The 72,089-nt window shown below is 39.2% G+C and overlaps 2 protein-coding genes and 1 pseudogene across 6 annotated transcripts; 2 read left to right on the top strand and 1 right to left on the bottom strand.

Annotated features, from left to right (window-relative positions):
- The first annotated feature begins 23,514 nt into the window (after positions 1 to 23,514).
- On the top strand, positions 23,515 to 24,059 carry LOC311614590 (peptidyl-prolyl cis-trans isomerase A-like; annotated as a pseudogene). The gene has a single exon. The product of its transcript is annotated as a peptidyl-prolyl cis-trans isomerase A-like (transcript).
- A 1,991-nt stretch (positions 24,060 to 26,050) lies between these two features.
- RCHY1 (ring finger and CHY zinc finger domain containing 1) lies at positions 26,051 to 46,116 on the bottom strand. 2 transcript variants are annotated; one of them, XM_084871847.1, is made up of 9 exons: positions 45,618 to 46,116; positions 40,226 to 40,345; positions 39,875 to 39,990; positions 31,332 to 31,410; positions 30,288 to 30,332; positions 30,121 to 30,179; positions 30,007 to 30,033; positions 28,983 to 29,103; positions 26,051 to 26,726 (listed from the first exon to the last, which is right to left on the bottom strand). In XM_084871847.1, the coding sequence occupies exons 1-9, from the start codon at positions 45,705 to 45,707 to the stop codon at positions 26,598 to 26,600; spliced, it is 786 nt and encodes a 261-aa protein (XP_084727973.1). In that variant the 5' UTR covers positions 45,708 to 46,116; the 3' UTR covers positions 26,051 to 26,597. The 2 variants fall into 2 exon arrangements, with proteins under 2 accessions (XP_084727973.1, XP_084727974.1); XM_084871848.1 differs by lacking the exons at positions 39,875 to 39,990; positions 40,226 to 40,345 and having other exon boundaries at positions 45,618 to 45,825.
- Positions 45,807 to 60,421, top strand: THAP6 (THAP domain containing 6). Of its 3 annotated transcripts, none has more exons than XM_084871813.1 (5): positions 45,807 to 45,928; positions 46,860 to 46,962; positions 47,614 to 47,821; positions 54,100 to 54,225; positions 57,447 to 60,421. In XM_084871813.1, exons 1-5 carry the CDS (start codon positions 45,817 to 45,819, stop codon positions 57,684 to 57,686), a joined length of 789 nt encoding a protein of 262 aa, XP_084727939.1. In that variant the 5' UTR covers positions 45,807 to 45,816; the 3' UTR covers positions 57,687 to 60,421. The 3 variants fall into 3 exon arrangements, with proteins under 3 accessions (XP_084727939.1, XP_084727940.1, XP_084727941.1); XM_084871815.1 differs by lacking the exon at positions 45,807 to 45,928 and adding an exon at positions 46,561 to 46,763 and having other exon boundaries at positions 57,447 to 60,414; XM_084871814.1 differs by lacking the exon at positions 54,100 to 54,225 and having other exon boundaries at positions 57,447 to 60,414.
- Positions 60,422 to 72,089: the final 11,668 nt, after the last annotated feature.

The following is a 72,089-nucleotide window of genomic DNA, read 5'->3' as shown; positions in this document are numbered from 1 at the left end:
TTAGAAGGTTAGAAAGAACAAAGACTTGCCCTAGCTGGTTTGGCTCCATGGATGGAGCATCAGCCTGTGGACTGAAGAGTCCCAGGTTCAATTCCAGTCAGGGGCACATGCCTGCATTGCCAGCTCTATCCCCAGTATGGGATGTGCAGGAGGCAGCAGATCAGATCAATGATTCTCTCTTATCACTAGTGCTTCTTTCTCTCTCTCTCTTTCTCTCTTTCTCTCTCTCTCTCTCTCTCTCTCTCTCTCTCTCTCTCTCTCTCCCCCCCCTTTCCTCTCTGAAGTCAATAAAAACATTTTTTTTAAATAAAAAGCAAAGGTTTTAAAACCACCCAGATGAGAGTTCAAATAGCAGCACTGCTACTTACTGTTAGCCTTAAGCATATCAGTGTCCCCACCTGTAAAGTGGAGGTGATCTAGTTGTGATGTTGAACAGCATCCAGTATGTAAAGCGCCTGGCTCATAGGCAGCATTCAGTACTTGTCATCTATATTGTTTCACTGTGTAAACAGCTGAGCCATGTCTTTCCATATAGAGTAAGCACCAGCAATTATCAGTTTTGGACGTTTGGTATAAACCAGGAAAATGATTCCATTTGCTGGTCTAGATGGATATTTCCTTATTTTGAGGATAAAATAAGCCAAGTTTTCATCTTAATAATATGGCAATTCCAACCTGGTTCATTTACATATATTAATATGTGAGTCCGTTAAACTCATCTTTAATAACAAAGCTAGCACAGAGAAATTATATTAGAAACCCTTGATTGAAGGTTTGGCTCCATTTTTATGGCATCAGCTGCTGGAATATTTGGACTGTTAACAGTTTTTAATGATTACTGTCACGGCTGCAAAGCTCCCGCGTTGGCAGGAGCGTTAGTTCCCTCTTGAGTTTCAGTTCCATGGCATAATGTGGAGCGGAGCTCTGGCTACCGCCCAGGGACTCCGATCTTATAGACAGTGCCACGGGCCAAACACTTCCACTTCTGTAGCTAAACCTATGGCCACAGCCTTTGAATGGACCATTTCATCCTGAATTTCTCTGGGCAACATTCATGCCCAGGAACATGGCTGAGAAGAAGGCTTTGAGGAATCAGATCAGACAGTGAGAGATGGCCACATAATTCAGTTCAGAACCCTCTCACAAAACAGATCTGTAGGGGACTGATCAGTGTTCTCTATCAAGGCTCCCTTCAGAGAAAACATTTGTAGAGCATTTCTCCACAGGGGTGATCCCTACTGAGAAAGTCCTTCCAACTCCACTGCCAAATCTCATCACTTACATGAGTGAGTCTGAGTATTAAAAAATCATCTTAAGTGAATATTTTTTTTTTCCATCTAAGAGAGTCCAAAGAACAAGTTATTTAAAAAGCAATCCTGGTAGGTTAGAAAAGAATCACAGATCAGGTGATAAAAAGAGAATTCTAAAAATACAAAACCTGTCTCTTTTTTGGTATGGAAAATGCAGTGCCAGCCCTAGCCAATTTGCTCAGTGGTTAGAGCATCGGCCTGTGAACAGAAGAGTCACTGGTTCGATTCTAGTCTAGGGCAGGTACCTCGATTGCAGGCTTAGTCCCCGGCCCTGGTTAAGGACCATTTGGGAGGCAATGAAGCAATGTGTCTCTCTCACATCGATGTTTATCGCTCTCTCTCTATTCTCCTCCCTTCTACTCTCTCTAAAAATCAATGGGAAAAAATAACCTCAGGTGAGAATTAACAAAAGAAAAAAGAAAGAAAATTCAGTGCCATTCATTCTTTCTTTCATTCAACATTTGGTTACAGAAAGTGCATCTTGTACCAGCATTAGAAAAATAAAGACAACACAAAACCGGTTTGGCTCAGTGGATAGAGTGTCCTCCTTTGGACTCAAGGGTCCCAGGTTTGATTCCGGTCAAGGGCATGTACCTTGGTTGTGGCACATCCCCAGTAGGAGGTGTGCAGGAAGCAGCTGATCAATGTTTCTCTCTCATCAATGTTTCTAACTCTCTATCCCTCTCTCTTTCTCTCTGTGAAAAATCAATAAAATATTAAAAAAGAAAAGAAAAGTAAACGTAGTATTTGCCTTCCAGATCTTCATAGTTACTCTATCTAAAGACAGTCTGATAAAATACTATAAAATAACATTACTTAAATATGTGAATAGAATGTAATAGTATTAAAGGAGGGGAACGAAGCTATCGAGTTTAATTGAGTATTATATATAAAAGATGGGAACAGTAAAAGGTATATACATTGGCCAAACACAAAAAGACATCTCAAAACACCTGAATTGGGAACTGCCTTAAATAAAATTGCGAACTATATTGCTTTACTAGTTTAAAAGCTGTGGCATGATTATGGAGTTGTGAAAGTACATTAAAAATTCTTTTGAGAAGAAAAAGAGTTGACAAACTTTCCCGTGCATGATAGAAGTGCAGGTGAAAAAAATAGAGAGGCAGTTATTTCTGAAGCATATTGTTAATTTGCACATTTTGACTGACTAAAAGAGAATCTTTGACCAAAGCCCAGTCAATCATGTTCCCCTCAGAGAATTTTGAACAGGGACCCAGCAATCCCAGTCAATCAAGTGTTTTTTGTTTTGTTTTTTCCACCCTGTGCTCAAAGAGTCAGAATAAGCCAGCCAACGTAGAGAGAGAACAACAAAGCAGAGAGAGGAACTGAGTTGCTAGACTCGGCAACTCCAAGGCTGAGTGATTTATAATAAGTAATCTCAGAAGACAGCACACCCTTCCAGCATAACTCATCTGCTCACTAAGCTCAAAATGCCATTGGCATTTGTAAGAAATGCAAATGTACGCTTTCCTTTCAGAGCCCCACCACCAGTTCAAGTCCCTGGCTCTCAGTAAAGTCTACTCCAATCACTGTAGCCAACATGCCTCAATAATTTTCAGACAAACTCCTAAGAAGAGATTGAGGCTGGAAATGAGGTGCTTCGGTTTTATTTCACCCTACAACATCTCCCAGATGTGCCGCACTGTGAAAAGCCTCTGAAATACAGTATGCATTTTATACTCACCATACATCATAATTTGGACTAGCCACATTGAAAGCGCCCAGCCGTGACATTTGGCTAGTAGCTAACCGTCTTGGCCAGTGCAGCGCTAGCGTTTCATTCCAGGCTCTGCCACTTACTTATTGCGTGACATGAATAGGCTACCTAACCTCTCCAGGCCTCGTTAAGTGGTCTTGTGCATTAAAGGGTATATTACCTGCAAATCCTTTAGCATAGTGTCTGACACATAGAACACTGTCAATGAATTTTACCCACTAATTTTATCACAAAATACAAAGGTAAACAGAAGGGAAAGCCAAAGAAAACTCATATGTCGATGGCACCTAATAAAAAGATTTAAAATAAAGTAACAAGTGAATAAAAACCCTATTTTTGACTGTTGGAATTTCTATGTGTTATTGTGGTGTTTGAGAGCTAGTGTGAAATTCAAAGTCTTGTTCTGCCACTTCTTAGCTGTATTGAAATTCGGAGACTTATATAATGACTAGGTATTTCAATGCCTTTATCTATAAAGTGGGAATAGCAATGGTATCTACCACATTTGATTTTGCTAAAAAAGCAAATGAGTTAGTACTGTGGTCGGTAAACTGCAGCTCACAAGCCATATGCAGGTCTTAGGCCCCTTGAGTGTGGCTCTTCCACAAAATATCACGGCCTGGGCGAGTCTATTTTGAAGAAGTGGCATTAGAAGAAGTTTATATTTTAAAAATTTGGCTCTCAAAAGAAATTTCAACCATTGTACTGTTGATATTTGGCTCTGTTGACTAATGAGTTTGCCAACCACTGAGTTAGTAGATTTAAAACATTTAGAAAATGGCCAATAGTAAAGATAATCAGTAGCTATCATTATCATCACCATCATTATTATACTAGAGGCCCGGTGCATGAAAGTTGTGCACTCAGGGTGAGGGAAGGGGAACCTCAGCCCTGTCCGTGCCCTCTCACAGTTCGGGAACCCTCGGATTGTCCAACTGATGGTTTAGGCCTGCTCCCCGCAGCAGTCAAACATCCCACAGAGGTGGGAGAGGCTACCGCCACCACTGCTGCACTCGCCAGCTGTGACCTGGCTTCTGGCTGAACAGAGCTCCCCCTGTGGGAGCACACTGACCACCAGGGGGAAGCTCCTGCCTTGAGAGGAATCGGGCCAAAATGGACTCTCCAACATCCTCCGAGGTGTCCTGGATTGAGAGAGGGTGCAGGCCAGGCCGAGGGACCCCACCAATGCACAGTCACTGGGCCAGGGAGGGATGTGGCAGGTGGGCCAGCTGAGGAGGGACCACGGGAGGGCTCTAGGGCATGTCCGGCCCATGTAGATCAGTCCCAATCAGCCGGACCCCAGCAGCAAGCTAACCTACCAGTCGGAGTATCTGCCCCCTGGTGGTCAGTGCACATCATAGCAAGCAGTTGAGCAGTCTTAGCATATCATTAGCATATTACACTTTGATTGGTTGAACAGATGACCACTTAGCATATTAGGCTTTTATTATATAGGATGATTATCACTACTACCATGTTTCCCCGAAAATAAGACATCCTCTGAAAATAAGACCTACTTACAGGTTTCCTTCTGAGTGAAATATAAGGCATCCCCCAAAAATAAGGCCCCCCAGGCTCTGTCTCAGAATGCTATTGCTAAACATGAGAGATTTGGTCCACTGATTCTGAAAGAAATGGAGTCACAAGAAATTCACCAGGAAATTCAAAAATTGGAGTGTTAGGATGATGTTCCAAAAGATGATGATATGATTGTCATTGAAAAAATGAGTAAATTCTTGATACTGTAGGATTCACAGTTTGTCTGGTTTGTGTTGACAACTACTGTACTACCGTACCGTATACAGGTAATAAATTTCCTTTACTTTCATTTAACAATAAATGTGTACTGTATTCTTCTTCATGGAAAAATAAGACATCCCCTGAAAATAAGACCTAGTGCATCTTAGGGAGCAAAAATTAATATAAGACACTGTCTTATTTTCAGGGCAACAGGGTACTATTGTTATATTACCATCCCAGATAGTTAATGGTATTCCAGTCATTGGGTCTCAGGTCCTTAGCTTTCACTAAATATATTCTGACTTTTAGTTGACCCCAAATTAAGCAACCTAATGTGTATATAATCAGGAATTTTCTTTATTCAATACAAGGGCAAAAACATAATTACAACAGACTTGTTGGAAACATCCAGCTCATACACTTCATAATCCAATTCACCATTACAAATGCCGAGAAATAAAACCAGGATGCTGGGGACTAGGCTAATTGAATGAATGATAACCAGATATTGGCCCTGCACTTTTCCCTCCCCTTCTCTCTTCTCCCTACATCATAAGGCTGAAAGCCTGGGAACTAAATATCACATACTCAGTTTTCAGCAGGGTACTGTGAATGGCTTAGTTGATAAGGAGATACACTCATGCAAGAACTAGAAGGCATATAGGGGATGGAATTACTCTGCTTCCTCTGGTAGTTTTTGCAGATAGGTTTTTTTTTTTATTGCATTTATTGGGATGATATTCGTTAATAAGATTATACAAGTTTCAAGTGTAAAATTCTATAATACATCATCTGTACATTGCATTGTGCACTCATCACCCAAAGCTTAATCCATTTACCCTCCTCAACCTACCCCACCCTCTTTCCCCTCCAATAACCACCATTGTTCTAGGTGGCAATGAGTTCTCTTGTTTGTTTTGTATGTTTCTTTCTGTCGCATAGTTCACAAATGAATAAAAACATATGGCTCTTGCACTTTTCCATCTGACTTACTTTGCTTAGCACTGTACTCTCAAGATCCATCCACGTTGTTGCAAATGGCAATAGCAAATGGGAATTTTTAATAACAGTTTCCAAGTTCCCTTGAAATTCCCTCCCTTAGGGCTGCAGAGGAGTGATGAGGCCAAGAGTGGTTTCTTATCAGTTGCTGACCACAGAATGGCATCAGGATCTCTCTGGCTCCTTGAATAGACCATAGCTGTGGTTGTGCTCTTGACTTTTCTCCTCCAGTCCTTGTAATGATTTCTGTAGGTACCTTATTCCCCATATTAAATCTTGTTCTAGTTGAAATACCTAGAATGATTTTTGTTTTCCTGGATGATCCATGACTGACACTGCTTTTATTTAAAAATGATATTGACTCCCAATCTAACTAATACCGCTAAGAAATTCTGGTAGTAAAATGTCAGCAATTAATTTTAAAAACTCCAATTCAGTTTAAGTTCAACAATAATAATAAAGAAAGGAGAAGCCATTGCCATTTCTAAATGTCAAGGTAAATACCTTTTTACAATAAAAGAGACCTTTTTCACATTTTGTCCCTGCCTCAATAGTCAACCTAAAACTATCTGTGATTAACTGAATGTTTGTATGTCCCCAAATTGATGTGTATCATAGGCCTAATGTGCAATGTGATGGTATTTGGAGATGAGTTCTTTAGGGTATAATTAGATTTATATGAGGTCATGAGGGTGGAGCCCTCATGATGGAATTAGTGCTCATAAAAGAAGAGGAACACAAGAAGGCAGCCATGTGAAAAGCAGGAGGAGAGCTCTCACCAGACACCAAATCTGCGAGCACTTTGATCTTGGACTTCTTAGCCTCCAGAATTGTAAGAAACAAATGTTTGTTACTTAAGCCACCCAGTCTATGGTATTTTGTTAGAGCAGCCCACAGTGACTAAGACAAGACACTGTCTTACACCAAAGCCCATGCTCTTAATCATGAGACCATATCTATCACACTACACTGTAACTGAGAGCCACTGCCACCCACTGAGGAGTAGCCTTGGGCCAGATTGATGCCTATGCTTAGTCTCCAGAATCAGTGCCAACACCGTGGAGAGATACCATATCCCATAACTACGCTACTTAAAACCTTGTTTCCTTGATAGAAGCCATTAGCATGAGTTAGCATAACCATTCCCATTTCTGGGAACAGAGAGGTTAATGTTAATTTTTTTTTTCCTAAAAATTTTTTAATGCTAAATTTTTTTTTTTTAAATTTATGGCCTCAAAATAAGGTTGTCTAAGGTGAATCTTTTTTATCTTAGATTGGAATAAATATGTGGGAAGTATGATTGCAAGCAGTTATTTTGATAGCATAAGAAGAGTTTGTTTAGATCTAACTTAGCAAACCTTACCTAAAAACACCCCAAGATTCCCACTTACACAGGAAAAAGCCCCGAAGTGGGGCCCTTCTCTAAGAGATGGCTTGAACAGAGATGTGGTCAAAGCTTCCTGTCTCACAAGGCTCCTCCTGCTAATGAGACACAAAGCAGATGGAAAAAGCAGCTGAGATTAGAACAGAGTGTTCTTTGAGGCTTCATGCTCTGTGTTTCCACAGCAACACCATACCTGGAAGAAAGCAACCTTGTGATACAGCTCAGCACGTCTGTCTCCATAACAACAGGATCATGGCAACTTGGCCATGACTCCTCCCTCTTCGTCCTCAACAGTGACCACTGCACACCCTCAACTCCACCTCTGACTTTCTTGGATGGATGTCTTAGTCAGGTTTCTCAGATTCAGACCCTGAAATAAGAATTTGTCTTGAAAGTGATTTATTAAGGAAGTGCTCCCAGGGGAAACCTTAAAGGAAGGGGAGAGTGAGGTGGAAAGGGGGAGAAAGCCAAGCAGCAGTGCTGCCCCCGGCATTGTCCTGCAGAAAGTAACCTCAGCTACTCTCCGAGTTGCCTGTACCCATCTGTTATTAGTTAAGAGTAACACCAAGGGGGTGTAAATCCCATGTATTCAGCTTTTTGCCTTTATGGAACAGCAGGCCCCAAGAGCCAGGAATTCTGGAGAAAGGCTGCAAACACTGGCTTTGGAAAGCACAGCAAAATCAGGTGGTGCACAAAAGTAGTAAAATGGCACTTATGGGGAACTGAACACAGCTCCACCATGCCCACTACATTGGAGAAGACTGAGGAACGATGGAGAAATGGATGCAGGAGAAATGGTGAAGGTGGTAACGCCTTCTCTTTCACTCATGTCAGACAGTGTTTGCCTAAGGTTCTCCACGCAGGCTTTAAATGCCAGGGTCAGAAAAAGCAAAGTCAACTGGCAGCTACTAATCATCAACAATGTGCCTTGCACAGGAATGAAATCACAGAAACATCATACAACAGGACATACTGTATTATCCCATACAATAATCTGAGGTTCGTGCTACCCAGAGTGAAATCATGTGTTGGTGCAAGAAGCAGAAATTAGGAGGGATGCTACTTCCTTGTATGGCCTCCATGATGACATTTGACAATGGAGAGAGGACTCAGTTATCAGGAAAGAGGCTGAAAAAGGATTGCCCCTCAGCCCTGACATTCAGAACTTTAGAGCCTGAGTTTGATTCTGCCCTATCCCTCACTTCCTTTGTGGCCTTAGACAAGTTCATTAACATCTTTGAATAGTATATTTTTGTTCTGTAAAATGGATATATTATATCCTACACTGGATCTCCACTTCTGGAGAAATGGAATAGGCATTATTTTCCCTATCTCTCCCACTAAGTACAACTAAAAATCCTAGACATTAGATTAAAGCTAACATAAGACTCTGTAAGGTGGAGAGAAAAAAGCAGACCCGAGGAAGGACGCAGTGCTGAATTCCATGAGTTTTCTTTTTGCCTCATTTGTCCCAGACTTGGAACTGAAGACGATGGCAACCTAAAAACACAAACAAGCACAGACAAAACAAAACCTTGCTTATACTAGTCAAGGACCAGGAAAGGAGAAATCTAGCAATATAAAAAATCTTTCAGACAATAACTACTCTAGTCCAGCTCAAATACCCAAGAAAATACTGTGGCCCCACCACCATCCACTCCAGAAAATGTAAAGGGGGGAGCCTAGACTTCCACCTTCGCAAGGTCATAAGGAAGTGCCCTACAGCCACCACCAGAAGCAGAAAGACAACTAGGAGCCAAGACTTTCATCATCACCAGCCCTCTCTCCCACTGCACCAATGGGGACTAGGGGTGAGTCAGAACTTCCACCTCTGCCTGGCAGTAGCAAGGTACTTCTTCACTGGGGTGGCATCAGAAAAAGCCTAGTGGAATCTCACACGTCTAGAGGAAATAATGAACAACATAAACTGATTAACAAAAAACAGACCCAGAGAAAGAGAAGCAGTGATCAGACTCTCAAACCTCAGAGGGAAAGTAGGGGAGGGGAGGGGTAAGGGGAAGAGATCAACCAAAGGATTTGTGTGAATGCATATGGGTCTAGCCAGTGGCCATGGACAACAGGGGTGTGGGGGCATATGTAGGGAGGGGTTTGGGATGGGAATGGGGGGATGAGGACAATTATGTGATACCATAATCAATCAATCAATCAATAAATAAATTATTAGTTAAAGAAAAGAAAAGAAAAAGCCTAGTGGAGAGTTAGAAATTTCCTCCTCACCCATGGAAATCCCATAATTGTGTCAGTAGAGACCCAGAGCTGAAGAAGAGCCCCTACCCCAACCTTGGGTGTCAGTGGAGGACAGATGGAAAACAAAGAATGAAGTAGCACCCTCACCCCCAGCCAGAGCAGTATCAGAAAAAGCAACTACAACATGGGATTTAAATGAGATTTAGGGTCCTATAATATAAATATGTCCAAGTTTCCATTGAAAATCACCCATTAAATCATGAACCAAGATCATCTCAAACTTAATGAAAATGTCAATCAACAGATGCCAAAAATAAGATGACAGAGATGTTCGATTTTGTGGCAGCCATTATAAAAACGCAACAAGCAGTTACTAACATGTTTAAAACAAACGCAAAACTATGCCTTAGCAAAAAATTAGAAGATATAAAATAATTGAGAGGAAATTTTATAATTATAAAATATCAAAAACAAAATAAAAAGTTCAGTGGTAGTTCTCAGCAGAATGAAGGGAACAGAGAAAGAACAAACCACAACTCATTGATGTTAAATAATCTAAATAGCCCTGTAACTATTTTTAAAATTGAATTCATAATATTAAAACTTCCAAAAAGGAAAATAGCTTGATTGTTCCTCACAAAGATTCCTTCCTCTCTAAAAATCAATATAAATAATTAAATAACTAAACAAACAAACATACATGCATTCTGTTACCATGCCATCCTGCAATCACATGAAAGTGATATTTACCCAAAGGAGTTGAAAACTTGTGTCCACAAAAAAACCTGCATATGGATTTTTATAGCTGTTTTATACATAATTGCCAAAATTTGGAAGCAACCAAGATATCCTTCAGTAAGTAAATGAATAATGGAACAGAAGGAAATGAGATATCAAGCCAGAAAAAGACATGGAAAAATCTTAAATACATATTAGTAAGTGAAATAAGCCAATCTGAAATAGTTGCATACTGTATGAATCCAACTAAATGACATTTTGGAAAAAAGAAAAACCATGAAGACAGTAAAAAGACTAGTAGTTGCCAGAGGTTAAAAGGGAGGAAATGACTAATAAACAGAGTATACGGGATTTTTAGGCCAATGACACCACTCTGATACTATAATGGTGGATATAAGTATATCATTATAGTTTTGTCCAAACCCATAGAGTGAACAATAGAAGAAGTAAACTCTAATGTAAACTATAGGCTCTGAGTGACATTGATGTGTCAACGTAACTTCATCACTTGTAACAAAAGTACCACTCTGGTGGAGGATTTTGACAATGGGAGAAACTGTGTACAAAGCATGAGGTATATGGGAAATCTCTGTACCTTCTGTACCTTACTGTGAATGTAAAACTGCTCTAAAAAAAATTAATTAATTAATTAATTAATTTTAAAAAAAAAAAAAAAGGAAAATTTGAGAGAAACCTTCCAAACATCCTTCCAGACAAAGCCATGGTGGCGGTGGTGGGGCTGAGGCAGAGGCAGTTAGGGGTGATCAGGCCAGGAGAGAAGGTCAGTTGGGGGTAATCAGGCTGTCTGGAGGGGGTGGGGGGCAGTAGAGGATAAGTAGGCCAGTGAGGGGGGCAGTTTGGGGTGAGTAAGATGGAAAGGGGCAGTTGGGGGCAACCAGGCTGGTGGGGGGGGGGGGGGAGGCAGGCAGTTGGGGGTGAGAAGGCTGGCAGGGGAGGCAATTGGGGATGAGCAGGCCAGCAGGCAGAGTGGTTAGGGGTGATCAGGCAGGCAGGCAGAGGCTGTTAGGAGTGATCAGGCAGGCAGGCAGGTGAGCAGGTAGGAGCCAGCAGTCTCAGATTGTGAGAGGGATGTCTGACTGCTGGCTTAGGCCAGCAACCACATGAAATTGATATTTACCCAAAGGGCTAAAAGAAAATGAGGTATCAAGCCAGGAAAAGACATGGAAAAATCCTAAATACAATGGCAGTGAGACATCCCCCAAGGGGTCCCAGATTGGAGAGGGTACAGGTTGAGCTGAGGGACATCCCCCTGCCCACGTGCACGAATTTTGTGCACTGGGCCACTAGTTTAAAATAAAAACAGATAGACCTGGACTGTGTGGTTCAGTTGGTTGGGCATCTTCGCATGCTCCAAAAGATTGCCAGTTTGATTCCTGGTCTGGGTTGTATACTTTGGTCCCGGATAGGGGGCATTCTGGAGGCAGCTGGCTGATGTTTCTCATCTCTTCTCTCAAAAAAAAAAATCAATTTTAAAAATGTTTTTTAATAATAAAATAAAATAAAAACAGATAGGTTCACTCGAGAATTCTATCAAACATTTAAAGAGAAATTAACACCAAGTCTATACAAACATACCATTTTTATTGCGCTTCATTTTATTGTGCTTTGCAGATATAGTACTTGTGTTTTTACAAATTGAAGGTTTGTAGCAACCCTGCATCAAGAAGGCTATTGGCCCATTTTTCAAATAGTCCACTTTGTGTCTGCATGTCACATTTTGTTAATTCTCACAATATTTTAAACTTTTTCATTATTATTGTTTGTTTTGGTGATCTGTGATTAGTTCATCTTTGGTGTCACTATTGTAATTGTTTTGGGGCACCGTGAACCATACGCATAACATGGTGAACCAATCTATAAATGTGTGTGTTCTGACTGCTCCGCTGACCAGTCATCCACCCCAACACTCCCTGCCCCCCTCTGCCTCTCCTCAGGCCTCTCTATTTCCTGAAAGGAAACATTGAAATCAGGTAATAACCCTACAATGGCCTCTAAGTGTTCAAATTAAACGAAGAGTTGCAAGTCTCTCACTTTAAATAAAGAGCTAGAAATAATTAAGCTTAATGAGAAAAGCATACAAAAAGCCACGATAAGCCAAAAGCTAGGCCTCTTGTGCCAAACAGTTAGGCAAATTGTGAATGAAAAGTTCTTGAAGGAAATTAAAAGTCCTACTTCAGTGAACACAAAAATTATATTAAAATTTTTTAAGGTGAAACAGCCTTATTGCTGCTACATGGAGAAAGTGTTAGTGTCTGGATAGAACATCAAACCAGCACAAAATTCCCACCAAAGCCTAGTCCAGAGCAAGGTCCTAACTCTCTTCAGTTCCATGAGGCTGAGAGGTAAAGATGCTGCAGAGGGAAAGTGTGAAGACGCCAGAGGTTGGTTATGAGGTTTAAGGAAAGAAGTTGTCTTCGTAACATAAAAGCACAAGGGGAAGCAGTAAGTGACGCAGAAGATGCAGTAGCTTATCCAGAAGATCTAGCTAAGATCATTAATGAAGGTGTCTACACAAAACAGATTTTCCATGTAGATGAATTGGAAGAAGATGCCATCTAAGACTTTCAAAGCTGGAGAGGAGAAACCAATGCCTGGCTTCCAAGCTTTCAATGACAGGATGCTCCTCTTGTTAGGATCTAAAGCCGCTGGTGAAATTAAAGCCAATGCTCATTTATCATTCTGAAAATCCAAGGGCTCTCAAGATTTATGCTAAATCTATTCTGCGCATGCTCTATAAAAACAACAAAGCCTGGATGTTAAGCCCACTGTTGAGACCTAGCTAAGAAAAAAAGATTCCTTTCAAAATATTACTGCTTATTTTTTTTTCTTCAGGTTTTTCAATCTCCTTTTTTTTGTTGTTGTTGTTTTTCGTTTTTTGTCTTTTTTTTATTACTGCTTATTGACTATGCACCTGGTCACCCAGGAGCTCTCATGGAGATGTGCAATGAGATTCATGTTCATGTTGTGTTGTGCCTGCTAACACAGTATCCACTCTGCAGTTCATGAATCAAGGATAATTTAAACTTTGAAGTCTTATTAAGAAATACATTTTGTAAGGCTACAGCTGCCATAGGTAGTGATTCCTCTGATGGATCTGGGCAAAGTAAATTGAAAACCTTCTGGAAAGGATTCACCCTTCTAGATGCCATTAAGAACATTAATAATTCATGGAAAGAGATACAAATATCAACATTAAGAGGAGTTTGGAAGAATTTGATTCTAACCTTCAGGGATGACTTTGCAGGATTCAAGACTTCAGTGGAGGAAGTACCTGCAGATGTGGTGGTAACAAACTAGAATTAGAAACGGAGCGTGAAGATGTGACGGAATTCCTGCAATTTCATAAAACTTTAATGGATGAGGAGTTGCTACTTAGGGATGAGCAAAGAAGGTGGTTTCCTGAGATGGAATCTACTCCTGATGAAGATGCTGTGAAGACTGATGAAATGACAACGGAAGGTTAGAATATTACATATACTTTGTTGACAAAGCAGCAACATGGTTTGAGAAGACTGACCACTATTTTGGGGGGGAAAAAAAATTCTACAGGGGATAAATGCTATTAAAGAGCATCACATGCTACAGAGAAATAATTTGTGAAAGAAAGAGTCAATTGAGTGTAGCAAACTTCCTTGTTGTCTTATTTTAAGAAATAGGTAGCATAATAGTAATAAAAGCAAGTCTAAGAATACTGCATACAACATGATAGAATCTTTTTAGAGTTTAAAAACAGCTAATAAAAATATATTGTTTACATATGTGATACATACATGTATATAATATATATGTATATATGCAACTTTTTTAAAGTAAGGCAATGATATACACAAAACTTAGAATATCTATTGCCTTTGAGGGAAACAGGTAAATGGGCTGGGGGTGGGGAGAAGAGAAATACATAGGCAGATGTAACTGTCATTGTTTATTCTTGAGTCAGGTGTTTAGTTTTAGAAAATTTTAGATAATTTTTAAGGGATTAAAAAAAGATTAACTATTGCCGAAACCGGTTTGGCTCAACAGTAGAGCATCGGTCTGCGGACTGAAAGGTCCCAGATTCAATTTTGGTCAGGGGCATGTACATTGGTTGTGGGCACATCCCCGGCAGGGGGTGTGCAAGAGGCAGCTGGTCGATGTTTCTCTCTCATCAACGTTTCTAGCTCCTATCTCTCTCCCTTCCTCTCTGTGAAAAATCAATAAAATATATAAAAAAAGATTAACTATTTAAATGTAAACCAAAAGAAATCCAATATAGCAATTTTAATAATAGACAAAAAGGAATATATAAAATGAAAAGCATCATATGGAATAAAAGTTATATATTGATATTAGGAATAAGAGACCAAGATGATTTAATGACAATGAATATATATATATATATATATATATATATATATATATATATAAAATATGTACATATTAATAATAGTAGTTTAAAAAATATGGAACAATAACTGACAAAACAAGAAATTAATTAATCTTCTACTCAGAGATTTTTAAGTCACCACTTTCAGAAATGGTTAGTTTAAGTAGGAAAAAAAGAGCAAAGATATAGAATATTTAATTCTCAAACTGAAACTAAAAAACAACTTATGAAATATAGATGCAAAATTCATATAAACCATTCCAAACTGTGAATTTCGGGATTTTCAGAGCTGCCTCTGTTTCTTCTCATACATTTTAACATTTAGCCTTGAAAAACTAGACTCTTCTAACTTTGGTGAAAAGTCTTAGCAAGATAAGGAGCTAATATTTCCTCTTTCCCTGAAGCTGCCAGAAAAGCACAGAATATTCTGCATCATAAAACTGACCTGACAACTTTAATTCCAGCAAAGGTTTGTAAGACATCCAGACTTCAGAAACTCCTGTTATATCCCAGGGAAATAGTTCCTCCTCTCTGAAAGACTTATAATGCTGATGGGTTGTTTTATGGTGTACTGCCCTGGTGATAATACCTAAAATGGCATCTTAGATATGTAAATACTTGTTGACTTCCCATGTTGAGCTAGAAAGAGATCATTGGCACTTAACATGCCTAGAGAAAACAAGTAAAATGACTTCTAGAATTCCATTTTACACAGTTTGATTGAAGGTCTCATTTTATTTAAATAAATGAATAACGGTTGGGTTAAACAAAAGTCCTGGGGGAATTATAAGCTACTTAGAACTGAATGACAATGAAAGTATTATATATTAAAATCTGTGAGATGCCCCTAGATAGTTCTGAGAGGGAAATCTTTATCTTTGAATATACTGAAGGAAGATTAAAACAAATTATTTCTCTTCTTAGGTCTCTGCCTTTCCCTGCCATTTTTCCCCCTGCCATTTTTCCTGAACAATTCAGTCCTAAATTTATGAGGTGACCCCGAGAGAAGTAGGTATCCCCATCATAAAATGTGGAGGGCGTGAGCCATGGGGCCCAGAGCATAAAGTAGGCCTCTGGAGGTTAAAGAGGGGGTGCCAGGGGTGGGGGTGGGGAGAGAGGTCCACACCAGGGAGTGGCTCAACTTAGACAAGCAGGACAAAAAGTCATCTCAATGCAGATGCCCCAGAGAGTCATAGCCCTATCAGGTGAGGAAGGCAACCCCGTGTAAGGGCAGCCTGGCCTGGGAGGTGAAGAATGGGTAAAGTGAGGAGGGTACCCTACAGGGTGAGTATGGTGGCAGGGATGAGAAATTGGTTACATACTGGGGATTAATCAAATAACAGAGTGTCCCAGAAGTCTTCATGCAATTTTAAGCTTTAATAACTCTGAACCATAAATACTACAAACTTATAAAAATAAATTTTAATGTTTGAGTATTGAGGTTTCTTTCTTATTTGGGTTTGTAAACTTTGAAGGATATTTAATTTAAGTGTTTTGTTTCAGTCTCCCTTGTTGGAGTTGGCAAATGTTGACTAAAACAGAATAAAATGTTAAATGTATTCAAAATTCACTACCTGGGTATGTGCTCTGGCCAGGAATCAAATATGCCACTTTTTGGTGTATGGAATGATGCTCCAACCAACCAAGCCACACCGGCCCGCAGGCGTGGGCTTATTTATAAGAAGAGCAAGATAGGACGTAGTCTGCCGCATCACAGCACCCTCACCAGTCATGCTTCACTGCAAACTCCCTAACTGACTGCCCTAACCTTGATCTTGAATCCTTCTTTTGTGCCCAAACTCCTTTCTACTAAATAGCTTTTAACTTTGGAAATACCTCCTTGACTTACTCTCTTATCCCAGACCATCTGGCTGGTGGACCCTAACTTTGTATTTCAGTTACTGTTGCTAGACAACAAATCACCCCAAAATTTGGTGGGTTAATACAATGGCAATCATGTTCTCATTATCTCTTATGGTTCGGGGCACTAAATTGAGCTGGGCACTTTTCAGCTAGATTGAGCTGGGCACTTCTACACTCAGTCTGTCATGAAGTTACAGTCAGGAGGTGCCTAAGGCTAGAGCCCTCTGAAAGCTTCCTCCCTCATAAGTCTGACGATCATGGCTAACTGTTGGTTGTGATGTCAGCTGAAGGTCACATGTGGGCTCTCTGTGTGACCTGGGCTTCCTTATAGCATGGCAGTGAGATTCCAATATGTCCCAGTAGCAAATCTGTCACCTTTATGACTAGTCTAGGAAATACCTCTTCAATCACAGTCACTGGCCACGCATGTACAAGGGGAGAAAAAAGTAGTCCCCACCTTTTAAAAAGAAGGAATATCAATGTCAGATTGGACAATAAGCATATGGGATGGAGATCTTATTGCAGCTATCCTAAAAAATTCAACCTGCCATATTTTGGATCCCCCTTGGTATGTATATTTGTTTCTCTGGCTTGATCAGTTTCCAATTATCAGCAAGTCAAACAGCACTTTTCCACTTAGAACTATCATCCATCTGGTCCTGTTCAGTTTGCAGACTCCCCACGGCACCAAAATTTGCATCATTCCAGCACTGGCACTGCCTGTTCCCAGATTTCTTCCTTTCCCCTTGACCCCTCACCACTGTTCCTCCCTCCTCTCTTGCCCCCGAACATATAAGGGTATAACATTAGCAGACAGCACTGGTCATATACTCTTGAAAATATTCCACCTTTATACATCTGGCCCAAGGAATTCTAACAGGCAGATATGAAATATGATAGCAATAGACATGCTTAATTAAAATTTAAAACTATCCAATGACTATGCACTCTTGATATTGGTTTGTTCATTCTTATATAACGGACAATAAATGTTCTCAATGTCAGTATCCTGGAAGAGCTCTTACTTTTTAAGTACCATGTAGAAAGAAAAATCATTCTGCACAAAAAATCCCTGTCACCAGAAACACTGTGGCACCCTCTGCTGTCAGAAAACAAAGTTTGGTGGTAAGCTGAGTTCATTTTCCCTGCAAAGTTCGCCAGCATCTTTGTACTGCCAATCATCTTATCCAGAAGTAAAAGCATAAGTCAGAGAGGGGAGGAAAGTTATGGGACTTAATTGGGGCAAGATGGTGAAAGTAAAGAATGAAAATCTAATCAGTATATATAATTAAATGTTAATAAGTAAAGAATATGAAATGGTAGCAGATATGAGATACATCATAATATAGCTACCTTTGTCTAAACATTTTACAGAAGTAAAGTTTATCTTCACAATTGACCCACGAACCACAGAAAGGTTAAATAAGTTGCCCAAAGTCACACAGCAAGTAAATATAACAGAACTGATGGATATAAACCATCTCCAGAACCTGTGTCCTTAACCATTCTACTCTACTGCCAAATAAATATGACTACTAACAGGGGGGAAACTTTCTCTAAATTTATCAGAAATTATTATGTATTATTTCTCTTACCTAAAATAAAACTGATTACCAGGGAAATTACTTGCCCCATATTAAGCAGAGAAATTAGAAAGTAATCGAAGTCTCCCATATACAATCAAACCATTCTGAAGTTCAGAAGATCCTATCCTTTCTAAATTTAGAAATTTGTTCTTTTGAGAAATCAAAATGTACTACAATGACCTCAGAAGAAATGTCCCTAATCACAACCTCACTAAAACCTGTCAGTTACTTTACAAAGAGAATGGATTCCCCCTATAACGAGCTCAGAGCTATACAATCAGACTACTGCATTACCGGTCAAACCAGTCAGCAGACAGCTACTCAGAAAGGACAGAGCAACCAGTTCCTGTCACCCTCAGTGGAAAAATGAGTCAAGGATGAGAGGGATGACCAAGGGACTGGAGAGCCATTGCAGGCTGAATGGCGAGGACCTGGGATGGTGCCAGAAGAACCTCATGATCTGTGAGGCCCCCCCAGGAAGAGCAAGACCCAATCCACTCGAGGCCATTTGTCCCTGGGCAGTCTCTCCCAAGAGAACCCACTTGAGGATGGTAAGGCATAGACTCTGTTCCAATGGCTGGAGATTTGGGAACATTGGTACAGTTCACTGAGAGCAGATAATAGAAGATCACCTCAATGCTGCAGACAGGAAGGGAATGAGCTTTAAGAGTAAGGTCTACTGGTGGCCCAGTACACAGCAGGCAGTCTCCTGAGTGCTTTACACTTGATCTTATCTAAACCTCACAACACAAACCCTATGAAGTTGTTGCTACTATCTCTATGTCACAAACAGTAAAATGTCTGAGAAGTTAAGACCCAAGGTCATGTTAGATTGACAGAATTTGAACTTCTGTGCTTCCAAAGCCCATGCCATTTCAAGCTGCTCACTCAACCATTTGGCTCCTTCCCTAAACCTTTACACTAAACTAGGATCCCAAATGTTTGGATACACAAATATAACTAGATTTCTACACTCAGCTGTTACATTAGAAAATATAGCTTCTATTTATTCCTACGTTTTCCATTCTTTTCCTTTATTCATGTCTCCCTTCTCCCAACTCAGATCATCTCTTATCTGTATGTCTGGGTAGGTATTTATGCACGGGGACAACTGTATTTATCCCAGCTTGCAACACACATACAGATACAGAGCCTCACAGGAGATAATGGTGCGGAAAATAAAGAAAAACTCTTCCTTTGCAGGCCTTCATAGAAAACTTGGGCAAGTAAATTGCAGTTTTCTGGAATTCAGTTTGATCAAGCAAAACCAAGTGGGTTAGAATATATGGTCTTCCAACTCTAAAGTCTGTAATTTCATTATGTCAAACAAATCCGTTAATCTTCACAGCAAAATAGCCCCAAAGAAATACATCAATTCACAAAGTAAAAGGCGAAAAGAAAGAGATTAATTGTGACAAATAATGGTCTTTGCCTACGACATCAACATGATTTGATTGTAAAAGAAACAGTGCACAGATTACACCAGCCAGCACTGTTTCACTTTCAAGATGACAAAGTGGAAGTTGGGTCTTGCCTGGCACCACAGCCCATCATCCCTGAAAGTCAGGCTGGCTTTAGAATCTATACCAGGAAGAGGTTATTTATCTGCAAGTTACATTCAGCCCACATGGTCTGACCAGATTCAGATCATCTTCATTTCAAAGATACCAGCACAACATGGCTATCTCAGGGCCTTTGGAACCAGGATTCCTCCATATTCTTGTCTCAGCTAATGAATTCTACCCTCTTTGGAAGTACAGTTGACCTTTGAACTAAGCGGGCTTGGACTACACCGATCTACATATAAGTGGGTTTTTCTCAATTGATGAGCATTGTTCCAGGGTCAAAGGGAAGTTGAGAATCTGCGTATGTAGAGGGCTGGCTGATAGTATAGCTGGATTTCCAACTAAATAGGTGGTCCAGGGCCCTTACTTCCACTTTGTGAAAAGGATCAACTTTGTTAGAAAGCCTCCATCCTTCTCTCTTTGGCTTCCCCATTCACCCCACCCATCAGAGGAGTTACCTGATGGTGAAATTTGGAGAAAAAAAAAAACCCTGTACAGGTATGGCCTAAGCCCTTTCTATGCTGTAGCCTTCCCTCTGGCAACTGCAGTATTTAAGACTCACTACTTCCCTCTCCAGGTGTACTCAATGACTGTACAGGTAAATTCAACTTAGAATAAGGAAGAGCAAACTTAATTTGGCCTTGGTTCCAAGCCACAATCTACTTTCCCCATTAGAAGCAATATGACTCCCAAATTTACTTCTCAATTGATACAGAACTTGACTTAGAACTCATGTGTCCTCTCACAATCCGGGACCCCTTGGAGATGTTGGAGATCTGGTTTCTGCCCTATCCCACAGGCCAGGCCGTGGGATCCCACTGGTGCACAAATTTGTGCACTGGGCCTCTAGTATATAACATAATTCCATCTATACAAAAGTCAAAAGTAGGTAAAAATAAAATATATATTTAGAGGAATTAATATGTAGATAGTAAACTATAAACAATAGCAAGGAACAACTAACAAAATTCAGGATTATTGTTTCATGGAATGAGGCAATAAGAGAGAGGAACATATAATTAAGGAAGCTATTGTGAGGATTGGGGTGTCACAAATACTGTCAATGTTCTATTTCTTCTTCTCTGGTGGTGAAGGCCTGAATGTTCAGGTTATTATTATTCTTTAAACTGAATATAAATGTTATCATATACTCTTATAAATGTATGACTCTCAAATTTGATTTTTTTTTTTTATTAAACGTTGGGTCAGTTTTTATCATCTCATGTCATTTCTTAAAATCCTAGCATTTCTATTTTCTAAAGGTAACCTTCACAGAAATACCTTTGAAACTAAAAAGGCAGTTTCCAGACCCACAATCAATGCTGCCATAGAGCAAAAGTTAAACAAGTACAATAAAAACCAGAAAAAAGAACTCCGGAGGAATATAACTCATTAAAACTTTAAGAGAAGGCACAGATCATATTAAGTTCCATATTAAACACTATACTAGTTGTTCTAAAGGAAATTGAAATTCAACAAGGGAGATTAACTTAACGTGTAAATAATCTAAGCAAAGGAGACTGGAACAAATGCCAATTTGAGATTTCAAGCAAATGTGATGCCAAGTGGGAGGTGGAAGTGGGTGGACAACAGTCTGGGGCAATCGGAGATGGGTTTCCAAGAGATCTTCTGATGTTGTGAACAGGCTCTAGACAGCGATCACCAACCTTTCAGACCTCACGGACCACCAGTGGTCTGCGGACAACCGGTTGGTGACCACTTCTCTAGAAGACACAGAACTGTTTTTTCAAAGTTCTCCAGACTCAGCTCCTCAAGTCCCCACCCACAAGGATGAGGAGCCAATGGCCAAGCCCCACCTAAGCTCACTGCATTGGCAATAGTTGGGATTGCGGCAACCTCTAGACAGGCTAACGGGCTGTTTACCATATTTAGCTCATTCTGAATTTTGACTCTAAAAAAAATACAATACTGTATTTTTCCATGAATAAGACACCCCAAGTATAAGACACCACCACTATTCCAACCCAAAATTAAATAAATATTTTAAACATTTTGCTCGTTTTCCTCTTAAGGCTTTTCTTGGCATCTTAAGTTGTTCTTCCTTTTTTCTCCACTGTCTGATCTCTCAGTGGGAGGAGGTCCAAATTAGCTCTCTGCAGCTCTATATCCATGCTCTTTTGCTTAGCTGATTACATTCAGTTTGAATTTTGCAGAGTAAGACAATTGCTTACCAGTATTTATCTTATTTTTTGACATCTTCATGGGCTCAGAACTCTCCAGTCCCTGTTGCATCTGTGCACCCTCCATCTCCACCTCCAATTATGGCATCAACTGATGTCAGTAATAAGGCTCAGGATTGAAGGAAGCCTGTTTAACAAGGTATGGGCAGCTATGCACCTGCTAGCTCCATCCTGGGCTGATTTCCATGTATAAGATGCCCCTCCATTTTTAGTCTAACGATTTTAGAAAAAAATAGAATCTTATACATGGAAAAATATGGTATGCCAGATGAATGAAAACAGGACAATAGTTGGAAGCAGGTGGGTGATTAAGGGAAGTTTTGACTCTGGGAGAAAACAAGTGCAACCAGCTCGGATCCTGATCAGAGGTTTACCAGAGCAAATGCTTGGCAGGCCTAAGCAACATCTAAACAGGGGCAATCTTAATGAACTGTCAGGCATTACCCCAGGGGTCATAGAGCAGGCCTGTTGACACCCAAAGGAATGTACTTATCTACTGATTCTAAAATAGAGAATGCGTAAGTCACAAGCTCACCCATCTCCAAAACACCACACTTTTGTGGTCCCTGAGTGGCAGAACCAAGCTAAAAAGTTGCCTGGAAGTTGTTCTAAGGGCTCCTCACTTATTTACTTCAAACATGAGCTAAAGTTAGTTTCACATACAGCTCCCTACACTTAAGACTCCCTTGTAATTTCTAGAGATAAGAAATAACCTATGTACACTTCTTTAATGATACAAGGGGCAACTGAGCTTCTATGCACCAAGAAATTCAGCCCTAACTGGCTTTGCTCAGTGGATAGAGTATCAGCCTGTAGACTAAAGGGTCTCAGGTTTGATTCTGGTCAAGGGCATGTACCTTGGTTGCGGGCACATCCCCAGTGTGGGGGGGAGGCATCTGATCAATGTTTCTTTCACCCATGTTTCTAACTCTATCCCTCCCACTTCCTCTCTGTAAAAAATCAATATATTTTTAAAAAATTATAATAAACTAATCCACCTGAACTCTTGATGCCCTCCCCTTTAAAAAAATTCATAAACATATTGAGTTACTGGTTTTTAAAATAAGTATACTAAGATACAAATTAGAGACAATTATGCTGTTCCTTATTTCAGGAACAGACAATTCCTAAAACCAGACTGACATACATTCCTGTAAGCTTTTTAAGTCTCTATGAACAGGAAAAGAAAATAATGAAGTTATCTGTTAGAATATGAACAGTAGTTATCTCTGGAAGATGAGACTTGCCTTTTTTTTTTAATCCTTACCCAAGTATGTTTTTCATTGATTTTAGAGAAGGAAGGAGGGCGGGAGGGAAGGAGAGAAACATTGAAATGAGAAACATTGATTGGTTTCTTCCTGTACACGACCAGACTGGGGATTGAACTTGCAACCTAGGTTTGTGCCCTGACCAGGAATCAAATCCTGCAACACTTTGGTGTAGGAGACAATGTTCCAAAATTAATTGAGCAACCTGGCCAGGACTATCTTCTTCTTACATATTTCCCACAATAAAAAAATTCTTGAATCAGGAAAGGTCCCCCCAAAATTAAGACTTTCCATTTTAAGTTATTACATACTGAATGCTAAGGCACTTATGATAGTGAATGAGAAGTGAATTGGACATGTCATGAACAAATCTCTGAAGCCTTGATTTCAAGGGCATTTGAAAACTGCTTCAAGCACATGACTGGATATCATAGCATTTACTAATCTGCTTATTTTGGACAAATTTGGATCCTGAGTTGAAGATTTAAGTAATCAGATTATGAATTAAAATATGACATCTAGCTTTGCAGACACCTCCGCCCAGAAGCCACTCCGTGACCAGCCATGACAAAGCCCATAGTGTTCTTCAACATTGTTGTCAATGGCGAGCCCTTGGGCCGAATCTCCTTCAAGCTGTTTGCAGACAAAATTCCAAAGACAGCAGAAAACTCCAGTGCTCTGAGCATTGGGGAGAAGAGGATTTGGTTTTAAAGGTTCCTGCTTTCACAGAATTATTCCAGGATTTATGAGCCAGGTGGTGACATGGCACAGGCAGCAAGTCCATCTGCAGGGAGAAATTTGTGGATGAGAACTTTGTCCTGAAACGTACAGGTCCTGGTATCTTGTCCATGGCAAATGCTGTACCTAACACAAACAGCTCCCAGTTTTTCATTTGCACTGCCAAGCCTGAATGGTGAGATGGCAAGCATGTAGTCTTTGGCCAGCTGAAAGAAGACATGGATATTGTGACAGTCATGGAGCACTTTGGGTCTAGGAATGGCAAGACCTGCAAGATCACCATTGCTGATTTTGGACAACTCTGATAAATTTGACTTGTGTTTTATCTTTATCACCAGACCATTCCTTCTGTAGCTCAGGAGAGCACCCCTTCACCCCGATTTGCTTGGAATGTTCTATAATCTTTGTTCTTGCAAGTTTATTGGGTTCCACAATTTCCTTACCCCTTCCCAGTCTAGCTAGATTGCAGAATTAACTTTATGATTATGAAAGAAAAACTAAACAGTTGTCAAATAATTAAATAAATAGACATCTAAAACTGGAAAGTCTAACAAATCAAGAGCTCCTCCATAATATATGACTATTAGGACTACTTTGGCAAAATAGAAGTTTGAGTCAAAGGCAGTGTGGTACAGTGGGTTTGGGGTCACACGTCTGGACCTGATTCCCAGCTCCAACATTTAGTACCTGTAATTTACTTGAGCATGTCATATAACCTCTGAACATCAGCTTTCTCATCAATAAAATAAAGACAACACCTATGCTACAGAATTATTGTAAGGATTAACACTAATGCATAAGCCTGGCACATGGTAGATTCTCAAAACACAGAACTTCTATACTCCTACTGAAAGATCCAGTGACTACAATTAAAAGCAATCATATGACTTAACTAGTTTAGCAGGATAACAGAGACAAAAAGTATTACAACTAGAAAACTAGTCTTTCCTTATCTGTATTCCAGACAGTAACACCGAACAAGATGTCCCATTGCTTCCCCAAATCAAGATTGATAGTGCCCCCCTGCCCAGGCCAAAGAAACAAGTGAAGGGAGTGATTGCAAGAGTAAAACATGTAAGATAGGAAGGCAACATAGAATAGAGAAGGTCCAGGCCCCAAACTGGAAATCAATACTGCTGCCTTTATCCAGGTAAAGAAATTTCAACAGAAGAAAAAATAAATGTTCCAGAAATGTTAGGATCTCTAGTTAAAACACTGTCTACCTTATTCACAGAAAATTCAACTAGCTCAAAGTTAGAAATGTAATGGGAGTTGACTGATGAGTAACACTTTACTTATAAAGCGTTTTATAAACAAACTAAGTTGAATACTGGGATACTAGTGCTAAAGTTCAGGATCATCAAGTATTACTGTGCATTGTTCCTGAATTAAGAGGTATATTTAATTCTACTACATGAGTACGAAAAACTATTAAAAAATAAGAGATCTTGCCAGGAATATTCTGTACCCTTTTTACTCACTTACTCCTGGAAAACAAATCAGTTTCACTAAAAAGAGATGTTGACAGGAAGCCAGGAAGGCTGGTCAACAACCTTAATTGCTCTAACCTTTAGTTGATATTGTTAGCTGAAGCAGCCTCCACCTTGTTTGTCCCGTGTAAGTTTCTGTTATTTCCTGCCTAAAGGCTACATGTAAATTTCTGTTTATGTTGCCTAAGATGTTTTCCCTAAAGCCTCAATAAAAGGGGATGGCAGGGCCAGAGCAGGGAGTAGTTCTCCCACTAGAGTTGGACTACTGCCTGGACCCCCATATTGCCAAGTTGAATTTCTTCAAGACTCAAATCTCTTCATTTGTGTGCGGCCCTTCTCCAGAACCCGAACGCTGAATTGGAACTCTTTCCACGCAGGCCGTGAAAGAGAAACCTATAACCTACTTTTAAGCATTTAGAGAAGAAAGAATGCACCCAATTACAACAAAGACAACCACTACAACACACACACACACACACACACACACACTAGAAGCCTATTAAGTATGAGGAACACTAGAATGGACCACCATAAGGGCAGGGACTTTTGACTATATTGGTTTTTTTTGTTGTCTCTGCAGCATATAGAACCATACCCAGGCACAAGGTAGTTGCTCACTGAATACTTAATGAATTATTCTTTGAAAAAATTATTTTGGTAACCAAAACAAAATTATTGTCAATGTTGGTGGTTTTCTTAAGAATTAGAAGAATTCTATTCTTTTACATTTTTCCCAACTAATCTTATGGGAGAACACCTCAAAACAAGAATATTTCTTTTATAGTATAAGATTATATTGCCCTAATTAAGCCAAAAACAGATAGTCTTGGGGAAAAAATTTCTATAAAACAGTTTCAATATAATTTTATTAGCAGTTATTCTGTCAAAATTCACATTTACAAGATCCAAAGGACTGTCTTACAAATTTCTAAAGCATATGGAATTAGATTTTAACAGTAAGATAGAACATTTTCTTATAGTACAGCCCTTAAAAAGTCAAGAATAATACTTAGAATTAATTACAGTTCTGTCAAACTAGAAATGAATTCTGCATGCAGAGTGCCACTTAAAGCAAAGTTCCATGAAAGTATAACATATTTCTATGGATGTAAGATTCAGTGGCAAACATCATTGGCTTCCAAACAACTGACACTAAAGGAATTTTCAATCAAAACACAGGTGCAGTGGCTTTCATTAAATATAGATATGATGATTCTATAAAGAGACCCTGAATCCTTAAGTATTTGTAAATGACTTTATGCTGTGACACTAGTACAAAACACATCAACTCTAATGCATAGAATCTGACACATTATGACAATAGGATACTAAAGATAGCTTCTTCTATCAGAAAATGCTGAGTTTTCCAGTGTAGTATATGCTGGTCACTGCTGATCTAGTGAAATTCTACAACCTCCAGCCTGAGCAGTATTGTAGGATTCACAAATATTACATTTCATGCCTAATATATGGAACTGGACTGTAGATCTTCCATTGCAATCATTGCAGAGAATCTAAAAAATGAAGAGATGAATTCAAATTAAGCATATTAAACCTTAGAGAATATAAAGTGACATTGCTCAAAATATTTCCTCAGAAATAATACTAAAGATGTAAAAACACCTTTACATATGTGTCTAAACATTTCCATAAGTAGAAATGCCCTATTTTTTGTTCACTGAAAACTCTAAGAGGCTACTCTGAATTCAGAAAATGAAAATGAGGATTTGTGCCAAGAAGTTTATTTTAAAATAGCTCCTGAGTAGTATAAATAGTACTAGCATGAAAAGTAACATCGGCACTTATCAGATCAACACCTATACTGATACTCCTCGACTAATAATGGGGTTACATTCTGATAAATCCATTATAAGTTAATGCTGTAAATTGAAAATACACCTACTGGACCTCATAGCTTAGCTTGAACAGTTTCTACCGAATGTGTATTGCTTTAGCACCACCATAAAGTTGAAAAACCATAAATCAAACCACCACAAGTCCAGAACCATCTGTACTTCAATTCAAAATAACATACATATTTTATTATTTTCATTAACACTTAGAAAATTAGAAAATTATGTTAGTTAATAAAACAAATTTTTACATACTTATCATGACATTTTTGCTTATTCTTTAGGTTTTTTTGTTTTGGCAGTGGAGAAATCAGAAACTACACACGAAGAATGGGAGAGTTATTGCTCAAAAGCCCAAACTCCTTGATGGCTTATCATCAGAGGATTTTAAGGAGTTAGGGGAAACAAGTATTTGGAAGTGCTAATGGGGTGTGTTTTAATTGGGGAAACTTGGAACTTGACCATTTATGTATAAGGGATTTCTTCAGCACCAGGTCTTGCTGGACAACAGATTCTCCACTTCCTTTTAGGTTTAATATACTAAATTCCTAGTCTTCTATACCTCAAAAATGAATTAAAGTTCAAAAGTAGTTCTACAATTGAACAAAGAGAAGCTTTTGGCTCATCCCAAAAATGTCAATAAAATGCCATTTAGGGATTAATCTTTTCTAGTACTGAGATCTTGAAAAATAAAAAAGGTGTTACCCTGAAAATTGATCAGTACTATGTGAGAAAAGCATTAGCTTTAAAAAAGACACACCAGAATAAGGAGAAGACTTACAAATTTACTCTAAATTATAATTTGGAAAGTAATTCTCTTATGAATATGATCTAAATGTAGAGAATAGATTAGTGTTTGCCTAGAGCTAATGAACTGGGAATGACTACTAATAGGTACAGGGTTTCTTTTTGGAGTGATGAAAATATCCTAAAATTGATGGTGAGGATGTCTATATAACTCCAAGAATATGATAAAAAGCACTGAATTGTATACTTTAAGTGGATAAGTTGTATGGTATGTGAATTACATCTTATTAAAGCTGTTATTTAAAAAAATCTTCCACATGGAATATCACACACTGCAGCCTACAATAAAGCATCATGCGATTATCAGTTTAGTATTCCAAAAGTGATCATTGACCTTACTAACAATTCAATTATTCACATGAATTATAAAATGCTCATGTGAAAATACAACAAAAATAATTTTTATTTGGCTTTCATAAGTGGTTCTGATCCTTTTGTGTAGAAGTACCTAAACTAAACTAATGATGTTTAGAAAATGTATATGTCCAAAAATTATTAAAGCACCAGAAAGCTATCTAGAGTTCTAATTCTTATCTGTAATTCAATATACTATGCTGAGAATAGACAGCGCCATACCTCAATTAATGGAGAAAAGATGATCATTCTCAATAAGACAAATGGCACAGAAATATATTCTTATATTTTAGATTACAGGCTAATAAGACCAAATTTTAAAAATCTAAGTAACATAGAACAAACAGGGTATTAAACATTAAAAACAAAAACAAAAAGTGATCTTCAAAAATCAGCAAACATGTTTGCTTGAAATCAATTGAAAATAAAACATCAAACCAATAATTCACCTCTACTCAGGTACATTACTGATTCTGGCAAGTAATGTGTAAACAGTTCAGAATAAAGACTGTGCCTGCCACCTAGTGTTGGGAAGAACTGCACAAAGATATTCTTAAAACTTTTTCCCCTGGTCTTTTTAGTTCAAAGTAACTAAAATTTAAAGATTATTTTGTTTGTTCTTCCTATTAGCATTTGGCTTTCTTAAGTGGCATCTATGCCAAAGCAGTATTTTTAAAAAGGATTTGATCAAAAGGACAAAAATAAACAGGAACATCAACAAAGATTTGAAAAGTTTTCAGCACTGATTTTACTCACATCTACAGTCATATTCTGATATTCAGATGGCATAGGAGTCTGTGCTACCTCATCATCCAGCTGTCTCCAGTACCTCGTCATATCTAAAGCAGAGTGCATACATAATGGACATCTGTAGCCTCTAGAGAAGATAGAAAGGTTATTTTCCAAATATTAAACTAGAAGCATATCAACTCAAGTATAGAAGATACATGCTAACTGATGCATAAACCACTCAACAAAGGGCATTAATCTGTATTTCAAGATAATCTATTACAAACCTGGGAACTTTTATACTATGAAAGTTTTCGACTAAATCTTGAATCATATGGCATTTTTTAAACCTACTTCTTTCTTCTCAGTTCTCTAAAATAGACAGGAATTAGTCCCTAATACTTATAGAATATACTTAATATATTTTAAAAACCAACTAAGCTACTTTTTTAGCTAAACAACCTCAATTTCTGAATATATTTAAGTAAAGAAGACACTATATTCCTTAAAATTTATTCAGGTATTATTTTCTAAAAATTCTGAAAAAGTTTCCTTGTATCTGGCTATTATAAATTAAAACTGCTCATCAATTTGCAGAAACAAAATACATTTTACACAATCTCCTCTTTCCTAATTATTCTTATCTCTATTTCACATCCTTCCCCCTCAAGAAAGTCTCAGCTTTAGATAATCTTGCTACCAGCTTTCTTTGCAGGTTATTATACTGGGACAACATAATGACTTCACAGAATTTTGAGCAATATGCCTTAGCACAAAATTTTACAAAGCTATGACTGACTGCCTCTGTCAGAAACTGAGCGCCCTAGTGAGTGTATCCAGGAAGTCAGAGGTAACTGTCTCCATTTGTAGGATGAGACAAGGCATCCTGTCCTATACCCCCAAAGATGCTTTCCCAGCTTAACACTACTCACTTACCCTACCCATCTGAAGACAAATATGCCATGCCCAATATACTAATAGCAATGAAAAAGAAGACGACAAAAAAATCAGACATCTTACAATTGTAACATTTTAAATGCCAAACACTCACGCTTTCAACATTTCTTCATAACATGTTCTGTGGGGGGAAAAAAACAAAATATTATTTTAGTAAAACAAAAACTATTTCCAAACATTTTTGAGGAAGAAAAAAAATTTACTTTACCTATGTAAAAGATGTCCACATGGCAAGACATGGGCAACAACTCGAGATGTGTGAATGTCCTGTGAAAAGAAATAAATGTTACTGCTTATATGAAGATAATATAAACAACCAAGTATTTTAAAATCAAGAGGGGATTATTTCCAAAGCAAAAAATATTGTAAGCATACCTCCAAACATACTGGACAATTCTGCCGGGAAACATTTTCAATACACTGTTTAAAAGAGAAATTCAAATTATCAAAAGCTTAACTAGATGGAAATAACAGATATAATAATATTATTAATAAAAACTAACAAATAAAAGAAACAAAACCAATTTATTGATAATAATTAACAGTCCAGCTGGTGTGATTCAGTGGTTAAAGGTCAACCCATGAAACATGAGGTCACAGTTTGATTCCCGGTCAGGGCAAATGCCCAAGTTCCAGGCTCGATCCCCAGTAGTAGTAGTGCAGGGGACAGCTCAATGATTCTCTCTTATCCTCTTCCTTCCTACTCCCCCCTCTCACTCTCTCCCTCTCTTCTCATCCCACGTCCCTTCCTCTCCCTGAAATCAGTAAAGACATATTTTACAAAAAGATAATAATTAACAATAATTCATGTTTCCTATATCAGGGGAGAACGATTTAACTCACAACTATTTCAGGCTTTGCAATATTACCTCAAATAATGAAATTGCTTAATATATCTTAATTATTCAAATTCTATTCATTTTATAGGTAAGGTAATTTAGTGAGTCCTAAGACTTACCAAAATTGCAATGATAGTAACATTTGAGACTTTTCTGTTTTATATGTGTTTTACTCCAAAGCTAACCTGCTTATAATATTGATAAGAATAACAGTTCATATTATCAAGATCTTACCATATGCCACACACTAAGTTCATTGTCTGTACTAGTCTAATTCTCACAACTCTAAATGAAACACATATAATTATTATCCCATTTTAAAGATGTGGTACCTGAGGCCTACAAAAGCTAAATAATTTCTGAAATTGTGAGGAAGCATGGGACTTGGTTAAAAAATCTGTAAGGAGAATTCTCTAAAAGGTCAGAGGCCTCTGGCGGACCTTACCAAAGGCAGCAAATCTTGCCTTTACTTTTAAACAAGTCTGAGCCCCTGGGTGTTTTGCTAGAATTTTTATGCTTAGACTTCAAAACATCCTTTTGAGAAAACCATTATTACTTTTAAAAGTATGCATACTGATACCTTGTGCTTTCCTTGGAGATTCATAGCTAGACATAAGTTACATTTCAAACAGTGGAAAAAATCTTCCTTTGGACCAATCCTGAAAGAAAAAGAAAAAGGCAAAAGGTTAGAATTGTTTTTACTATAGTGATAATTTGTTCATCATAACACAGAATCAAATAGCAGCATTCTAGACTACAGTTTCTCCACCTAGGCATATTGACATTTGGAGCCAGATCATTATTTTTGGTGGAGAACTATTCTGTGCACTGTAGGATGTTTAGCAGTATCTCTGGCCTATATCCAGTCGATGCCAGGAGCAGACTATTTTCCCTCCCAACCCAGCTGTAACAAGCAAAAAATGTCCCCAAACATTGCTAAATATGCCTAGGAAGGGGGAATGCAGGGGGGAGGGGAATCATCCCTGGTTGAAAATCACTGTTTAGACCAGTGTTTCCCAAACTTCTCTCATGATGAGAATCACCTGGTGGAGTTGTTAAAACTGATTCCTGAATCCCAACTAAGTAGTGCTAAACTAGAATTTTTGGGAACATATAGGTAAAATTGCATACCTAACTAGTGCTCTGTATATAAAATCTGTGTTAGAGCACTAGTTAAGTATACAATTTTACCTATATGTTCCCAAAAATTCTAGTTTAGCACTTCTTAGTTGGGATTCAGGAATCTGTGTTTTAACAACTCCACCAGGTGATTCTCATCATGAGAGAAGTTTGGGAAACACTGGTTTAGACTAATGATGATGGTGATCATATATGTAAGAAATCAGATTATGGCTTCAGATGATAATAACTCTAGATCAGTGGTTCTCAACCTTTTTAAATCTGCAACCCTTTAAAACAGTTCATGCTGTGATGACCTCCAATCATAAAATTATTTTTGTTGCTACTTCATAACTGTAATTTTGCTACTGTTATGAATCGTAATGTAAATATCTGTGTTTTCCTATGGTCTTAGGAAACCCTGATAGTGGTTCTCAACCTGAGTTGAGAACTGCTGCTGTAGAGGCTAAGACCATAGGAAAACACAGATATTTACATTACGATTCATAACAGTAGCAAAATTACAGTTATGAAGTAGCAACAAAAATAATTTTGTGGGTTGGAGGTCACCACAACATGAGTAACTGTTTTAAAGGGTCACGGCATTAAAAAGGTTGAGAACCACTGCAGATGAATGGTTTCACTGAAGAAAATGAATGAACAGTATATTTCTAAGGACAAAAAATATAGTACCCTCATCTAGTTATTCAATAAAAAGGACTTCCCAATATTTTCTGAAAAGAACCTGGACTAACCCATTTTGCTAACAAAATGTGTATCATTATTCTTCCATCTTTTATGATGTTTGTATACCAAAATTTAATTGATAGGGCTCGTAAGTGAACAAGTAAAGAAAAGTGTGTATTTAAGGCATTGGGAAGACCTTGGCTGATGTTTCTCAGTGGTTAGAGCATAGGCCAGTGCAACAAACGACTATGGGTGCAATTCACAGTCAAGGGCACATACTGGGTTGCAGGTTCGATCCTGTGCCCCGATGTGTGAAGGAGGCAACCAAACAATGTGTCCCTCTCACACCCTCCCTCCCTCTCTACCTCCCTCCTCCTTCTACTCTCTCTAAAATTCAATGGAAAAAATATCCTCGGGTGAGGACTAACAACAACATCAAAAAAACGGGGGTGGGGGTGGGGGGGTGGTGTTACCGAAAAGGAAACAGATGTTACAAAAACTGCAAAAATTCATAGGATTGATCATCTTAATCAGTGCTGTTTTTTTTTTATTGTTTTTTAAAAAAGGATAGCTGTGTTTATTTTTTAAATATATTTTATTGATTTCTTACAGAGAGGAAGGGAGAGAGATAGAGAGCTAGAAATGTTGATGAGAAACATCGACCAGCTGCCTCTTGCACACCCCCTACCGGGGATGTGCCCGCAACCGATGTACATGCCCTTGACCGGAATCGAACCTGGGACCTTTCAGTCCTGTACTTGAGCTCTGGAGTCAGTATTAAATTTTGATGATGCAAGTGCAAGAATCAGAAATAATTATAAGCTAGAACCTATTCAAATTATACCCAAACCCTGGAATTGAGACACAGGGTAGATGACTGGATAAGAAAACATGACCCACACAGACCCACCTATGAACAAGTAAAAGGATGAAAAAAACTATTCCATGCAAATGGGAACAAAAAAATTTAAAAAAAAAAAAAAAAAAAAAGTGGGTAGCAATTCTTATATCTGAAAAATAGACTTCAAAACAAAGGCCATACAAGATTCAAACAAGGACACTATATAATACTAATCAACCCAACAAGAGGATATAACCCTTGTAAACATATATGCACTGACTATAGGAGCACCTCAATACATTTAAAAAATATTTTTGGTGGACTCTGAGATATACAGCAAGCATGTCAAACTCAAGGCCCACAACGAGTATCTTTGCAACCAAGCCAAAATAACGTGTAAAAAAAAGTTTCAATAAAAAGTTTGTAATTTTTAAAATATCCTATTATACATTATTATTAATAACAAACTACAACATCACTAACCACTGATTACTATAATTGTGTTGCGTTCATTTTCCTTACGCACCTTACGCGCAAGTGCACCATTTCTCTCCACTAATACTAGCAGCGAATATTTTAGCACTTATTGCAATGTCATTAGTCTTGTACTGACTTGTTTGGCATGCAAACAGGAAATATTTCACTTTCGGACAACAAGAAAAATAGGTTTATTTGTTTTATGCTAATTAATTTGTGCAGTTACTCAGTGTCTGGTAAGTTAATGTTCAAGAAAAAAATATTAATTTTTATTAAAATGTTCTATTATTTTATGTTAACAATTACTCATTTATTTCAGCCCTTTGTATTCAGCATGTCTATATTGAAATAAACCTATGTTTCTATGAAAATTGAAGCTTTTTGGTTTTTTGCAACCCACATAAACTTAAACCTTGTTTATTCGGCCTGTGTTAGCCTTTGAGTTTGACATGCTTGATCTAAAGCAATGCAGTCAAAGTAGTAGAATTTAACACCCAACTGACATCACTGGATAAATCTTTCAGACAAAAAAATCAACAAAGAAATAACAACTTTAAATTATACACCAGATCTGAGGAATTTAATTGTTATTTACTGAACATTTTATACCAAAACAGAATATATGTTCTAATCAGGCACACATGGGACATTCTCAAATGAGACCACATGTTAAGACACAAAACTAGTCTTAAAGAATTCAAGAAGACTGAAATCATATCAAGCATCTTCTAGAATCACAATGTCATGCAACTACAAATCAACTACAATTTAAAAACCTCAAATATATTCAAACACATGGAAGCTAGTATGTTATTAAATAGTGAATGGGTTACCAATGAAAACAAGGAAGAAACCAGAATTAGCTGGAAACAAATGAAAATTAACACATAAAAACCCAAAAATCTATGGGACACAGCAAAAGCAATCCTGAGAGGGAAATTCGTAGCATTACAGGCCTACTTCAAGAAAAATCTCAAGTGAATAATCTAACCCTACAACTAAAATAACTAGAAAAAGAACAAAGAAAAGCCAAGAATAAGTAAAAGAAAGAAATAATAAAGATCAGAGCAGAAATAAATGACTAAAGACACACACACACACACACACACACACACACACACACACACAAAAGATCAATGAAACCAAGAGCTGGTTCTTTGAAAAGATAAACAAGTTTGAAGAACTTTTAGCCATACTCATCAAGAAACAAAAAGTCCAGCCGGCATGGCTCAGTGCTTCAGCTTCAACCTATGAATCGGGAGATTACAGTCAGGGTACATGCCTGGGTTACAGGTTCAATCCCAGAGGAGGCATGCAGGAAGCAGCTGGTCAATGATTCTCATCATTGATGTTTCTATCTCTCCCTCTCCCTTCCTCTCTGAAATCAATAAGAAAATTAAAAAAAAAGGAAAAGAAACAAAGAGAGAGGATCCAAATAAATAAAATTAAAAATGAAAGAAGTAAAGGATTGTAAGAAAATACTACATGTCAACTATATGCCAACAAGCTAAACAACCTGGATGAAATGGACATATTCCTAGAAAAATGCAACCTTCTAAAACTGAATCAGGAAGAATCAGAAAACATGAATAGGCCAATAACAACTAATGAAATTAAAGCAGTAATCAAAAAATTTCTAGCAGCAAAGCCAGTGTGGCTCAGTGACTGAGCATTAACCCACATACACCAAGAGACCATTGGTTCGACTCATGGTCAACATGCCCAGTTGCAGCTCAATCCCCAGTGGAGGAGCAAGGGAGGAGGGAGGTGCAAAAGGTAGCTGGTCAATGTTGATGTTTCTCTCTCATTGATGTTTCCACCCCTTTATCCCTCTCCCTCTTCTCTCCCTCTTCCTTACTCTCTTTCTAAAATCAATAAAAACATTTTAAAACAAACAACAAAAAACCTCCCAGTAAAAAAAAAAGTCCTGGACCAGATGCTTTACAAGCAATTTTTACCAAACATTCAAAGAACTAACACCTATCCTCCTCATATTATACCAAAAAAATCAAGAAGAGGGAAGATGCCCAATCTCTTTTTACTAGACCAGCATTATCCTAATTCTAAAACTATATAAAGACATTACAAAGATGAACATGGATGCCAAAATCCTTAACAAAATATTAGCAAATTGGAACCAGCGATACACTAAAAAGATCATATACCAGGACCAAGTGGGATTTATACCAGAGATCCAAGGCTGGTAAAATATTTGCAAATCAATGAATGTGTATATCACAGGATTTTTTAAAAATCACATGATCATATTAACAGACATTTAAAAAAAAAGCATTCAATAATATCCAACACCAGTACATGATAAAAACTCTCAGAAAAGTGGGAATAGAGGGAGCATATCTCAACATAATATAGGCCATATAGACAAACTTACAGCAAAATTATACTCAATGAGCAAAAACTGAAAGCATTTCCCTTAATATCAGGAACAAGACAAATCCAATATGGCTGACACTGAGAAATTCATTAAGTTGAAACTGAAGAAGGTAGAAATGCAACAGAAAAACCCACTGCCTTCAAAAGAAACAACTGAACAGGAGATTTGCAAGCAGGCAAATCATAATTAGTGAGGTACTGTCAATATGCACTGTACATTCAACAAGGTTTGGTTTCCTATTTTATTCCTTTTAGCTGTTTAACTTTGTAAAATGCAAAGAGGTTAGATCAGTTTAAGTGATTATACTGCCCCTTTTCACATCAGAGAACTTACTGACAAGGAAGGTCGCACCTGCCTCTCATATCTGCTTTCAAGCAGAAAGAAAATAATTCCAAAGATAAAGAAAAAGAGGGATCCTTCTAGTCAAGATGGTGGCATAGGAAAACATAGTACTTGTATCCTCCCACAACCATATCAAAATTACAACTAAACTACAGAACCACCATCATTCAGACCACCTGAAATCTAGCTGAATAGAAATCCTACAATTAGGGATTTAAAGCAGTAGCTGCATCAAGGCTGGAAGGAGGGTTAGGGATGCAGAACAGGCTGGTCCCCCAGCCATTTGTGGCAGAAAAATCAGAAGAAATATATCAGGTATGGAGGTCTCCCCTGAGGGATCCCAGCCCCTCTCCATCCCCAACCCCATGCAAGGTTTCCCAGCCCAGGCCTCCAGTGCTGGGAAGAGACATCTCTGTAATTTCTGGTTGTAAAATCCACAATGAATTGAGGCTGAGTGAGAAGAAGGGCTGATGGAGTCCCAAGCAGCTCATCTTAAAGGGTCCGCACATGAACTTACTCTGACTTACTCTTTCTGAGTTCTATCCCAAGCAGCTCAAAAGGCACCAGGAACAATCAAGGAGGAAATGAATGTTTGGCATTGGGGTGAGAGCTAGGGGAGGGAGGTGCTGCTTTTTGCCAGAGAGAAGTGCTGGCAGAAGCCATTGTTCGTTTTCTGAGCCCTTTCCTCACAGAGCCAGCAGGCAGGAGCCATATTTGAGTCTCCATCAACTTAACTATCACCATTCCCTGAGACTCCAACACATCAAACTTACAGGCATACCCACGCTTTTTCCAGTGCCTTTTCAATAGGAAAAGTCAGGCTTCAGGATTTCCTAGAGGTAAATTATATTCCAATAAAGTTGATCTTTCAAAACTATTATTGTCCAGAGAAACCAAGTTGACAGCTTAGGTAAACACCTAAACTGCTGTCTCGCACAACAATTTCAAAACTATAACTAAAAGACAAAAAGTCTATCACCCAGAATCACGGGAAAGCTGGCTGAGTGAAAGTTCTCAAGTAGAAGTAAAGAGAAAAGACCATTGAGACATGCACAAGTGCTGAAAAGCTGAGGTACAAAGGCTCTGGAATCGGGCTGGTGGCAGGCAATTGGATGTGCTACTTTTTTTCAACCCGAAGGGAGACAAGCTCCCGATTACTCTGAAATCATCTAGTTTCTGGGGAGACTCGGGAGACCCAAACTCCTACAGGGAGAAGCCGGATTGTCGGACATCGGGTCGGAAAGTGAGGGTGACTTTCTTGCAGAGGTGCACCCAGCAATCATTGTTTCATGCGTTGGGGCACAGGACATGAGGACTTGGAAACTCAGAGACTTGGAAACACAGGGACTCGGAAACAAGGAAATACAGAGAAAGCTGACTGGCAGCCATCGCTGTTTGACACACACTAGCCTAGTAACGCTCTGAAACTCCACCCTGCACAATCTACAAACCCACCCAAGCTCCACGCTGTGGCTTTTGCATATAAATGGCCTGCCCTACCGCAGCTTTACCAAACCAACTGCAGCTCTCTCTGGTCAGACAACTCCAAAACCTCCAAACCCCAAGCAAAGAGGAGAAAACTGTAGTTCTCGCTGTAGCTCCTGCTGGGTGACCTCAGATAGTAGCTGACCTGCACCCCATGGGAGATCCAGAAGCTAATGTAATTAGTGATCTGTGTGAAATGACACCAGATTTCAACTACTCTCATAAGGGACACATTCAAGAGGCAGACTCAGTGAGCACCAAAGCCCCATTGAAACAAGTCCTGCCCCATAAGTGTGCCCCCAGCACAGCAATTCTTCCATTATAGACACAGCGGGTCCTCACAGCCAATTGGCCTGGAGGTCAATTCCTCCCAGTGACACCAACAACAATCAAGACTTAATTACAACAAGACTGAACACACAGCCACAAAGGGGTGCACCAGAGTGTCCACATCAGGTAACTGAGAGGCCAACACATTGGGCCACAGAGAACATCTAGGACACAAAGCCACCCTTACCAACTCAGGGAAGCAGTGAAAATGAGGAGACAAGGAAACAGATCACAAACAAAAGAAATGGAGAAAAACAAATGACGAAATATAGAGTTCAAAACCACAGTTATAAGGTTTTTCAAGCATTTCCTAGAAAAGGCTGATAAAGTTAACGAGACCCTCAAGGATATGAAAAAGGACCAACTAGAAATTAAACATACACTGACTGAAATTAAAAATATTATACAGAGACCTAACAGCAGACTAGAGGAATGCAAGAATCAAGCCAAAGATTTGAAATACAAAGAAGCAAAAAACACTCAAACAGAAAACAAAAAGAAAAAAGAATCCGAAAATTTGAAGATAGTGTAAGAAGCCTCTAGGACAACTTCAAGCATACCAACATTAGAATTAAGCCTCTAGGACAACTTAAGCACACCAGAAGAAGAGAGAGCAAGATACTAAAAACCTATTTGAAGAAATAGTGACAGAAAACTTCCCCCACCTGGTGAAAGGAATAGACTTACAAGTCCAGAAAGCGCACAGAACCCCAAACAAAAGGAATCTAAAGAGGACCACACCAAGACACATCATAATTAAAATGCCAAGGGCAAAAGAATCTTACAAGCAGCAAGAGAAAAACAGTTACCTAAAGGGAGCACCCATAGGACTATTAGCTGATTTCTCAACAGAAACTATGCAGGCCAGAAGGGAGTGGCAAGAAATATTCAAAGTGATGAATAGCAAGAACCTATTATACAACCAAGATTACTCTACCCAGCAAAGCTATCATTCAGAATTAAAGGTCAGACAGCTTCACAAATAAAAAAAAGCTAAAGTAGTTCATCACCACCAAACCAGTATTATATGAAATGCTAAAAGGTATTCTTTAAAAGGAAGAAGAAAAAAGTAAAGATAAAAATTACGAACAACAAATACATACCTATCAACAAGTGAATCTAAAAATCAAATGAATTAAAAATCTGAGGAACAGAATAAACTGGTGAATAGAATCAGGCGCATAGAATGGGAAAGGAATGAAAATTCTCAGGGGGAAAGGGATGTGGGGGGTACGAGAAGAGACTTAACAAAAATCATACATCTATGGATGAGGACAGTGGGGGGAAGGTAAGGGCAGAGGGAGTGGGAACTGGGTGGAGGGGAGCTATGGGGGGGGGGGGAGGAGAAACAATTGTCTGAACAATAAAGATTTATCAAATTTAAAAAATTATATTATTGTCCAGATACACTAGAAGTAATTAGAACAGAGTATTTTACATACAGTACCTACAAATTCCACAGTTTTCACAATGATACTGCTTCTTGTCTTTGTCAAACAGATGGCATATATTGCAATAATATTCTCCAAACAATGTGCTACACTCTTCACAAGTCTGTTGGGCCTAAAAAAAGGCATATGTAAGTAAAAATTGAGATAAATTTACCAAAATATTTTGAATTACTATTTGAATATCCAGAATTATGTTATAGTATATGCAGCTTTATTTTTATAGGGTTTTAAACACTTAAAGCAAAGATATTTGGCAATACTTGACAATACTCTTGATTAAAATTTTAAAATGACCTTAGTAAATTTTTTTTTTAAATAAAAAAAATAAAAATGTGATAAAATCTTACATTTTGAATTTTTTCACAATTTATGCATTGTACTTCCTTTACTTTAAAGCGATCTAGCGGATGATCTTCCTTGTCATCATGACACAACCGGCAAGTATACAACTTGTCACAGCAAGGTGCCTAATGCCCAGGGGAGAAAAAGAATTATAATAAACAAGAGAAGAAAAGTTTACAATGCAAAAAGAAATTTTCTTCCTACTCTTCCTGGAACAAGGTCAAAGACTACAACCTACAAATCAGTTGGGTAAGCTGATCTTAACCTGTTAACCGGGGAGTTCCCTTTTTAATTATGCAACCTGTAATGGGTGCATACTCTTTCACTAGGACGTGTCAGTACGTCACACCCGGAGGACGTAATTTCATATTATTTTTTATTTATACTTAAATAAAATAAATGAAATATATACTATTTCGTTTATTTATATATATAAAGCACAAAGGAAAATACAAAATTACAAATAAATAGAAAAGAATACCAACAAAAAAAATGGAAACATCGAATTAAAAAATTATAAATTTTACAAACAATAATAAAGATTACAAAAAATATAGACCGTCCCTCTCAGGGCGCAACAATATATTTCAAGGACGTATTCATACGTCCTACCCGTTCCCAATATTGTTTACGTTTGACATATTTATAGGTCCCGCTCGGTTAACAGGGTTAAACATAACAGGTCACTGTTTCTTAGCATATAATATTTTAACTATTCTTTTCAACATCTATACGTTTGTATCAAGTTGAACACAACCTTGTCCTTAAAGACAAAAGAATCATGAAGGATGCAAATCTCTAGACTAGAAAATTAACCCTCCAACACCCTAAATGGCAAGCCAGCAACAACTTTTTGAGATTTCCAGATAAATTCATTTACCTACTTCAATCGCTAAACATTGAATATTAAAAAGATATTTGAGTTCACTTGTGTTTGTCAATTGTTAACTACCGTATATGCCTCATATTTTAGAGGATATAATAACAAATAGTCCTTGTTTTCAAGAGTGGCAAAGACTGACCACCAAAATCTGTTCTCTCCTTCCTCCCAGCTATACTATAATAGTTCCTAGACTTCCTTGCTATTAGTTGTAGGAAAAAGACTAGGTTCTTACCAAGAGAGTATGAGCAGAAAACATCAGTGCCACTCCCATGCCTGAATATTAATAAATAAACTGGGACTGACCCCACCTTCATGCTCTCTTTTGCCTTTCCATAAGATGAAACCTGTACATGGCAGCAGCCCAGCTGATGACTATCTGCCCTAAAACATGGCAAAATAACACAAATGAAAAAACTTGTCCCTGGAGCGATCATGTAGAACAGAGCTTCATTAACAAACAGGATCACTCACCTTGGAATTGTTAGGTAGGAAGAAATAAATTCATTATTCTTTAACTCGCCTTACTGTTGTGTATTTTTGTTATAGCAATTTATTTAGCATTACCCCAACTAGTACATTAAGAAATTTCCAGACTAGCAAACTAACCCAATACTTTCCAGTACAATGTAACCTTTTAGCTCCCCACTCATTTCTGACCACTTCCTATGCTATGATTCACACCATGATATAGTTTATTCCTTAAAGATTTTAACACTCAACTGGTTGCCTTCTCTCCAACACTATTCTTGTCCTAACTCTTAGTGATCTGCACATCCACAATAATAATCCTTCCAATACCCTGAAATCTCAGTTACTTGCCTTTCTCACTTCCACATATGCTCAGTCATACTACAAAACAGGGGCTCTCTAACATTTTGGTTTTAGGACCTCTTTACTCTTAAAAATTATTATCCCAGAGAGCTTTTGTTTATATAAATTATGTCTATTAATACCATATTATAAATTAAACTGATAGGCCCATTACATCTTAACATAAGTAACAGTTTAATGAAAAATAAGTTATATTTTCCAAAAAAATTTCTGGGTTCTCAATTCTGCTTCTACATTCAATGAGTTTTGGTTGAAGTATATGGAGAAATTCGGACTCACACAATGTAGCTAAAAATGGGGGTACTTAAAAGCTTTTTCAGAGAATTTGGATATTCTTCTTTGATACTATACCAAAACTCAACAACTCTTGTTTAGTTGCAATATGGACTCTGAAATCATATCAGTAAACTATTCTCCCTGTTACAGTAAAACTGACTGACCTATCTTGAACTTTGAAAGTATCTTTTACTCATGCACAGGTTATTTGGAAAGTATTAGTTCACTGAATTATGCAATATAAAAAAATCACATTTGTTAATATCATCAAAAATTTTTTAGGTACTGGGAAGCACTCAAGCTCACAGTAACTAAGACACGTTTCCCAAAATTCTACTTGGTACATGAAAGCTCAAATTTTATCACTGTTGCTAAAACCCGTTTGGCTCAGTGGATAGATAGTCGGCCTGTGGACTGAAAGGTCCCGGGTTCGATTCCAGTCAAGAGCATGTACCTTGGTTGTGGGCACATCCCCAGTAGGGGGTGTGCAAGAGGCAGCTGATCAATGATTTTCTCTCATTGATGTTTCTAACTCCCTATCCCTCTCTCTTCCTCTCTGTAAAAAAAAAATCAATAAAATATATATATTTTTAAAAATTTATCACTGTTGTTTTCCAGGTAATGACAGTCACACTTCTCTCCTTTTTAAGAAAATGTTCACCAAATACCTAAGCCTGAATAACCATACTTCAAGTAAAAATATGCTGTTCAATAAAAAATATAAGTAGTTCAGTTCACAATTGCACAAGAGCTTTTCCTCACAAAACCACCTAATTGAAGTCTGCGCTGAAAGCAGTTGATGAAAACATCAAACATGTGGAAAGTACAATCAAGGGATGAGATTTTATACAATTAGTAATTTTACTGCTTTGGTTTTATCAATGACATTCTTAAATAAACCCGGCTTTTTCTTTTTTCTTTTCTTTTTTAACCCTTTGCACTCCGCTGTCCCCTCTCAGGGGACATCGGAATTCTAGCATATCACTCGGATGTCCCCTATCAGGGGACATTGCAGTTTATTAGTGATTACGGGGAATTGAGTTATTTCAACGCACTCAGCCGCAAAGTAGCTTCGAGTAGCTGGGAGCCAATGTCCAGAATGGCTCGGAGTGCAAAGGGTTAATATATAGGTGTAGCACAGTTCAGTGCCACTGCCTTGATTTGTGCTAAGGTGCTAGCAGTATTAATCATTAGTTTGCACACACTGAAAAAGAATGTCTTAGTATTAGACATTAAAGGAAAGTAGTTTTGACCTTGAGGAGTCCATTCATTCCACACAGAAAACCACTGTTCTAGAACTGAGGCGTGTTTGAAACTTAATTTCAAGTATGGCATTCTCAGTCTAAACAGTACCTCCTCTCTTTCCAACACACTCCAATTCTTCTGTACACACCCCTTCCCTCTTCCTCTACATACTCACTTATCCAGAATCTCAACTGGTTAAATCCAACTCTCTCCTACTTAACTTACATAGGAACAGCTGACTACAGATAAAGAAAAAGCACCTCAACCCTGACTGGTCCCAATTTAAAGTCATAACCACTAAAAAAAAGTGGGTCTTTAAACTACCACGTTTTCCCAGTCAATTTCCTTATTCTTCCAGAGTGTAGGACTTAGAACCTAGATTAAGTCGCATCTTCTCTCTCTTTAAACCTTGAACACCTCTTCCTTACTACTTACAATCTGCTGATGAATGACCATGCTTCTTATTTCACTGTGAAAACAATAGAAATAATCGAGAACATCTTCCCACAAATTCTACCAGCCTACTTGCAAATGTACCTTATATTCTATCTTCCTTTCTGTTACAGAATCTACAGTCCATGTTACTATTAAAGGCTAAGGGTTCCATGTTCTCGTTGAATACTCAAGGACAGTGCTCCTACAGTTTTGCCTCTCCCTCCAATTATAAAATGTTCTCACTTTACTGGGTCATTTCCAATATACAAACATGCAGCAATAACTCCCATCTTAAAGGGGAAAATAACCCCATGACCCCAATCTCCCAGTAACCATGTTTTTATTCTTTCAATCTCCCAGCCTTATGTTTTTATTCTTTTACAACACACTCCAAGAGTTGTCTATAAAGACTGTTACCAGTTCCAATACTCCCATTCTCCTTTGAATACAGTCCAATAAAGTTTCCTCCCAATATCGCCACAGAAACTTCTCAGAATACCAGCGACCTCCTCTTTAATAATTTTTTAATTCTTCTCTTAGTCAAACAGCCGCATTTGATTTACTGCCTCCTAAAAACTTTCCACTTGGCCTCTGGTGTTTAAGGAAGACAGAGGGGAAGGACAAAAAAGCATTTGATAACTGAAGGCCCAGTAGCTTAGTGTTAGGAAATGCAGATACAATGTCTGCATAGTTTCTTGGGGGTTAAAGGGAAGGCCAAAATGTTGAATTCAGTTTTAGATCTCAAGCTTTGAAAGAGTAACAGAACAACTCAGTGGAAATGGAATCATAATAGCATTCAATTCCTTACACCACACTTGGTGAATGACCAACTTTGAAAGAGCTCATCAATTGCAGTAGAGGAATATTCACCAAACCATGGCCTGCTAAAAAGGCTTTAGATGGTCTTCACATAGGAACTTCTATTATTAACTGTATTTTATATATATGAGGCACTTAAAGGTAGTTTGCTCGAATTATTAAGGAGCAAAGCTAAGAACCAGGTGTAGGTTGTGGGGCTGAAATCTCAAGCTTTCTAAGCAAAATCTTCAAACTGTTTCTCGCACGAAGAATCAGGAAACTTGAATCGGATGGGTGCCAATTTTTCAAATTACAGACTGACTAGACATTCTTCTGGAAGTGAACAGCAAAAGTAACAATATATGCATATTAGGCACTGTCCTAGCCATCATCATTTCCTACTTAGTGGCCATTACAAGCCTGTCTTCCTAGTTCACACCATCATACACGTTCTCTTTGGCAGGGGTGGGCACAAAATGAAGCTGTAAAACGGTATCTACTACAGGAGCTGACATCACATCTGATTCTCTACTTGTTATCCCTCTTCCATTATTTCATCACACTTGGAAGGGATCCTGGGGAAAAGCCAGCACAGGCCCGAGACTGCCTCAGTCTACTTCCAGCAACAACCACAAAACAGATAAACCCACTGAGAAAAAGGGATCGGAGTGCAAAAGCCCAGGCTCTACCCAAACAAGGAGGAACGACTTTGCTTGCAAAGTACAAAACAGGAGGAGATGTGCGGCCTGTGAACACCTCGCCGAGCATGTTCTCCGCAGCAGGAACCCAGCTGGAGGCGAAGAAGTTTAGCCTCACCAACTGCTTTTAGCCTCAAGCTTAAGCCCACACCTAACCGCCCGGCCCACTCACTCCGTCCCCAGCCCGGCCCGGCGGAAGCTCCTAGAGGAAGAGCTCCATTAAGTCGTCACCTTCAGGAGACATCCTCTGTCATAATGTTCGCAGCCCCGCTGTCCTCGCTTTGGGCCTCGAGCGCCATCTTCCCGCGCCAAGGCCGCCATCTCCTCTCCCTCCCCTGAACTCTCCAAGGACCCCCCGTCTCCCAGGATGGAAACGATGTCCTGAGAAAGCAGCGCCGCCCTCCCGGCCGCGGTGGCCAGCGGAGCCAATATGGCGCCTGGCCACGTGACCCGGGGCAGTCGGATTTCCGGCTGGCGGGGGCGGAAGCCGAGGAAGACGCAGTCTCTGTCGTCGACGTCAGTCGCTGTCCTCGCCGCTAACGGTAATGACTCTTAGGTAGCCTTCGCTTCCCCGACCCCATAGCGGCCCGCCCTCACTCTGGGGCGTGGCTCGGGCCTGAAGGACAGCGGCGGCGCCGCGGAGAGACGCCCGGCGGCCGGCCCCCGGGGACGGGGCCCTTTCCGGCCGCCGCATTCGCACCTGACAGGGCGGCCCCTCCCTCTTCCCGGCGCGCGCGCGCGGGGCCGCGGCCTCGAGAAAGGGGCGGAGCTCGGCCCGGCGCCCGGGCACGCGCCGCCACGGCTGGGCATCGGGGCGTTCCCCGGCGCCCGGCTTCCCTGTGTCCTCCCCTTCCCCTTTTACTTGCTCTTTATTTCTTCACATTATGTGTTGACATTTACTGTATACCAGTCACCGGCTAAGTCGCGGGGACAAAGCAAAAAAAAAAAAAGACACGCCCCACCCTGTCACCGCGGGACTCGCAGTCTGAGGGAGAAAGTCTGAGGGGGAATCCCTGAAATGCTTATAAGATTACAGCTTTGAGAAGTGCTAGGGAGAACTGTGTTCTCCGAGAGCTAATAACACCAGAGGAGACCTGACTCAACCTGGGATTTAGGGAGGTCCCCCCGGGGGAGCCTCAGGGGCTGGAGGCTGAGGAGGGTGAGGAGGCCGCCGGGGTCGCTGTGCTGAGCCCGGGGGCAGAGCCCTCCTGGGAGGGAAATGCACCCACAAGGCCACGGAACCGAAATCCTACGTGTTTGCTTCCGAGCGCGTGGCTGAATACCTCTTGGCTCATCCAAGAAGAGCCAAACCCCTGGAAACGTTTTATGAGCAGAGCGGCAGGTGTTGGGAGAAACATACTCGCCTTTGGTTTTCTAGTGTGATTTCCCTTGAAACTAAAATGTACCGGGAAAGGCACACAAGCCCCCCTTGCTTTGCAGTTACTAACGCTGACCATTTTCGTTTTCTTCCAGTTCTGTTATGCGTGGCTAAAGTCATGGTGAAATGCTGCTCCGCGATCGGATGTGCTTCTCGCTGTTTGCCAAATTCCAAGTTAAAAGGACTGACTTTTCACGTGTGAGAGTTTCCTGTAGTTAAGCCAAGTGCTTTCAAAAGGAAAAAAGAAAAAAAGAAAAAAGAAAAAAGGAAAAAAAAAGCAGTTTTACTTAAATCTTAAGTTTTGAACTTCAGTTCCCAATTTCTTTTTAAATAACCTTTTTTACTTACATTTGAAGTGACGGTGATACCTTTGCACTTACAATTTAGTTTAGAGATTAAAGATGCCTGCCAAGGTATCCTGCTGGTTAACAAAAATATCATCAAAGCCATGTGTGCTAGCATTACTTTGCATTTTAGCATGCCTTCAAAGAAAGTCCGTGTTGTTTACCTGTAGTTTACAATGTGAATGAAGGATCTTTGCCCAAATATATTGTCCTTGGGTGCAGAAAAACCTTCAGTTGTGGATCTTACCATAAAGTATTAAATATCCTTTGAAATTTCTTTATAACATAAGAAAAATTTAAATGAGGACCATATGTCTACAGCATGATTAGTAGAAAAATCTATTATTAAAACTGTTAAGTTTCAAAAGCATGAATCTGATAGTTTCTGCTGTAATATTTCCCAAGAGTAATAGCAGACTAGTTAAGAAATTAATTTAGTCAATCCTTAATTCAAGTATAATATCAATAGTGTTTAATTTTAAAATACTTTTTGTATTTTTTCTAGATTCCCCACAGATGAAAATGTAAAGAGAAAATGGGTATTAGCGATGAAAAGACTTGATGTGAATGCTGCAGGCATTTGGGAGCCTAAAAAAGGAGATGTGTTGTGTTCAAGGCACTTTAAGAAGACAGATTTTGACAGAAGTGCTCCAAATATCAAACTGAAACCTGGAGTCGTACCTTCTATCTTTGATTTCCCATCTCACTTACAGGTTTGTTTATGAGTACTGCTTGCCACCATTACTCACTCTTTATGGTACTATTGAAGAAGCTTCACCACACTTGCTTTGAAATCCTCTTAAGTTTTTAAAGATGTAAAGTGCTGCTTCAGACTGTGAAATATGTAGTAGGAGTATTTTATCAATAGCCACTCAGAAATATTTATAAAGGTTTGGTGAAATTGACTACCCCTAAGAGTTAGCATAGCTCAAGATTTGTATCTGAAAAATAGAGGAACATAAGAATGGTTTAAGTCAAGTTCCAAGTTGGCAGTTCTGCTCACTTTGGTTTAGAGCTATATACATGCAAATGTGAAACCTAGGTAGGACTGAAAGGAAGAGAAAAAGAAAAACAAACAAACAAACAAACAAAAACAGGAGAAGGTAAGGAGAGAAGAAGTCTAAAAAAGGAAATTGATTGGGTAAGTAAATTCTAGTTGAATTCTGTTTTTTCTCAGTGATATTAGTGCCATGGGTTGGCTGCCTCATCCTCAACACCTTCCTTGACCTCATATACCTGGAAGTGTATTTGCTTCCATAAACTTTAGACTGACTGATCCAATGTGGAGAGTTCATAGAGAGCCTGTGGGTTCCACAATATAATGAGCCTCCATTGAAAGGTATCTCCCTCCTGACAGCTGGAAACAAGGGAAGTGGTCCAGCAGTGATCTTGGTTACTCTCTGCAGTTGTTCCTATTGAGGCACCTGAGTTATCAGGTAGAGACTGCCTCCCTTTCTCCCTTATTAGTAAATGTGCAATATCTTGTGCAATTAATTTTCTCTGAAGGGTTTTTATCCTATAGTAAGGCATCATCTCTCTGCTATGTTGAGGACTTTAAGAAATATTGGCATAATAAAAAATGAGTTACTTTCAAAAAATACTTTCTAATAAAGCAAATTTTATTATAGAAAATTAGATAATAAAGGAAAGAGAAAATAAAAATTAATAATAATTTCATAATCCAGAGATAATACTGTTAACACTCTGATGTGTATCATTCTAGTGGTTTGTATTTGTATGTTTATATATAAATTTATCTCTACCTATATAGTCATAAAAATAGAATTATACTGGCCCTGCTGGCATGGTTGAGCATTGACCTATGAACTAGGAGGTCATGGTTCTATTCCTGATCAGGGCACATGCCCGGGTTGTGGGCTCGATCCCCAGTGTGGGACATGCAGGAGGCAGCAGATCAATAATTCTCTCTCATCATTTATGTTTCTTTCTCCCTCTCCCTCTTCCTTCCTCTCTGAAATCAATAAAAATATATTTTAAAAAATAGAATTACACTGTATGTATATCCTCTTTTTTATTGGCTTATCTTTTTATTTTTTATTTTTTTTAGTTGAGAGAGAGAGAAAGAGAGAGAGAGAGAGAAAAAGAGAGATATCGATGTGAGAGAGAAACATCAATCAGTTGCCTTCTGTCCCAAATAGGGATCAAACCCACAATCCGAGTATGTGCCCTGACTTAGGATCGAACCCCCTCCCCTCACCTTTGAGTGTGCAGGATAGCACTCCAACCAACTAAGCCACTTCGGAGGCAGCCTATGGATGTTTCTCTCTCTCCCCCTCCCTCCCAGCCCTGTCTTCCCCCTCTCTTTCCCTCCCTCCTTCCTTCCCTCTCCCTTCCTCTAAAATCCATTTATTTTTTTTGCACTATAATATTTCATTGTATAAATAAACTAATTTTCCCATTCACCTACGACATTTTTGTTCATGACTTTTGATGCGCTTATGTCCACATTTCTAAAGAATGTATGCACACTTCTGTTTGAAGTGAAATTGCTGGATTCTATTAATGTGTCTGCTTAAGTAGATATTGTCATAATTTTCCAAAGTGGTTTGCCAATATACAGTACCACCATCAGCATATTACAGTTCCTAAGGATCTATATCCTTGCTAGTACTTCTTGATGTGAACTTTATAGAACATTTTAAATGACCATATTGCCATTGATTCTATGTATGAACAATAACTTATGTAATTAGTTCTCACTATTGTAGATAAGTTATCATCTTTCACTATTTTAAATAGCACTATAATGAACATTATTGTAGCTAAATCTTTATTCATATCTTTATTTCCTTGCACTAAATTCTTAAAAGTGAAACTGTTGGATCAAAAATTTTACACATTAAAAAAATTTTTTAAGAAATCTTTTTATTTTAATTGATGAAAGAGAGAGAAAAATGGATAGGTTGTCTCTCATATCCATCTCAGTGAGCAAATCCACAACCTGGGTATGTGCCCTGACCTGGAATCAAACAGGACATCTGGTGTAAGATGAGGCTCCAACCAAATGAGCCACACAGGCTAGGGCAACAATTTTTTTGTTGTTTTTGGTTTTGTTTTTTATTTTTTAATAAATCTTTATTGTTCAGATTATTACAGATGTTCCTCTTTTTTTCCTCCATAGCTCCCCTCCACCTGATTCTCCACCATCTGATTCCCCTCCACTTGATTCCCCATGCCCTTACCCCCCCACCACTGTCTTCATCCATAGGTTTAAGATTTGTGTCTAATTTTTCCCCACACCCCATACACCACCTTTCCCACAAGAACTGTCAGTCCACTCCCTTTCTATGTCCCTGATTCTGTTATATTCATAAGTTTACTCTGTCCATCAGATTTTTTATTCACTTGATTTTTAGATTCATTTGTTGATAGGTATGTGTTTGTTGTCATTTTGTTGTTCGTAATTTTTTACCTTTTTCTTCTTCTTCCACTTCTTAAAGAATACCCTTTAGCATTTCATATAATTCTGGTTTAGAGTTGGTGAACTCCTTTAGCTTTTTCTTGTTGTGAAGCTCTTTATCTGACCTTCAATTCTAATTGATAGCTTTGCTGTTACAGTATGTAGGTTCTTACTCTTCATCACTTTGAATATTTCTTGCCACTCCCCTCTGGCCTGCATTGTTTCTGTTGAAAAATCAGCTCTCAGTTGTATGGGTGCTCCTTTGTAGGTAACTAACTGTTTTTCTCTTGCTGCTTGTAAGATTCTTTATCTTTTGCCTTTGGCATTTTACTTATAATGTGTCTTAGTGTGGTCCTCTTTGGATTCCCTTTGTTTGGAGTTCTGTGTGCTTCCTGTACTTGTAAGTCTATTCCTTTCACCAGGTAGGGAAAGTTTTCTGTCATTATTTCTTCTAATAGGTTTTCAATATTTTGTTCTCTCTCTTCTTCTGACACCCCAGTTATTTGGATGTTGGTATGCTTAAAGTTGTCCCAGAGGCTCTTTACACTATCTTCATATTTTTGGATTCTTCTTGCTTTTTGCTTTTCTGGTTGGGTGTTTTTTGTTTCCTCATATTTTAGATCTTTGGTTTGATTTTTGGGGTCCTTTGATCTGTTGAATTTCTGTATATTCTTTATTTCAGACCGTGTATGCTTAATTTCTGACTGGTCTCTTTCCTTTTTTTTTTTTTTTTTTTTTTTTTTTTTTTTTTTTTTTGCATTCTCATTAAGATCCTTAAAGGTCTCATTAAGTTCCTCAGAGGTTTTTATTTTTTTATTTATTTTTTTAATATATTTTATTGATTTTTTTTACAGAGAGGAAGAAAGAGAGTTAGAAACATCGATGAGAGAGAATCATCCATCAGCTGCCTCTTGCACAACCCCACTAGGAAAATGCCTGCAACCAAGGTACATGCCCTTGACTAGACTCGAACCTGAGACCTTTCCATCCACAGGCAGATGCTCTATCCACTGAGCCAAACCAATTTTGGCGATTTTTCCTCTTTGCTTGGAGGTTTTGGAGGTGTCTGACCAGAGCTGCAGTTTGTTAGGTTAAGATGTGATAGGGCAGGCCATTCATATGCAAAAGCCGCTGCACAGGGCTTGGGTGGGTTGGTAAATTGTGCAGGGTGGGGTCTCAGGGAATCACTAGGCTAGAACGTGGCAAACAGCGATGGCTGCCAGTCAGCCATCTCTGCATATCTGAGTTTCTATGTCCCTGCATCCTGCGCTCTGGCGCAGTAAACAATGATTGCTGGGCATACCTCTGCAAGAAAGCTACCCTCACTTTCTGATCATGGCAGACAGTCCAGTTTCTCCCCCAGAGTAGTTTGAGTCCCCAGAGTCTCACCAGAAACTGGAGTTCAAAGTAATCAGGAGCTCGTGTCTTCCTTCTGGTTGAAAAAAACAGCACACCCAGCTGCCAGCTGCCAGCCGCCAGCCTGATTTGCGCAATTCACCCATCTCCCATACCTCAGCTTTTCCACACTTGTGCACGTCTCAGTGTTCTTTTCTCTTTCCTCCTAGTTGTAGAACTTCTACTTAGCCAGCTTTCCCATGGTTCTGGGGTGATAGATGTTTTGTCTTTTAGTTGTAGTTTTGGTATAGTTGTGTGAGGCAGTACTTACAGGTGTATACCTTATGCCTCCAACTTGGATTTTTTTCCAGGACCACATTTCTAAGACATGTTTTTGATACCATTCTTCCCAAGGCCTACCAAAAAACTTTTATCAATCTATTCTCCCTACTAACAACACATAAGCATTACTGCCCAGCTTAACCTTTGGTATTAGTTGCTTTTAACCTTTGCTAAAATTAATAGGCAAAAATGTCATCTTACTGTTTTATTTCATCTCTGAATATTAGTGAGTTTCTACATTTTTTATGTGTTTATTCACCATTTATATTTTTTTTTTGTGTGTGTGTTATATCTTCAGGTCCTCTTCTATTTTCATATTTTAAGGTATATTATAATGTCATACATACACACACACACACACACACACACACACACACACACACTAGAGGCCCGGTGCATGAAATTTGTGCACCGGGGAGGTTGCGGGGAGTGTCCCTCAGCCCAGCCTGCACCCTCTCCAATCTGGACCCCTTGAGGGAGGTCTAACTTCCCAGTAGGATCGGGCCCAAACAGGCATTCAGACATCCCTCTCACAATCCAGAACTGTTGGCTCCAACTGCTCGCCTGCCTGCCTTCCTGATTGCCCCTAACAGCTTCTGCCTGTCAGGCTGATCACCCCCTAACCACTCCCCTGCCAGCCTGATTGATGCCTAACTGCTCCCCTGCCAGCATGTTTGCCCCCAACTTTCCTCCTCTGCAGGCCTGGTCCTCCCAACTGCCCTTCCCTTTCTCCTACAGTTGAAACTTTGTAGCCTGGAGTGGAGCCAAGCCTTCTGCTCGCTCCATGGTGGTAGCCATTTCTGTTGGTATTTACTTATGTTCTATAATTAAAACTTTGTAGCCTTAAGCAGAGGCCAGGGCAGGTGGAAAGCTTAGCTTCTTCAATCCCCAGGGGCAATTCAAGCCTCCTGCTGTATCCAGCTGCGTGGCAGCAGCCATTTCTGTTCGGATTTATTTATCTTTTATTTATCTATCATTGAAACTTTGTAGCCTTAAGTGGAGGTTTGGGCCAGCAAGGGCAGGTGGAAAGCTTGGCTTCTTCCATTTCTGAGGAAACCCAAGCCTCCCTCCTGCTCTCTGTGGCTGCAGCTATCTTGGTTGGGTTTATTTGCATATTCACTCCTGATTGGGTGGTGAGCATGTCTGGTGGGTGTAGCAGAGGTACGGTCAATTTGCATATTACTCTTTTATTAGATAGGGTGTGTGTGTGTGTGTGTATTGAGGATATGAAACATTTAACTGCCATCTATGTTGTCTTTAATTTTGTTTTGTTGTCTTTAATTTTGTTTTTTTTTAAATTCAGACTTTTTTGTTAAGTAGTCAATTCTATATTTTCTTTTGTATTGTCTGACTTTAGCCTTTCCCACCTTAAGATTATATAAACATCCCCTATATTTTTTATAGTTCCTCATGGTTTTTACCTTTACATAAATTGTTAATACATAGACTTTCATCATGTTTTATTATGTATAAGGATATAACTGTTTTCTTATTTGATTTTGACATTATTTATAGCTTTTCTCCACTTATTTATAATTCAAGTATTTTATTCTAAAGGCTTTTATCTACTTGAACTATTTCTAGATTTTTCTTTCCAGGAAGAATAGCAAACTGGTTTTACTATTATTTCTGTGTAAAAATTTTTAATACCTGGAGGACATATCTTCTCTCATTATTAATCTTCTTTTTTAGGAAAATTTGTGCTTCTAGATGAACTTTAGAGCAATTTTGGAAAAGTTCCTTTAAAGTAATTTCAGTGGAATTTAAATTTTAGTGACTTTTAAAAGTTGTTTTCATTAAAAGAAATGTTTTAATTTTGCAGAGTTAGGAAGGAATAAAATTTTTAAAGGGACACAAGTATCTACAATAATTGTTATTAACAATTCTTAACAGGGGAAAAAAGAACAGCTTCATTGTAGAAAAAACTTCACTCTCAAACCCCTTCCAGTCACACACCACAATCACAAGCTTGTTGGTGCTTCCTCGTGTATTGAAGAATTTCAATCCCAGTTCATTTTTGTAAGTAAAATTACTTACTGAGCTGATGTTGATATTTTTAAGATGAATTTTTCCTTTCCATTAGTTTTAAACTTTTCAAGATCTTATTGAAAAAACTAGGAGTCTAGATGTTTGAGATTTTTCTTTTTAATCTATAATATCCCAGGGCCATGGTAATACAATAACAAATTAGAGGTAGTTAAGCCTTTGTTTATATATTTAGTTAAGAGAATGCTTTCACAAGGATATTTCAACCAAGAAAATGCAGTTCCTCCCTTTAGATACTATATTTTTATATGGAAAAATCTAATTTAAAAAATAGTTCTGTCTTTAGGTTTTAAAGTATAATTATACACATATAGTAGTCAAGCTTGCACTTATTTATACATTTCATTGTCTGTTCATGTTAAAACCAGGCCTGGAATCCAGATCTGTTTTACTATCTTGATTACTATATCTTTATAATAATTCTTTAAATCAAAGTTGGTAGTCTTACAACTTTGTTCTTTTTCAAAGTTGTTTTGGTTATTCTGTGTCCTTTGCATTTTCATATGAATTTTAGAATCACTTTGTAAAACATCCACAAAAAAAGCCAGCTAGAATTTTGACTGGGGTTATGTCAAATCTATAGATTCATTTGGGAAGGATTGCCATCTTTCTTTTCTAAGAGTTGCAATCTTAATAAGTATCTTTTACGCCAAAACCAGTTTGGCTCATTGGTAGAGTGTCGGTCTGCGGACTGAAAGGTCCCAGGTTCAATTCTGGTCAAGGGCATGTACATTGCGGGCACATCCCCGGTAGGGGGTGTGCAAGAGGCAGCTGGTCGATGTTTCTCTCTCATCGACGTTTCTAGCTCTCTATCTCCCTTCCTCTCTGTAAAAAAATCAATAAAATATATTTTTTTAAAATAAGTATCTTTAACACATTAACTCGTTATGTCTTCATGTACTGAGGCCTTTCACTTCTCTCAGTGATGTTTGTAGTTTTCAGTGGACAGGTGTTTCACTTCGTTTTCATAAATGGTATTGTTTTATTTACTGCTAGTATGTGGAAATACCATTGATTTTTTTTATATTGATCTATCTGGAAAACTTGCTAAACTCATATATTAATTATCAAAGCTTTTTGTAGAAGCTATTAGATTTTCTACATCATGTTGTCTGTCCTTAAAAATAGTTTTGATTCTTTTCAATATGAATAGCTGATTTCTTTTTCTTGCACTGCCTTGAACTATACCAAATAGAATTACTAAGAACTAATCTCCATGCCTTGCTCCTGATTTTTTTTTTTATTGATTGATTTGAGAGAGAAAGAGAGAGAAGGGAGAGAAAGAGAAGCAAAAACATCATTTTGTTGTTCCACTTATTTATGCACACATTAGTTGAATCTTATATGCACCCTGCCTGGAGATTGAACCCACAACCTTGGCATATAAGGATGATGCTCTAACCAACTGAGCTACCTGGTCAGGGCTCCATGCCTTGCTCCTGAGTTTAAGAAGACATTCAGTCTTTCACCATTGGAGACATTAATATGATATTAAATGTGATATTAACTACAGCTTTTTATAAAGCCCTTTATCAGATTGAGGAAATGACTTTATTCCTAGTTTGCTGAGAATTTTTATTGGAAAAGAATGCTAATTTTGTCAAATGATTTTTTTGTATCTATTGAAAGATTATATTTTTCTTTTTTTAGTTTGTTAATATGATTAGTTACATCAATTAATTTTTGAATGTTAAACCATCCTTCTATTCCTGGAATAAACCCTACTTCCTTTTTTAAATATTTTTTATTGATTTTTTACAGAGAGGAAGGGAGAGGGATAGAGCATTAGAAACATCAGTGAGAGAGAAACATTGATCAGCTGCCTCCTGCACACCTCTTACTGGGGATGTGCCCGCAACCAAGGTACATTCCCTTGACTGGAATTGAACCTGGGATCTTTCAGACCGCAGGCTGACACTCTATCCACTGAGCCAAACCAGTTAGGGCAAATCCTACTTCTTAGTGATGTGTTATTTCTTTCATATATTATTGGATTCGATTTAAAATTTTATGTTTAAATTTTATCTTGTATGTTCAAGAGTGATACTGGCCTGTAATTTCCTTTTGTTTCAATCTTTTTGTCTGGTTTCACTATCAGAATAATGCTGAACACAAAAGAATGAGTTAAAAAATATTGCCTCTTTTTTATTTTCTGGAAGAATTTGTATAGAACTGGAATTATTTTTTCCACAAATGTTTGGTAGAATTCTCCAGCAAAGCTGTCTAGGTCTAAAGTGTTCTTTGTGGAAGTCTTTTTGCTAGCTTGTATTTTCCAAGGGATTTGTTCATTTTATCTCAGTTGTCATGCTTATTAAAATTGTTCATGATATTTCCTATTATCCTCTTAATATTGTATCTATAAAATCTATAGTAATATCATCTCATTTCTGATCATTTGTTTCTGTTCACTTTTATTGCTTATCAGCCTGACTAGACAGTTATCACTTTAATTGATCATGTCAAAACTTTGTGTCTTGGGCCTTGTATTGAATTTTTTAGATAGGAGTCATTCCACTCTCTTATTTCATTTTGGCTGGTAGCAAAAGTTTTCACTAATTTTAATGTTAAATAAAAGTTATTCAAAAATTTTTATAGTGCCTTTATAAATGTCAGTGTTATCTTTCATATTTTCAAATGAAAAAGGTATACCCAGCAAACATAAGCACAATCATATTAAATATTAAAATAACTTAAATTATCTCTTTAAAAATCCAAGGCCTGAGTCCTCTTTAAACGCATAACACCCAGCCTGAGGGCCTGCTTCAGTCAGTGCTCCTTTCCTGACTTCCTTTATAAAGTCAACTGTTCATCAAACTAAAGTAACTCTGTTACCAATTTAACAATGTAAGTTTTTTTATTGTTAAAGCAAACTTAGGGAATGAAAGCCTTATAGCCATTGTGGGTTTCAGTGTTTATAAGCAGATACCCACTTTGAACGAGAAGTGCATCCCATCCATAGCATTTTGCTCTCTTCTTGTCTGCATAGCCTTTGACAAAAGAGGCTCTAGGCATCTGAAATATTGCTTACTCCCTTTTCCTCTTCTTATGTTCACCAACTTACTAACACCAACTTACAATCACCAACTTATTAAAGGTCTCTCTAAGCACAGTAACTGGAGAAACAGCTGAGGCCTAGTTATAAGCTTTTGGCTAATTATTTGTCTGTTCATTTAACTTGGTATTTATGTTTTTAGGAGCACAGCTACAGTGTAATGGACAGTCCAAAGAAACTTAAGTATAAATTAGATCATGTGATCAGCGAGCTAGAGGATACCAAGAAAAGTCTGCAGAATGTTTTAGACCGAGAAAAGCGTTTCCAAAAATCATTGGGGAAGACAATCAGGGAATTAAAGGATGACTGTCTCATCAGCCAAGAAACAGCAAATAGACTGGAAGCTTTTTGTTGGGAATATTATCAGGAGAGCATAGAATGAGACTGTATTTCATGAAATAATTTCACGTTATGTTTAACCTAAAATTGACATTGGTACAGCTTTTTAGAAAATAATTCTTATTTACCATTATTAAATACTGTCTATCATTTAGAGTATTCTTTGGGTCCTCTTCACCATTAATAAGCATTATAGTTGTTATCCAAAGACCATTTTTTAAGACATGCAGAAATTTGTGTTCTCATATTTTGGTGTGACTTGTAACAGTTACATTTTTATATACCTAAACTAGTGCCAGGTCATTAGTGTAAGTCCGTGGTCGGCAAACTGGCTCGTGAGCCACATGCGGCTCTTTGGCTCCTTGAGTGTGGCTCTTCCACAAAACACCACGGCCTGGGCGAGTCTATTTTGAAGAAGTGGCGTTAGAAGAAGTTTAAATTTAAAAAATTTGGCTCTCAAAAGAAATTTCAATCGCTGTACTGTTGATATTTGGCTCTGTTGACTAAAGAGTTTGCCAACCACTGGTGTAAATTAAAAGATCAAGAAAATTCTCAGACTAAGGAAATGATATCAAATCAGCCATGTTAAGCTATGGTAGTAGGAACTGAAAACTTCTTCAGCAGCAGCAGATTTTTTACTTCAAAGGAATACTTTTACTATTATTTATGTAGGTACTCTTTATGGTAAATATGTTCAATTATACTTTAAATGTATCTTACTATACTGCAGAATTTATTTATAACACATGTTGACTTTGGATCCAGTCCAAGGTGCTTTGTTATCAGTAATACCAAAAGATCTTTTTACAAGACATCCCATGGTACTGGCCCTAAGAACAGCATATGGTACAAAACTGTAGGCTTTTAAAGTTGTCCAGAGACAAGTTAAGAAGACCCCTGGACAAGGTCTTAGTTTTTCAATAGAGTACATTGTTCTTCCTCACTACTTTTATGTAAACCTGTGTAGCTTTAAAAAATTTTAGAAAGGTTCATAAATCTGATTTTTCTAATAGCTAGTTACTCTGACAATTCTGAACATTCTGGGGTTTTTTACTGTCATTTCATTCAAAATCTGAATGCCAGTACTTTCAGTTTAATGCTGCTTTATATTTTACAGAAAGTAATTATGCTGACACTTTTAAAAGTATAAAATATAGAAGAAACTATTTAAAAAGAATGATGTGGCTCTTCCAGTGGAAATAGGAATTGGAAAAAGGGTTATAATATTTTCCTCTAATTAGAAGAGTAGATTACCATTCAAGAGCTTTTATATAGAGAAATTGGTAAGAAAAACATCGGCTTTATAAATAGTTTCTTACTGAGTACACAGATAATAACTCTTAGCTATTTTCTGATTGATCCAAGTGTCAGAAATTTTGGTTTTCTCTCAGTTTCTTAGTAAAAGCAACTGAAATTAAGAGACATAAAAACTATGGATTAGAATGCAATGTACTAACCCAAAGTCAAATTCTACTTTGAAGCATATGTACATATATGAATCTCATTAAGGCATCTATGCTATAGTATTTAGAATTTGAGTGTCAATTATTTCAATGTGTTAACTAGAAATGAACTGCATTTGTGCTAAAATGTTCATTATAATTTTGTTTGTGATATATTAATATCATTAAGGATATGGTCACTTGAATTTTTTATATTTAAGAATTCTCTGTTTTAAATGCATGTTATATTTTTATATAGGACTCCAAACCTTCCGTCTGAATGGGATTTTTACCCACATTTGACGGATCAGCACTATGCTAAGAAATCTCTGAGGTCATATATTTTTACTACCTTAAAAAAACTCATTAGTTACCCATTATTTATGTTAGTTATTTAATTTTGAATTCATAATGGACACTTACGTGGGAAGTTTGGGAATGACTTCTGTGACAGATATGGAGATTTTTTTTTCTCTCACCCTATTTTTTCAAATAAAGTCAGTGGGCAGTGGAGAAAAGTAAAAGGATAGATCCAAAACAGTGTGTCCAAATTCTAGCTCTCTACAGGCTGCTTAAAATAAATTAAGCCCGGGAGACCTTACAAAAGCCAAGTCCCAGTTTCTGCCACTATCAGTTACCAGTTATACTTTTACTACTTGTGTTCAGAGTGAATTCAGTCCTTGTGCTCTTTTTCATTGGTCTTCATATCACTGAGCGAGAGATAACTGTGGGAAAATATTGGTATCATCAATGAATTGGAGTACCCATTTGCTCTTTATTTTTATGGAGATGTGATTACCAATAGAAATATGACATAACAAAGGCCCTCTCCACCTGCCACCCCAAACAAATGCCTGACTACAGTATATACCTCAGTTCACAGTTCCCAGAGAACAGTTCTTAGCCTGGGGAAGAGCTGTTCTATGCGGAGCAAAACCAGTCATCTCCCATCCAGAGGTTCCTCCAGGAACCAAGGCCAGCCAAGGGTTTCACTTTATTTTAAGGCTCAGAGTGGCCTCTGGATTCTGGAACAAACCAATACACCAGTTCAACCTCAGCACCAAATCGGGTGTGAAGGACTTGACAATGTGTTTTTCTCCATATAAAGTTTAAATCTTTAGCTTTGGTTGCTAAAGATAATCATAATTATAACATAGTCTTTAAATGGAGGACAGATGAAATGTATTAAAATTTGTATACTTAGTTTTCATGAAAAAATAAGATTGTTACAGAAATAACAGGGTTGAAGAATCCATTATATACTTGAAAAAATATTTTCTTCAGTAACGTGCTCTATGTGGTTTTTATACATTTAGTTATTCAATAAAATGAACCAAAAAAATCAAGAGTTTGCCTTAATGTTTTCCACATTTTCTTCTCCACCAATAACTCGAATATGAGAGTCTACTAGGTTAGATGGCCCAAGTGGCAGGCCTGCTTCCACTACAATATGGACCTGCCATAGACCTTTTTCCTGCTCTGGGCCTCACTCAAAACTGGCAGCCTTTCATGTCATCAAATGTAGGGCAGAGAGCAGTATTCTTAGGTGTGAAATATGCTGCCTTCAGACCTCAAAGAGGCCTATTAAGCACTGTGCTGCCACCTTCATAGTGAGATACAAGTTGCACTAATATGTCTTATACTTCATATGGGGATGTCCTAGCATGCCCCTCCCCCAAATTTTACTGATGTAAGCTCCTAATGCTTTTCTCCTCACTGTTCTGTTGGATGACATACATGCTCAGTAGATTTCATACCACAACATCTGAAAATTTAAGTGTTTGAGTCTGATTCAGTCTCATTTATTTAATATTTATCTTAGGCACATAAAGAAGTTATAAACTAACATTATTACATGTATTATCTCCATGGTTGGCAAACTGCGGCTCACAAGCCACATGCGGCTCTTTGGCCCCTTGAGTGTGACTCTTCCACAAAATACCACGGCCTGGGTGAGTCTATTTTGAAGAAGTGGCATTAGAAGAAGTTTAAGTTTAAAAAATTTGGCCCTCAAAAGAAATTTCAATCATTGTACTGTTGATATTTGGCTCTGCTGACTAATGAGTTTGCCGACCACTGTACTAACCTATTACATGTAATGCTTTCAAAGCTCCATACATTATTGTGTGGGATACAAAGAGGATAAGATGAGGTGTTCATAACCTATAGGGATATACAAATATGTAACACAAATACAGAGAAGTAGGCAATTGTCAGGACTGTCAATTAGAGAAGGCAGACTATGAAACTAAGTTCCAAAATGGAACATTAGTGTGTCAGGGTGCATTTTTAAAGTTCTGTCCTGGGTCCTGGATTCTATTAGCACTCTCCTTGGATGTGACAATAAAAGACCAAACTACCCAGAGACCTAGGTTCCAATCTCAAACCTGCCACTTTATTACATACAATCTGCACCCTCTCGCAATCCAGGACCCCTTGAAGGATGTTGGACTGCCAGTTTCAGCCTGATCCTCAGAGGCTGTCCAACATCCCCCAAGGAATATGGTAGTGCATGAGTGGCAGTCAGCCAGGGAGGAGCCTGAGCCCTGGCCAGGCGCCCTTGCAGCTATGCTTGCCTCTGCTACTCAGTAGTGCTGCCTCAGAGGCCAGAGGGGCTGGAGCCACCACAGCTGCGCTCATGGGTCAGCTGAGCAGCGCTTCCACTGTGAGAGCGCATTGACCACCAGGGGGCAGCTCCTGAGTTATCATCTGTCCCCTGATGGTCGGTGTCCGTCATAGTGACCAATCAGTTGTCTGGTCATTTGGTCACTTAGGCTTTTATGTATAGATGGGACCTGGGTCAAGTTAGTGACTACACAATCTGAAATAGTGCTGTTAAATCGCTCTCCTGTGAACTTTTTTACTGGTCCAGAATGAAATAAGATGTTTGTTCCAGAATGTAAATCAGCACACTATTTTATTGTCCACATTTACAAAGTGGACAATACTTACTCACCCACTTGTGAGAATTTATTGTAATTGTGTGTAAAACAGACAATACAATGAGCCCTCCATATATTACTTTCCTTTCTTTAAACCCCATGCCAGAGTTAACAGGAAGAAGGGCAAAAAGCAAGATGGGGAAATGAGTTTGACAGGAAATGATAGTAGCCCAGGAGGCTATTTGGGCCTTGAATTGCCATCTCTCCTTGTAGCAGCTCAAAAGCAGGGAAGGAACATTCCCCCACTGAAAGAGACTATTTTAGTTATTTGCCATCCTTCTCTCCATTCTGCCACCTCTACCCCGAAAAGCCATTTAATCCATCATAGGTATATCATTCATTTATTCAACTTCATAAAGCACCTTAGATGGTGCTACTCAAATGTGGTTCACAGACATGTGTACATGTTAAAAACCTTACACCAGAATGCAAATCAACTACATCTCGAAGCACTGTTAAGTTCAGTCAACATCTTTTTCATGGCAAGATTTCTCGGTGAATAAAATAGTGTGCTGATTTACATTCTGGAACAAACATCTTATTTCATTCTGGACCAGTAAAAAAGTTCACAGGAGAGTGATTTAATAGCACTATTTCAGATTATGTAGTCACTAAATAGGCAATCTTTGACTTAACCTTAGCTTATTGGTTTGTGGTGGGTTGACAGTAGAAGAGGCCGCAGCAGATCTGTGTCAGATAACAAACTCCAAATGCTTGTGGTAGAGCTTGTGGAGTTGAAAGATAACATCACATCAGACTCAGAAGATCTGGGCCTCATGCTTTTGAAAACAAGTATTTTATTAAACAGAGATAGTGAAGAGTACAGGTTGTGCAGAATGCTAACCACAAACACTGGTGATGAGCACCTTGTGGAGCCGGGCATCCCACTGCAGACTTGCCAGCAAACTGTACTCAACATACAATTTAACTAAAAATGAAGGGGACTGATGTTTATGAAAGAGATTTGTAATGGTAAAAAATGTTGCCAGGCTACACAGCTGAAGGAGATTATCTCTGAAATCCTAAAGATTTCAAGAAATGTTTTGGTTGCCACTTATATCACTATGACACTTGCAGATGACTCTTAGGTAGGGAATGTCTTACTGAGATGGATGGACATTTCACCTTTTTTGTGGCCATCACCATTATCTGGCCATTTTTCATTGAAAAGATAGGAAATGCTTTTAACCAGCAATAAATGTGACTATTCAAAAAAAATCAAACAAGGCCTATAGGGACTGGAAACTTTCAGAGTGGAATGAAAATGTATTCTGTAATTTACATCTAAATCCAGTTTTGGCAAGTTATTTTTAAATGTACTTTATGGCACAGAAACTGCATGTGCCCAAAGTGGGCTATGAGAGGATTGTTTGTAAGAGCAGAAAATGGAAAGCAACCCAAATTCCATCAAGCGGTGAATGGGTAAATAAAATTATGATGCATCCATATAATATGCCTAAGCAACTGTCACAACCAAAACAACCGAACAGATGACCAAACAGGCTGCGTGGGGTGACCAGGCCAGCAGAGGGGTTAGTGAGGGGAGACCAAATGACTGAACAGCAGGCTGCATGGAGCAATCAGGCTAGTGGGGCAGGAGGGCAGTTAGGGGTCATCAGGCTGGCAGAGGGGGCAGTTAGGGGCAACCAGGCCAGCAGAGGGGGGGCAGTTAGAGGTGATCAGGCCAGCAGGCAGAGGCAGTCAGATGAGCGGTTAGGAGCCAGTGGTCCAGGATTGTGAGAGGGATGTCCAGCTGCCGGTTTAGACCCAATCAGGCCTAAACCGGAAGTTGGACATCCCCCAAGGGGTCCCAGATTGGAGAGGGTGCAGATTGAGCTGAGGAGACCCTCTCCCTCCTGTGCACAAATTTCATGCACTGGGCCTCTAGTGCTGTAATAAGCAGCGATTAAAAAAAAAAGACATCAATCTATATGTATTGGAATGGAGAGAAAAAACATTTTAAGTGAGAAGAAATAATATAGGCAGCAATTCAAAATATCCTGTTTATATAAAATAATTTTAAACCCACCTACAAAACAATTTCTAATTGCATGTGTGTGTAAATATACAGAAAAGGAATCGAAGGATCTGCCAACTGCTAAAAGTGCTTCTGGAGAGGGGAATGTATATAGTTCTTGTGACAAAAACAGAGAGAGGAAAGAGGAAGAGAAAACATCCAGGCAGGGAGGGAGGGAAAGAAAAGAAAGGAAGTTATAATAACAGCATTCTGTGTATTTAAATAAAAACATTTCACCTCTTAAAAACTAGTAGTTGATTGTTATCATTATGCTCATCACCTCCTTAAGACACAGACTAAAGATGGATCCAGGTCTTGAATTGCTACCATTTCCTGTGAAACTTGGATATTTCCAAGAACTCTCTCACACCCCTGTCAGCTTAGTTACTGGGATTTACAGAAACCACTGTCTGGGTAGGGATGGTTACAGATTTCAGTTAGCTGTGACTAGCCACCTAGCAGAACCCTAAAAAAAAAAAAAAAAAAAAAAAAAGATTTTTAAAGCACATACACTCTCATCCCCTGCTGAGAACCTTTCAATCCAGCTTTCCAGTTAACTCAGTACCTCAGAAGACTAAAAACCATGACTTCAGAGTACTGATACCCAAGAAGTATGGCACACTCTCGTAGAACTTTCCACAATTCATAAATCTTCATATTTCTGCCTTTTCTTCATTTCATTTCAAACCCAGGTTCTAGAGGAATGTTTATCTGAGGCAGAAAATTATTAATGTTCAATAATAAAGACAGCTAATATTTACAAAGTGCCCATCTCTATTCCAGGTGCTTAAATGTTAACTCATTTCACCTCACAACAATCCTATATGGTAGGTACTATTATTTTTCTCATTTTACAGGTGAGGAAATTAAACAGAAATGTTAGGTGACTTGCCCAAAGTACAATGATAAATATTTTAGCATCCTTATACAAGGAGACAGATTGTCATCATCCGTGATCTACAATGCCAGACCTGGAGGTTTCAATTCACTAAATGTTGAATTGCTGTTGAGCATATATACAGTATCTAAGGCTAGACTTAGATCATTCCATTCAGAAGCTCTAGGTGGGGTAGTTACAGGTCGAAGGATAAAATGTGAACTCATCCTGTGTCTGAAGCTGGGGAGACTCCACAGTTACTCATTACCACAGTCTGAATCTGTCTGGTGCTACCACCACGCATACATAGGGCAGCAGAGCATTCAGATGACGTCACCTTACCACATATGTCTGCAAGACGTATAAGTATCCATGGGTTTCACCTGCACAGGGGTTTGTCTAGCCACCTGGTTCCTCTCGGCTCTCAGGAAGAATGCATGGAATAATAAAAATCTAATCTCTGTTAATGCTTTACCCAACCCCTAGAACTGACATAAGTTCCCACTCTGTGTCTACATCTATAGTAGTTTCTAATTCAACACAGGAATATAAAAGTTAATAGCTCTTCTTTTCCGCTTAGCAAGCAACACTAGGCTTAAAATAGAATTTTCGTTCTCTATGTAATTTGCTACTACCCTGTTTCCCTGAAAATAAGACAGTGTCTTATATTAACTTTTGCTCCCAAAGATGCGCTAGGTCTTATTTTCAGGGGATGTCTTATTTTTCCATGGAGAAGAATACAGTACACATTTATTGTTAAATGAAAATAAAGGAAATTTATTACCTGTTTATGGTACAGTAGTATGGTAGTTGTCAACACAAACTAGATAAACTGTGAATCCTACAGTATCAAGAATTTACTCATTTATTCAATGACAATCATGTCATCATCTTCTGGAACATCATCATAACAATCCAATTCCTGAATTTCCTGGTGAATTTCTTGTGACTCCATTTCTTTCAGAATCAGTGGACCAAATCTCCCATGTTTAGCCTGGGGGGGGGGGGGGGCTTATTTTCGGGGGATGCCTTATATTTCACTGAGAAGGAAACCTGTAAGTAGGTCTTATTTTTGGAGGATGTCTTATTTTCGGGGAAACACGGTATTAGACTATTAGTACAGCCAGATCCAGGGGTTCAAATAACATCAGAATCTGATATCTCTCCCCTCTGCTTGATCATGTCGGTTCCCCTTCCATGTAGGGATGACCCTTCACAGCTTCAAGTCCAAAGGCAATTGTGTGCCTCTTTTCCAGTCATTTGTACAAACTGTCCCAGGACTGGTTTTGACAGAGCCTGTTGACTTGGCTTGAGTCAAATGCCCATCCCTAAACATATCACTATGGCTATAGGACTGCTATGCTAATTGGCAGGTGTGGGTTACAGGCAATCCTGAAGAAAGGAGAGTACAGAAATTATGTTTCCTCACTGGGAACTCAGAGCTATTAGGTAATCAGAATAACTGGGATGGATCCTGGGCTGGGCAAACAAAAATCAATTGCACTGGAATTCAGAGGTGGGGACACAGCACCTGAGTGAAGATTCTGTGTCAGTAAATTTGTTCATGTGCATTAGTCCACCAGGGTAAAGAGGGACAGTGTAGGAGTATTTTGATCCTTATTATGATTGTGATAGAGAAAGCTGCCTTTAAATGCAATATTTGGTTAAATGGGAAGATACAGAATCATTTTATTATATTTGGTCAAAAAATTACTAGAGGCCCAGTGCACGAAATTCATGAAAGGGGCTCGGCCCTTACAGCCCCTCAGAGCCCCGGCTGGATCTTGCAGCCCCTCACAGCTCCTCACAGCCCCAGCCGGCCCTTGCAGCCCTTGCAGCCTCAGCTGACACTCGCAGCCACACTTCTGGACTGTCATCCAGAATGTTGTCTGGATGGTTGTTCGGCTGCTGGGTCTAATTAGCATATTAGCTCTTTATTATATAGGATTGTTGATCTTGGGACAGAATGGCTCTCCAACTCACTATAGACAACATTCATTCATATGCTCATGCATTCGCGCAGTCTAGAAGAATGTACTGAACATCTGCCATGTGGGAAAAGTACCAGGAATCACCCTGAAGCAAAGGACAGCCTTTGAAGGTGAGTCTTCTAAGCAGTGTCCCTCTCACTATGGACTGTTATTCTTCCCTCTAGCCCTGTGAAGTAGGTCCATGGTGCTGAGAGAATAAAATAAGAATTTATTCTGGGTGATTTCTAAAATCTTTTTATAATGGAAAGTTCCAAACAAAAGTAGAGAGTATAATAAACTGGAATGTACCATCACCTAGTTTCAACAGTTATTAACTATGGATGATCTTATTCCACCTACACCCGATGCCCTCCCCATTTTCTGATTGTTTTGAAGCAAATCCTAGGCAGCATCTAAATGCATATATATAAAAAGCCAGTGTCCATGACGACCGTGATGACCAAATGACTGGTCACTATGATATGGTCTCAACCCCCGGCCCATGAGCACAGCGTGGCGGGACTGGGGACTGGCAAGTAAGCTGAATGGCTGACCTCTTGGTCCCTGCCCCTAGCCCACAGGCTCCCATGGATCAGCAATGGTGAACGGGGGGATCAGAGTGGGTGGTGGGAGGACTGGGCTGGCTGTCAGGCCATTGAGATCACCAGTTCATCCCCGGCTGCTCAGGGGAGTCAGGCCTGTGGGAAAGCATGTGCCAGCGACTCCTGTAGAGAGCACCTGAGAAGGAATATGGGCATTTCTTTAATTATTTTCAGCTGAATCCAGTGGCATTGGCAAAGCCATGTCTTGGAAACACACTTTGCCAGAGGCAGGAGTGTTGTCAGTTTGACCTTCAGCCCAGGTGCCAGGGGGTGATTTTTGTTATTTAAATCCAGCCAACCACCAGGAATGAATATGACTTGGGCCCACCCAAGAATGCACATAATCTCCTTTGTCTTAACTTTTAGTAAAACTTCCTGTTTTTTTGCTGTATTGGCTCTGGGTCCCTGACCCTGTCCCTGCCCTGTCAGAGGACAGTGGTCCTATCCAGCCCCAACTTTTCCCTTCTATCTCTATGACTGTCTCTTTCATTTTCTCAATCCCCAACAGCCCCTACTCAGGAACCAGACCACTCTCTAGCCATGCTGGATGCGGACAAAAGAAAAATATTTACAGACTTCACCTCCATGTGCAGGCACATGTGCCGGGCCGTCTGCTGATGGAACTCACTGCCCACTTGGGGCCACTCACGCAGGCACCACCACCACTGCCGCTGCTGCCACCACTGCTGCTGGGGCTTGAGGCACTGATGGAAGCTGTGGGGCACACCTGTGACCTATCCAACCCAGCGTGAGCAGGCCCAAATGGGCCGTGCATTCCATTAACGACCAGCCTGTGCAAGCGCATGGAGGTGAAGTCACCGATGCCTGCTTTCCCATAGACCTGAGCCCCCAAGCAGCTGGGGATGACCTGGTGATCCCAACGGCCTTACAGCCTGGTGGTGGAAGCAGTGTTCATCCTGGGGACTGGCAAACAGACAAAAGATGGCCCTGATCACAGGAGGCTAGGTCCTAGGGACCCTACCTGCACGATTTTGTGCACTGGTCCTCTAGTATATATATATGTGTGCCTAAGTGACCATTCGACCAGTAGCTATGACACTCACTGGCCACCAGGAGGCAGGTGCTCAATGCACAGGCATGGAAACATGGAACTGACTGATGAATCTCAGAGGAAAGTGGGGAGAGAGGAGAGCAGGAAGAGATTAACCAAAGATCTTATATGCATATTCGAGGCCCAGAACATGGATTCATGCACTGGTGGGGGTTCCTCAGCCTGGCCTGCAGAAATCAGGCTGAAACCAGCTCCTGACATCTCCCAAGGGGTCCCAGATTGCAAGAGGGCACAGGCCAGCCGAGGGACCCCACCAATGCATGAATTCGTGCACTGCGGCTCTAGTATTACCTATAAATATTTAGCATCTATCTCTAAAAAGTAAACACTAATTTTTTTTTGACAAAGCCATTTATCTTTATTACACCTATAATAATCCTTTAATATCAAAACATCCAATTAGAGTTCATATTTCCCCAATTGTCTTTTGTTCTTCCTTATTTTTTACAATTAGTTTATTTCAAACAGCACCCGAATAAAGTTGGGATTGTAATTGGCTAATATGTCTCTTAGATCTCTTCTAAACTGTAGGTTTCCCTCTTCCTCTTTTTATTTATTTTGTCTTGAAAAAAAATTCTTTTAGACCAAGTTTTTTGTCCTACACCACATGCCTTAATTTTAAGGTTACTTTCATGAAGCTTTTACACCAATCAGTTGACAGCCAAGACAGTGTTTAAAAGCAAGAATTCTAGAGCCTGTCTGCCTGGATTCATATCACAGCTCTGCCACTTATTAGCCATACTAGAGGCCCGATGCATGAAATACATGCAAGGGGCTCGGCCCTCACAGCCCAAGCTTTGTCCGGAAGGCCATCTGGAAGGTCGTTCGGCTGTCCAATCTAATTAGCATATTATGCTTTTATTTTTATAGATGACTTAACCTCTCTGTGCCTCAGTTTCTCATCTTTAAAATGAGTGTGACAATACCCTGTTTCCCTGAAAATAAGACAGTGTCTTATATTAATTTTTGCTCCCAAAGATGTACTAGATCTTATTTTCAGGGTATGTCTTATTTTTCCATGCGCTAGGTCTTATTTTCGGAGGATGTCTTATTTTCGGGGAAACACGGTAGTACTTATCTCATTGGATGAATGACAATTAAATGGCCTAATGGATGTGCAATAATTAAAATAGTGATGCTTAGATTACAGTAAATGATACTTTATACATATGAGGACATTGAAGCTCAGGGAAGCTGATTTATCCGACTGGTTTAATAGTTCCAAACCACTGATAAGCAAAGGCTCTCATGTAGTGGGCCTCACTCTGACCCTGACCAGGATAGTATTGCCATTCTGCTGTTAAAGCACTAGGATGACGCTAGGAACCTTCCCAGGCCTCAGTCTCCTGATCTGCAAGTGGGAGAATTGGAGATATGTGTGTCCAAGGGGCCTGAGAAGATGCGCTAGCAAGCTTTGCAGGGGAGTCATCCAGGCCACCACAGAGCAGCACCTCCAAATCAGTCCCGACCACAGCACCTTCAGCCTCCCTGCAAAGGTGTCTGCCCCATCCTGCCCACAGAGAACCCTAAGCCACCCAGGCCTCCAGGAGATAAGCCTCACAGCGCCAGCCGCTACTTCCTTAGCCTGACTCAGCGTCCAGGCCTGGTCTCCACGGCTCCCCTGATCACCTGACTCACGGGGGCCCTAATGGCAGCTCTCCGCGTGACTCACTGCGGCCAGCGTGGGATGGGAATGCCTCTCCCACAGGCGGTTTCTGCAGCAGGGGAGTAGCAGCCTCCTTAGACGTAACTGCAGTTTGCCTTCGCTGCTCCAAGCCCCGGCAGCAAAACGGGACCTTCATCCCACAGACCTTCATCCCACAGAAATTCACAGAGATGAGCGAGGCGAGATGCGTCTGATCCATTCCTCAGGCAGACATCCCGGCGGGGCCCTGAGGATGTGGAAGGCCGTTCAGCTGCAGGGGGACAGCTAGGACGGTCTAGCGGCTAGACCCTCTGAACATGGCTGGTTGTGGCTTTTCCCTCTCAGGGAGCTGGATTCTGTTTCAATTAATACAAAAGGATGACTTATATTATCTCAATTTGAGCATCTAAAATAAACTACTTACCCCAAACCACTTTTGTTGTATCCAAACCCAGTACCTTCAGCATTTGTGCTCCCTGAAATTCTAAACACATTTTAAACCACCAGGAAGGAGGGTGAGAGAGGCAGATAAGAGAACAAAGCAAGGAGGTCACTGAGAGTCTCCCCAGAACACAGGTGTGCAGCCTCCTGTTAAAAGGCAGGCTTTTTGAAATGGGGGGTGGGAGGGTGCTACTCTTCTCATGAGTATCTTTCTGAAGCATGTGTGAGGCAGTTCAGTACTCAGCGTCCAGCTGAAAATTCCTAAGGTCGTGGTCAGGAAGCACTGGGCTATGCCCTGCATTATCCACAAACGCCTAGACTTTTATTTGAGAAGAATTTGGTTTATTAAGTCTCTTCGTACATACATGTGCCCTAAACCTGAGAGCAGCATGCATATAGGTGAGAGAGAATATGTGTGTGTGTTGGTCAGATTTTTTTAGAGAAAGAGAATCAATAGTATGTGTACATAAATAGGTGGGCATTTATCTTAAGGAATTTGTCTATGTGATTACAGAGGCTGGCAAGTTCAAAATCTGCAGGGTCCAAAAAGCCTGCCAGCCTGGAAACCAGGGGAAGAGCTGATGATGCAGTTCAAGTCTGAAGGCTGTTTGCTCAGTTCAAGTCTGAAGGCTGTTTGCTCTTGCTCCGAGGACATCAAAGTCTTGTTCTATTCAGGCCTTCGACTGATTAGATGAGGCCCACCCATGTTATTCAGGGCAATCTGCTTTACGCACAATTCACTGATTTAAATTACTCTCATGCAAAAGCATCCTCACAGAGAAAAAACAAAAACATTCAGAATAATATTTGACCCACTATCTGGGCACCAAGTCTCAGCCAAGTTGACACAAAAACTAACCATCATATAGTGCAAGTGGGAGGAGAAAGGTGTTAACATTTCCCAGAGCTCAGATCCAAATAGCAGGGCGTGGCAGAGATCTGGAGACCCTGGGTACAGCACCTTCTTACCCTCCTGTCCTCTCCTAATAGGTAATTGCCAGACAACAAGGTGCATGAGCTCATACGCAGAGGCAGGGACCCTTCTCCTTCCCCTCCCCGGGCATTCTTCTATCCATGCATGCCAGACTACTTACTGAGTGCCTACGTGCAGGGCACTGAGACCACAGCTGTAATTAAGACTCAGTTCTTCTGTGTACTTAAAAATGGTTAAAATGGTCATTTTTATGTTGTCTATTTCATCACAATTTTATTTTTTTTTAAACATATTTTATTGATTTTTTTACAGAGAGGAAGAGAGAGGAATAGAGAGTTAGAAACATCGATGAGAGAGAATCATCAATCAGCTGCCTCTTGCACACCCCCTACTGGGGATGTGCCCGCAACCCAGGTACATGCCCTTGACCGGAATCGAATCCGGGACCTTTCAATCCGCAGACTGACGCTCTACCACTGAGCCAAACCGGTTTCGGCTCATCAC

The sequence above is a fragment of the Pipistrellus hanaki genome (assembly GCF_964339955.1).
Source record: "Pipistrellus hanaki genome assembly, chromosome: 1".
Taxonomy (NCBI): domain Eukaryota; kingdom Metazoa; phylum Chordata; class Mammalia; order Chiroptera; family Vespertilionidae; genus Pipistrellus; species Pipistrellus hanaki.
Note: the sequence above shows the minus strand (reverse complement) of the source record. Positions and strands in the feature narration are given on the sequence as shown.

Coding starts and splice junctions, on each gene's coding strand:
- RCHY1 (XM_084871847.1), bottom strand. CDS start 45,707: ATGGCGGCCTTGGCGCGGGAAGATGGCGCTCGAGGCCCAAAGCGAGGA. Junction 39,991..40,225: donor ATTGTGAAAAAATTCAAAAT/GTAAGATTTTAT, acceptor GCCTTTTTTTAG/GCCCAACAGACTTGTGAAGA. Junction 29,104..30,006: donor TATGAAGAAATGTTGAAAGC/GTGAGTGTTTGG, acceptor TATCTTCTCTAG/AGGCTACAGATGTCCATTAT.
- THAP6 (XM_084871813.1), top strand. CDS start 45,817: ATGGCGCCTGGCCACGTGACCCGGGGCAGTCGGATTTCCGGCTGGCGG. Junction 46,963..47,613: donor AAAGGACTGACTTTTCACGT/GTGAGAGTTTCC, acceptor TATTTTTTCTAG/ATTCCCCACAGATGAAAATG. Junction 47,822..54,099: donor ATTTCCCATCTCACTTACAG/GTTTGTTTATGA, acceptor AATTCTTAACAG/GGGAAAAAAGAACAGCTTCA.